Raw genomic sequence first — 60,948 nt, 5'->3', positions numbered from 1 at the left:
AACATAGGGCTTATTCACAGAATGCCATAAATATTACATGTGTGAAGTTTCATGAAAACTCGACACTGTGTTGGTGAGACATCACCTGTACTGAAGACTGATTTGTTTATATAATCGAAACAGACTGGCGTATTAACATTTCTGTAAGGAATTAAACTCCGTGAAGTCTGTAGATGATGCTGACTGAGGTTTGGGATGATTGTTTTAGTGCGTAAATGTTTTTAAGAAGAAGAAGAAAATGCAGCTTGAATAAATCAGGACACATTTATTGACTTAAAGGCAGCGTGTGAATATAAATACAGCTCTTCTTCTTCTTCTTCTTCTTCTTCTCCTATCTCCATGTAATCTTCAACGTCACTGCCCCGCCTCACGCCCCTGATCTTTTCACTTCCTGGTTTATTGCTTACACGGATACAGCAGATGAATGTGAGAACATTATACATACACATCAGATTATAGAATTCAGACCCGATCTGTAAACGTAGCCTCGTGTCTTCACTGAGTTCACCCTCTCCTGATGAACCGAACACACCACTGCACTTTTATTTCTTCTTCTCTGCCTGTCTCTGTCCTGTCAGGAACTCCCAGATTCCTCCTCGGTAAAACTCGTTACCGTATGCGTACAGACAAGCATTGGAGATGGGAGACAGTTTAGCGAGAACGGGGAGGACCTGCGAGAAAAACAGGACATGTTCACACAGATGGACAATTTTCTCTTTATTTTTAATAATAAACTTTTTTTTTGTAAGAATATGTGTCCTGGAGATGATTGCTCTTTCCTTCATAACACTGACTATTTTTAATAAAAGGATATTATTATTATTATTATTATCTCATCTCATTACCTCTAGCTGCTTTATCCTGTTCTACAGGGTCGCAGGCAAGCTGGAGCCTATCCCAGCTGACTACGGGTGAAAGGCGGGGTTCACCCTGGACAAGTCACCAGGTCATCACAGGGCTGACACATAGACACAGACAACCATTCACACTCACATTCACACCTACGCTCAATTTAGAGTCACCAGTTAACCTAACCTGCATGTCTTTGGACTGTGGGGGAAACCGGAGCACCCGGAGGAAACCCACGCGGACACGGGGAGAACATGCAAACTCCGCACAGAAAGGCCCTCGCCGGCCACGGGGCTCGAACCCGGACCTTCTTGCTGTGAGGCGACAGCGCTAACCACTACACCACCGTGCCGCCCCTATTATTATTATTATTACATATGCATTATTTAAATTTTATTTTATTTTTGACAGGGTTTTAATCTGAGTGGAGTGGAGAAAACAAACTACTTCATTGCATGCATGCAAGTGTGTGTGTGTTGAAGGTTCCTGTACCATTCTGAATTTCGGTGATAAGACCTTAGGGTCCTCGAAGAAGGCATACACACACACGATAACATACGGACCCCAGAAGAGAAGCAACGTCTTTACAGGCAGACCTGTGTTAAACTTACACACACACACACACACACGTCTCTATGTAAAATGTGAATAAATCTGTAAAAAACAAACTTACGAATTAATATATTAATTAATTAGAAAGGATAAAAATATTTTAAAATGCAGCATAAATTGAAATGAATCATGAATAAATTGTTTTAAAATAAAATGAAAAGCAAATTAAAATAAATCATGAATGAATAATTATGTAAAAAATTAAAATACATCATGAATAAATGATTATTTTATAAACTATTGATAGATGAGCCTACGTTTAAGTTGAATAAATTAAATTGGATCATTTTTGTGTTTTTTAATTTTTATGTTTTCATTTGTACACACATGTATAAGTTTACTTTGTTAAATACAATACATATAGCTGAGGATCCATTCGTTTTTTTTTTTTTAATTATTTGTATTTGGAATCTCTGTTCTGGTTGGTCAGTTCCAGCGTTCAGCGGTCTGTTATTTCTGTAGAACTCTTACTGCGTATAACAGACCGTTACTATGGACCACGTCATTAGAGGAAGCAATAAATCATTTTAAAATCACTCGATTACGTTCATTATGTCCTATATTAGATATGGTTAGTTTTTTCTTTTTTATCAGACATCTAGTTTTAGGTTTGTTTACCTGACATGTTTCGACGTACGTAACTGCCGTCTTCCTCAGAGTGTCACCGGATGTTGTTGGTGACGCATCTTATCAGCTGATGTTTCCGAAGGCGTGGCCTTCCTGTCTGGTTTGACAGGTCGGTCACGCCTTCTACTGTCTGTTCGTCCCGTGCAAGATGGCACTCCAGGTGTGGGAGAGCATGTATGCTCCCTCATCTCGGTTGATGGTCCTCGGGCTCCGCTTACGGATCTCTATGGCCTCCCTGATCCAGCGCTGATGTTTGTTATCTTCTGTGCGGATGACTCTGGCATTCCCCCAGTCCATAATGTGATTTTCCCTTTTGCAGTGATCTGTTATGGCTGACTTGTAATTTTCCTGTCGTGCCTTTTCTTTTATTGTTCGGGTTTGTCTTGTAGCTGTCTCCTTTTCGCACTCTTTATGTTCATTTTTCCTTGTGGTGAAGCTCCTTCCTGTCTCTCAGATGTAGGTTTTATTGCATGATTGACATGGAATCTCATATATGGTGTTGCATTTGTTATCCGGATGTATTCTGTCTTTGGGATGAACCAGGATCTGACGGAGTGTTGTGTGTGGTTTGACAGGTGTGTTAATGTTGTGTTTCCTCATTGCTCTTTGAATGCGTTCCGTTATTCCTCTGATGTATGGTAATGTCACTACTCCCCTGTGTTCTTGTTTGTTGCTTTGTTTTTTCTCTTTCTTCTGTGTTTTGTTGTTCTTGACCTGTTCCGCCCCTTTGGATATTGCCCACTGTGGATATTGACCAACCTGTCAAACCAGACAGGAAGGTCACGCCTTCGGAGACATCAGCTGATAAGACGCGTCACCAACAACATCCGGTGACACTCTGAGGAAGACGACAGTTACGTACGTCGAAACATGTCAGGTAAACAAACCTAAAACTAGATGTCTGATAAAAAAGAAAAAACTAACCACATTTTAAAATCAATATTTCATATCAAATTATTGCTGATTGGGATAACGTACACTGTACGCTCTCTCTTACACAGTTTATTAGCGAATAAACCATAAACTGCAACATTAACACATCATCAGTAACATTAATAACGTAACTACCACTAGATTTAATCTACTGTTTAATGGAAATGTTTGTGTTTGTTAATGAGCAAAATTAAACCTTTAACATTAATAGGACACACGGTTTATTAGCACTAAAGTTTAACATCATTTACTGTTATTAACTGCAGTAAATGATGACGTATAAATAAAGTCTTATGTATTTATTTATGTACTTTATTACAATTGCTTATTTTTTCTGAAATGTGTACAATTGTAAAACGAGTTGGGGTTAACTGATCGCTGTACATCCTGAAGGGAAAATTATTATAAAATGTTGGTGAATATTTGAAATGTTGTTACCTTGAAGTTGTGGATCTTTCTGAAATAAGTGTGGATGGAGGAGTAGGAGGAGTACATGACGAGGAGCGGGAAGGTCAGGTACAGCACGATGAGGGACACCGTGTAGGTGATGTAACCCCTGAATATCACACAGGAGGAGATAGTGGTGTCAGATATCAGTGTACGGCCCCGGTCACACTACTGCGCATGATGGGTTTGCGAATACTCGGTGATGAAAATTTGGTCACATCGACACCAATCGTGTGATGTACGGTGAAAGTTGTTTTTTGGTGCGTCTCCGCCTCATGAGTCGCCAAAAACGTCATGAAAAATTTCAATGCAGGCAGTGGTGATGTTTCTGTTGGCAAACTAAGCGGTGAATACTCTCAGATGGGTTTGGAAATATTTCCCGAAGCTCAGGGAAACTTTGCCAAGCCACTTCAGATGTGTTTATCTCGAATCCATATCCCTGATGCTCGCGAGAGCCTTGCCGACACGTACAGGTAGCCTAACCTTCGCCAAGACTTGAAAGTGCATTTACATTCAACGTAATGTTGAGTGAAGGGTTCATAAATATTCTGCAAATGTTTGGCGACGGTTAGACAATGCATTTGCGATTGTCGCTGATTGGTTGGCACTGATATCACGAATTGTTGAAATCTTTGAGCAGCGATCATTTTCCTGCCAGACACGGATATGAACAAAACCCTCAAGCATGCCTCCAATGAAAAATGCCACGTCTCCTCAGAAGACCACAACCTTTAGCTCACCTGTACGAAGTACACATCACCACCAAAACACCTCATTTTCATCAATAACCCATCGCAAAGCACTGTCGTGTGACCGTAGCCCTACGAATACTCTACCAAGAGTTCAATCACACCACACATCACTATCAGCATGTGCTCGAAGCTCAAGGCCTTTTAGTTTAGAATCACATGTTAGTCTTGTATTGGAGATCAACTCAAATGGATGGATAGTACAAGTAATAGTATACAGAATGAAAATCCATCATCAGAGTAAATATGTAAATGTTTCCATGAACCAAAAGCTTCTGCCATATTTACAAAAGTGTCTCTGATTCACTTCATACATACAGTGCCTTGCAAAAGTATTGAACTGCTAATCCCATGCAGACCACAGTACATGATCTATCCGGATCAGGGTGTGTTTGATGAAGTGTGTTACTCAGTGTTTGATGATGTATGTACCTGTCTCCTCTGGTGTAGTCGACGGTGCAGCCGACGAGCATGGGCTCAAAGTCGAACACACCCCATCCGATGAAGGGTAACGGCAGAGCGGCCCACAGCGTGGCCAAACCCCACATGATGGAGCTCAGGGTCAGAGCCGTGCTCCAAAACATCTTCTGCTCTGAAACACACCACAGATGTGTGTATATGTTTATTCATTATGATTTTAATTGTGTCCCATTAGCCCAGGTCCTGTCTTCAAATCTGATGATCAGGATAAATAATAAAGAAGTAAAAAATGCTGAGAATGAAACACCACCGTTTTACACTCAACGTTCAAAGGATTTCTCAAATAAGACCACAGTTCTGCTGAATTCTGGATTCTGACTGTCAGAAGGTGTTGATTAATTTTCTCCAACTGCAAATTAGAAAAAATTGAGATGGTATGGAAATTACAAATAAAAAAAAAAGAAAGCAGTGATTTGTAAATGTACTTTGACTTGTATTTCATTACAGACAGAATGAACCGGAGATATTACATGTTTTGTTGGTCAACTTCATTTCATTTGTTAATTTACATCCATTCCTGCGTTTCAGTCCTGCAACACATTCCAACAAAGTTGGGACGGAGGAAATTTAAGGCGAGTAATGAGATAAAGCAATTAAATAATGATGTGATTTGAAACAGGTGACTGTAATCATGATTTGGTACAAAATCAGTCTCCAGGAAAGGCCGAGTGTTTGAGGAGTAAAGACGAGCTGAGGATCTCCAGTTTGTCGACAAATGTGTGAGAAAATGATTGAAATGTTTAAGAACAATGTTCCTCAAAGAAAGATAGGAAGGGATTTGGATATTTCATCCTCTAAGGGGCAAATCGTCATTAAACCATTCAAGGAATCTGGAGGAATTTTGGTGTGTAAAGGGCTCCAGCCTAATCTGAACCTTCATGATTTCAGATCCCTCACTGCATCAAGAACTGTCATTCATATACAGCTGATAGAACCACATGGGCTCAGGATTCCTTTGGAAAGCATTTATCAAGCTACAATACGGAGTTACATCCACAGTCACCAGTTAAAACTTTACTATGCAAAAAGGAAGCCTTATGTTAACTGTGTCCAGAAGTGCCGTCAACTTCTCTGGGCTCGGAGGCGTCTGGGATGGACCATCACACAGTGGGAACGGGTATTGTGGTCAGACGAATCAGTATTCCAGGTCTTTTTTGGAAGAAAAAGCAACAAGTCCAAAAGTCAGGGTGTGTCATGGTATGGCGTTGGGTCAGTGCCCTTGGTAAAAGTAACTTACACTTCTGTGATGGAGCATTAATGCAGAAATCTGCACTGAGGTTTTGAAGCAACAACTGCTGCCTTCAAGACGACGTCTTTTCCAGGGAGATTTCAACAAAACGATGCAAAACCACATTCTGCTCACATTACAAAGGCGTGGCTGTGGAAGAAGAGGGCGTGTCCCCTCTGTCCCCAATAGAGAATGTGTGGAGAATTTAGAAATGAAAAATATGACAGTGACGACCCCGAACTGTTCCACACCTTAAAGGAACAGTCCACCGTACTTCCATAATGAAATATGCTCTTATCTGAATTGAGACGAGCTGCTCCGTACCTCTCCGAGCTTTGCGCGACCTCCCAGTCAGTCAGACGCAGTCAGACACGCTGTCACTCCTGTTAGCAATGTAGCTAGGCTCAGTATGGCCAATGGTATTTTTTGGGGCTGTAGTTAGATGCGACCAAACTTTTCCGCATTTTTCCCGTTTACATAGGTTTATATGAGCAGTGATATGAAACAAGTTCAGTTACACAAATTGAAACGTAGCGATTTTCTATGCTATGGAAAGTCCGCACTATAATGACAGGCGTACTAACACCTTCTGCGCGCTTCGACAGCACATTGATACGGAGCTCAGATATCAATGCGCTGTCGAAGCGCGCAGAAGGTGTTAGTACGCCTGTCATTATAGTGCGGACTTTCCATAGCATAGAAAATCGCCACGTTTCAATTTGTGTAACTGAACTTGTTTCATATCACTGCTCATATAAACCTATGTAAACGGGAAAAATGCGGAAAAGTTTGGTCGCATCTAACTACAGCCCCAAAAAATACCATTGGCCATGCTGAGCCTAGCTACATTGCTAACAGGAGTGACAGCGCGTCTGACTGACTGGGAGGTCGCGCAAAGCTCGGAGAGGTACGGAGCAGCTCGTCTCAATTCAGATAAGAGCATATTTCATTATGGAAGTACGGTGGACTGTTCCTTTAAGACCTGTTTACAGGAAGAACGGGACAAAAATAACACCTGAAACACTTCATCACTTGGAGTCTTCAGTCCATAAACAGCTTTTAAGTGTCGGGAGAAGGAACGGGAACAGTATAAAGTCAGAAATACTTTACTGTAGCAACTTCTTCTGAAATCTGTTACAAGAATCAAATTTGAAATGTTTATTTTGAAAAAAAACCCAATCCAATTGATGAGGTATAACATCAAGTAATGTGCAGTTGTATTGTTCTGAGTGGTCAAAGATTATTTACAGCTCATTGTTTTTAGTTTTAATTTCAATCTCAACGCACCACCCCAACTTTTTCTGATTTGCAGCTGTTTTACAGCAGCCCTGGAGCTGCAAATCACAAGTTTACATTAAAATGTTATCGTTTCTATAGTAACAGCTCATTCACAGGGTCATGTACAGAAGACGCGCCACAAAAACGGATTTTAAAAAAATTGTTAAAATGGAGAAATTTTCTTGAAGTAAAGAGATGTTTATTTAACGTATCTGGAAGGAGTCTTCAGTGTCCACACTTTGTAACAGTCAGAGGTAAAGCTGGAACTAAGTTTTCATACATCTTCAGGACGGAGAGGATTAGTAATTGTTGGTAAGCTGCTGTGGTGTAAGAGGAATAAAACACTTGGGGCTGTGCTGGAATGGGAAAATAATCATCATCAGGCTGGTAACTGTAATTCCGCTTCATCACACCACTCCATCACTCAGTATGAGAAACACATACTGTACAGTTTACTATCAGAAAAAAAACAATCTTTCCTATTGTTTCACATTTAGTAAATTAATAAAATGATTTTAAATTAATGTGATTGATATGAACTCACTGGTGCAGTACATGTGATATCGGTCCCATGCTACAGCACCAAGGAAACTGATTCCTGCCAAGATGGACACCAGTCCCTGAAAAGCGTGGAACTGGCAACCCTGGGGACCAAACGGCCAATATCTACAACACACACACACAACACACACACATATCTTGAGTCATCAGTTTATTCTTTATTAAACTGGTACATAATATACAACCCCGATTCCAAAAAAGTTGGGACAAAGTACAAATTGTAAATAAAAACGGAATGCAATAATTTACAAATCTCAAAAACTGATATTGTATTCACAATACAACATAGACAACATATCAAATGTCGAAAGTGAGACATTTTGAAATTTCATGCCAAATATTGGTTCATTTGAAATTTCATGACAGCAACACATCTCAAAAAAGTTGGGACAGGGGCAATAATGGCCCTTTTCCACTACCCTTTTTCAGCTCACTTCAGCTCGCTTCAGCTCACTTCAGCCCGACACGGCTCGCGTTTCGACTACAAAAGAACAGCACGACTCAGCTCGCTTCAGCCCTGCTTAGCCCCTAAAACTCGCACCGTTTTGGAGTGGGGCTGAAGCGAGCCAAAGCGAGCCGAGTGAGGCTGGGGGCGTGAGCAGACACTCCCCTGTGCACTGATTGGTGAGGAGGAGTGTCCTCACATGCCCACACACGACCCGCGAGCACGCTGGGATCTGTAAACACCGCAAACCCGGAAGAAGAAGAATTACGAATTACGAGAATTTCTGAAGCCTTATGCGCCTCGCCTCATCTATACGCTCTTGCCAGTATCTGTTAGCGTTGTCGGTGACAACAAGCCACAGAACCAAGACCAGCAACACTAACGACTCCATGTCCTCCATGTTTATTGTTTACTATTCGGGTCGTGAGACTACCGCTTAAAAGCTCACTGATGTCACTGTTTGCACTGCTTAACGACATCACGTGACGTCCACCCACTTTTGCTAACTCCACCCAATGTGTCCACCCACTTCCAGCCAGCACGGTTCAGCGCGGTTGTAGTCGAAATGCAACTCCAACAGCCCCACTCAGCCCAACTCAGCACGGCACGGCTCAGCCCAACTCAGCCGCGTTTGTAGTGGAAAAGCGGCATAAGAGGCTGGAAAAGTTAAAGGTACAAAAAAGGAACAGCTGGAGGACCAAATTGCAACTCATTAGGTCAATTGGCAATAGGTCATTAACATGACTGGGTATAAAAAGAGCATCTTGGAGTGGCAGCAGCTCTCAGAAGTAAAGATGGGAAGAGGATCACCAATCCCCCTAATTCTGCGCCGACAAATAGTGGAGCAATATCAGAAAGGAGTTCGACAGTGTAAAATTGCAAAGAGTTTGAACATATCATCATCTACAGTGCATAATATCATCAAAAGATTCAGAGAATCTGGAAGAATCTCTGTGCGTAAGGGTCAAGGCCGGAAAACCATACTGGGTGCCCGTGATCTTCGGGCCCTTAGACGGCACTGCATCACATACAGGCATGCTTCTGTATTGGAAATCACAAAATGGGCTCAGGAATATTTCCAGAGAACATTATCTGTGAACACAATTCACCGTGCCATCCGCCGTTGCCGGCTAAAACTCTATAGTTCAAAGAAGAAGCCGTATCTAAACACGATCCAGAAGCGCAGACGTCTTCTCTGGGCCAAGGCTCATTTAAAATGGACTGCGGCAAAGTGGAAAACTGTTCTGTGGTCAGATGAATCAAAATTTGAAGTTCTTTATGGAAATCAGGGACGCCGTGTCATTCGGACTAAAGAGGAGAAGGATGACCCGAGTTGTTATCAGCGTTCAGTTCAGAAGCCTGCATCTCTGATGGTATGGGGTTGCATTAGTGCGTGTGGCATGGGCAGCTTACACATCTGGAAAGACACCATCAATGCTGAAAGGTATATCCAGGTTCTAGAGCAACATATGCTCCCATCCAGACGACGTCTCTTTCAGGGAAGACCTTGCATTTTCCAACATGACAATGCCAAACCACATACTGCATCAATTACAGCATCATGGCTGCGTAGAAGAAGGGTCCGGGTACTGAACTGGCCAGCCTGCAGTCCAGATCTTTCACCCATAGAAAACATTTGGCGCATCATAAAACGGAAGATACGACAAAAAAGACCTAAGACAGTTGAGCAACTAGAATCCTACATTAGACAAGAATGGGTTAACATTCCTATCCCTAAACTTGAGCAACTTGTCTCCTCAGTCCCCAGACGTTTACAGACTGTTGTAAAGAGAAAAGGGGATGTCTCACAGTGGGAAACATGGCCTTGTCCCAACTTTTTTGAGATGTGTTGTTGTCATGAAATTTAAAATCACCTAATTTTTCTCTTTAAATGATACATTTTCTCAGTTTAAACATTTGATATGTCATCTATGTTCTATTCTGAATAAAATATGGAATTTTGAAACTTCCACATCATTGCATTCCGTTTTTATTTACAATTTGTACTTTGTCCCAACTTTTTTGGAATCGGGGTTGTAATAATCTTTTTAAGAATCCTGATATGTTATTATGTTATAGTTTATTTGCATAGATGAGATAGTAATTGCATATATATATATATATATATATATATATATATATATATATATATATATATATATGGTTAAAATGCTTTAATGTAATTTCAGGAAAATATTGCATTTCAGTCATCATATGCAATTTCTGAAAAAAATACAATTCAAATAAATTAAACAAACAAACAAATATGTGTTGTGTCAGTGTGGTATTAGTGCATGAAGCAACATTTCATGTCAGTACCTATAATTCACCTCTCCAAAAAAGTGTACACTATATTTAATATTTATTCTATCCACATTCACTGGATATGAGCAATCGCGCACTCTGATTGGCTACTCTACTATTAGGATATCAGCTCATATACCGTGAGTAGAGAAAAACAAAATGGTGGAGCGTGTTATTGAACAAACCAAGGATGAAACAAAAACTCTAATTGAAAACAAAACCCCCAAAATACAAAAAAGCAACAAAATTTGGAATGAAAGTATTTGATGATAAGAACCAGGGCTTTGAACCGGAATTGTTTTCCTATCGGTTCGTTCCGAACAGAAACGGAATTTTAACGTTTCCGGTTTTGGGTTCCACCATTAAATAGACGTTCCTGAACCAGTTAGAACAAAAAAATTTCGTTCCCGGAATGGTTAATTACGTTCCCGGTCAGCGGTTTAACAAATGGCTAAAAAATTATGTCTCTGTCTCATCCAGCTTAAGCCAAATGTAGGCTAATTCTATTACAACCTTCATTAAATAAGACAAGAAATAATTCAAAACAATTATTATTTCAAATGTTGGTGATTTGGATTCTCAGTATGTCTTCCCATCTACACAAACAGAAAAAGTGCCAAAAATGAAAGAGAATTCGTTTAGTGTGTTACCAAAGGCTAGTCAGGCCCTATAGAGGGCTACCGCATGACGTCACCGCGCCGCGAGGTTTTGTTAGGCGCCATACTGGAAGACCAAGTACACATCTATGCAAGTACATACATACATAAAACAAACTACACCTGAAATGTAGCCAGGGCCGGTTCTGCCCTAATCTGGACCCGGGTGCAACATCGCGCAACCCCCCCCCCCCCCCCCCAAAAAAAAAAAACAGTCTAAATCAGGACAACCATCACATAACTATAACTATAAACATTTTATATCAACTATTTTAACTAAATGGGCTATAATAAATAAGCCTGCAGGCAGCCACGGTGGGCTGCCTCAGAAAACTAACCATTTGTCCTACCTTAAAACTCGTTTTGCATTTTCTGCCTCCTTTTTTGTATTTTCGACCCTCCATTTATTTTCTTTCCTTTTCTGAAAACCCAATTTGTGTCCAGACATTTTGTTCTGCTACCAACGAACTAACTCGTCAGGTCTCGTCTCTCGAGCCCGCGATGATTCCCGTGGGAGGGGCAACAACTGATACATTTTTACAAACAGCCAATAGGGAGGTTGCATCGTTCAGGCTCTTCTTTGCTCAGACACTCAGTAATGCATTTACTCACTAGTAGTCCACCCTCCCGCTCTCTCCATTCAATCAGCGAACGTCACACAGGAAGTGAACCCCAGCGGGTCATAGAAACTTGCGCAGGAGAATGACTATTTGTAGGCTACAGAAACTTTGAGGAACGAAATAAAAACCGGTATTAACCGGTTACCATTATTTTTAATAAGCGTTTCTGTTCCGGAACATAAAAAATAATAAAGTTTCTGGTTTCGTTTCTGTTCCATGTGAAATAGAAAAAGTTCCCGGTTTTCGTTTTCGTTCCTTGAACCGGTTCAAAGCCCTGATAAGAACACTTTTTTTTTTTTTCAAAAATTATTATTATTGCATTTTTTACAAATTGCTCCTGTCATTTCGCCGGTTTGTTTACATTCTAAGCGGAAATGATTTTGTTGGATGTTTGGTATAAAGTCTTTATTTATCCAATTTGCTAAAAATAAAAATGCTCTGTTTCTCAAAATCCAGTGAATGTGGATAGAATAAAACAGTTATTCCACTCAATCTCAGTGCTACGCGCCTCATTGGCTCTCAGCTCATGTACGACTCGATTTTGTGGAATAACTGTTAAATATTTCCCCTTTAAAGTGTCCTTCCCCTTTAAAGCATTATTTTGTTCTAGAGCATATGGGAGGTGATGCATATGAATCAGAAATGTTCCTTATCTCAAGGAGTGAATGTTTAGTTTCAAAAAAATATTAATGAAATGAATGTGAGCTGTAAGTTTATTGTCAGATTATTCTGTAAACTGTGGATATGTTTCTTTACAGGGGGAGAGTATCGAATTAACACAAACGCTCGCATTATTTTATTAATTCTACAGCAAATTAAAGGTGTGATAACATCAATTACATCTCTCTCTCACACACACACACACACATTACAATTTACTTAAGTGATACATCAGTAACTGTCGGAGAATTATATAAACAAAATGTAAAATAACAGCGTGTGCTGGATCAGGTGCTATTCTGTGTGCTGCTGAATAATGGGTGTGGAAGCTGCTTTGTTTGATTAAGCCAGTGATTAATGATAATTATAACTCAGGCTGTTCATGCAATAATATCTTGGTGATATATTAATTAGACCCCGAATCATGTGAACTACACACAGGTGCTTTTAATAATCTGAAAATCCACTTAAGTAGCTGCAGAACTCAAGAAAAAACATTGGTGTAACCTTTGGACTGAAATTATGACTTAAATACAGCCCAAAGACACACAAACAATTAATCACCAGAAAAATATTTGCTCCCTGATGCTGTTTAAGAAGTGATTTTGTGCAAAAAAAAATGTTTACTCTAAAACACAGCATGACGTACCTGAGTGTGACGTGTACCTGAGTGTAGCATGAACCAGGCTTGTAGTACTCGAGTCTGACTCGTGCCCTAATTTTAAGGACTCGTGACTTGACTTGGACTTGAGCATTGATGACTCGGACTCGTGCATTAACTGCATTCAGACTCGTAAATCGGAGATGAGGACTCTGATTTTTTATTTATTTTTTGTAACACGCCATAATAATTTGCTGTAAGATATTTCTATATTAATTTTTATACTAATTTCGTGCAAGAGAACTAACGTTGATGGCACTAAAATGCCTGGAGAGACGCCCCTAGGATTGTCCACTTTTCTTATACAGATTTCTTGTGCAGTGGGAAAAAATGCACTGCTATGTGTTCCATATGTAGAAGAACTATCGAGGAGACGACGGGGACAACCTCGAACTTCAATCATCATTTGGTAAGACTCCACCCAGAGAAGGAAGTGACACGCTATGTTCATTTCTCTGTTGATAGTGGGAGAGGCTTGCTGACTGACGAACTAGCTAGTGTTAACCCTCTCTCATGTTATTTACTCTGTTGATAGTGGGCGGGGTTTGCTGAGCGATGAACATGCTTTTTATCTGTAGCCTGTTGACTAAAATGGGGCAGTCGAGCAATAATGCTAGTCCAACACAGTAACGGAGACGCTTTCACATAAAGGCAATAACAGCCATTGTCACATGGAGTCTTGTTCTCAGACTCGACTTGAACTGGACTTGGATCAAGAGTGGACTTGAACACTGGGGACTTGGGACTGGACTTGGACTCAAGGTTTAGTGACTTTACAACGCTGGTGTTTACCTGAGTAAGACATGTCACTGAGTCTGTCATGTAGCTGAGTGTAGCATGTACCTGAGGTAACTGGCGTAGGCAGATATTAGACTGTTACAGCTGAGTCCAAGATCAGCAAGCGCCAGACTGAAGACAAAGAAATTACTGGGATTCTTGATTTGCTTCACATTCAGGAAGGCCAACATGGATATGAAGTTCAGGAAAAAACCAAGCAAGCCTAAACACACACACACACACACACATTTAATTTAATTTATACAGAAAGTGTGTATTAAAGGAACACATTTTCCATTTTTACATCAAATATAGTCTTCTGGGTAGATGGAACTCATAAGCCTGGGAAGGCCTTCCATCTCAGAAAGGGAAACTCTGATTTCAGACCTGTCTGTGAAGGTTCTCAGTCATCCAGGTCATCATAAACCATAGGTGCTAAAGAAGGCAACTGGACTTGCTTGAAATCCTTGAAGACATTTCACCTCTCATCTGAAAGGCTTCTTCAGTTATGTCTGACTGGTGGGGAGTTCCAGGTATTTATCCTCTAGTGGACCAAAAGCAACCCTAGCCAACGATCCACAGATCACCCCCAACAATGCTCTAAGCTGCTAACACCATTCACACCTGGCCCCTGGTGACCCTAACAACCTACAGGATGACTGAGAGGGTCAATGACCCATGTGACCTCAATGACTCTCCTTAGGGTTGCTTTTGGTCCACTAGAGGATAAATACCTGGAACTCCCCACTAATCAGACGGAACTGAAGAAGCCTTTTGGATGAGAGGTGAAACGTCTTCAAGAATTTCAAGCAAGTCCAGTTGCCTTCCTTAGCACCTACAATTTCAAACCTCCGCTGCCTTGTGGCCATACTCACTCATGGAATGGTACTTTCTCAGGGGACACTATTCACAGCACTGTACTCAAGGTCTTTGGGAACAAACGGAGGAAGACACAGGACTGGTTTGAACCGAGCTCAAGTAAGCTCACCACTGTCATCGAGACAAAGTGTGTTGCACTACTAGAGCACAATTGCCACCCCACCTAGGCAGCAATTCAAGCGCTAAGGACAGTAGGAAGTAGGGCCCAGAAAGTTGCCACACACTCTGCAAATAACTACTGCCTACAACTCTGCGAAAGTATTCAGACATCATTTGACACAGGTAACATCCATGGAGTGTATGAGGGGATCAGGAAATCCACCGGTTCAACCCAGAGCAAGTCAGTACCACTGAAAACCATAACAGGAGAGACCATCAAAGACAAAGGCAAGCAGATGGACAGATGGGTGGAGCAGCACTCTGAACACTCTGAACTCTACTCCAAGGAATATAGCATCTTGGATGGCACTGCTAGATACTGTGGAATGCCTGCCTATCATGGAGGAACTGGATGTATTGCTGACTGCTGAAGGGCTGAGTAAAGCCATTGACTATGGGTGTGTCTCCTGGTTACTTGTTATCCAGTCAGCACTGGCGAAGCTAGCAGTTATGCTAAAGGTATTAATTGTTTGGCAGTAATGAAAGTAAACAATGACCTCAGATAACTTACTGTAGCTGGTATGTACATTTATCCTATCAGTAGAGGAAATACTAGCACAATGTAAACATACTTCTTTACAAGTACTGCAAATAAAACCTTCAACAGAAGACACAAAATATGTGTCTGTGTGTTTAAATCTCAAATAAAAGAACTCGTTTTCTTTCTGCTGAATGCTCCAGAAACATCACTTTGACCTTCTAGAGGAATCTGGTGGCATCTTGTAGCCTCGCCATAGCAGATAAAAGAAATGATCACACATCCAGAGTTTTTGGAGTCTTTGTTTATTTTAGATTCTTTAGCCATGCTCATTGTCTGTTTGAAGATGATAAAAACGTCACTGAGTCCATCGCTGATAGAAACGTTCCTGCTATAAACGTGCTTCTGTTCATACCATTCCTGTTTCAGCCATTGGTTTAGCTTAGCCTGATTGTTAGCACATCCGCCAACAGTGCGAGCTCTCTCAGAACTCCATAATAAAATTTTCACAATCCACACATTTCATTTATACTATAACATATTAAAAATTAACAAGGAATATAATAATGTAAACAATACTAATTTAGTGAAAGCACTGCGAAAGCAGTCCATCTGACATCATGGTCATTACAGTCACTTCTGCTCGATAAGTTTCATGCATAACAATTTCTCCAGCATTAGCTTCAGGAATAAGGTGGACACTTTACTGAAGAGACTCATCACCAATGACTCCACAGCGCTTGAAACTTGAAAAAATATTGGCACCTACCGCCAACCAGCAGCACCGAGCCAAACACAAACATGTCAAAATCGCTGAATCCCTCAGGTAACACGTGAGATGCCATTTTAAAGATAATTTATCAATAACGCTGTTATCAATAACACCACTCCTCTTTCAGCTGAGTCTGAAATGAGAAGGTTTTAAAAAGAAGAGCCTGATTTTATATCCTGTTTCACGTGAAAGGCCACGAGAATGTGAGAGGTGTTAGAGTGAGTAATGCCTGAAGGAATGTCTTAATACACTGCTGTGGGACTGAGGGAATAAGAGAGAGAGAGAGAGAGAGAGACACGGGGTGGGGTCGGGCAGTGGGGGTACATAATACACAATATCTGAGAAACACACTGTACACTATGCACTCTTTACTGTGTTCTACACTCTTCATTACTTGTCTGTCCATCAATCCATCCTTATTTGTCTGTCTGTCCCATCTCTTCCTATTTATCTGTCCATCTGTGGCTATCATTCTCCATTTCTAACTGTGCATCTGTCCCTATCTATCTGTCCATTCATCAGGCTCTAACTATTTATCTGCCTGTCACTCCAACTGTCTCTATCTGTCCATCTGTGTCTATCTACAGTATCTGTCTGATTCTATCTCTCTGTCTGTCTGTCTGTCTGTCTAGACCTTTGGCCTTTTTATCCATCTGTCCATCCTACTGTTCAAAACCTCAGAGAGTTCTGAACACATGATTTCAATATTTAGGAAGAATTTCTACAACTACAAATCCAGTCTTTATTTTTAAACCCAGAAACTTTTGAGGTGAAAAAGCCTAAAGCTTGGCATGTGCACATGTTGTACATTTTTGGGCAGAACTCAAGCCCTGGCTGCAGTAATCCCGATTCAGTGCTACTTACAGTGAGGTGATTAGCACTGAGGATTTTGGGTAACAACAAATGCTGTCCATGGGAACAGCAGATGACGGAGTGGAGCTTGGAAAGGGCCAACAGTACATCTGAGATTAATTTCCTTTCTGAAAACCTTTATCATTTAAAATGAACTGACAGTGGTGCAGCTGTAGATCACAGATTTATACGTATTAATGCACTCGTTCTAATACATTATCATTTCTATAGTAGCAGGTCATTAACAGGGATGTGTGTGATGGATGCTGTAACTTGACAGTTTCTGATATCTTCAGGATAGAGGAGTTTACACTTTATGATGTCTCAGGAATGATTAACTGCAGGATTTTTGTCTTAATGGCGATTGTTCATACTGCAGCTGCTATAACATAAGTGAGAACAGGAACTAACTTCATCTCATCTCATCTCATTATCTGTAGCCGCTTTATCCTTCTACAGGGTTGCAACGAGCTGGATCCTATCCCAGCTGACTACGGGCGAAAGGCGGGGTACACCCTGGACAAGTCGCCAGGTCATCACAGGGCTGACACATAGACACAGACAACCATTCACACTCACATTCACACCTACGCTCAATTTAGAGTCACCAGTTAACCTAACCTGCATGTCTTTGGACTGTGGGGGAAACCGGAGCACCCGGAGGAAACCCACGCGGACACGGGGAGAACATGCAAACTCCACACAGAAAGGCCCTCGCCGGCCCCGGGGCTCGAACCCAGGACCTTCTTGCTGCGAGGCGACAGCGCTAACCACTACACCACCGTGCCGCCCCAGGAACTAACTTGTTCATGAATATTAAATGTATCTATAAATAGATTAAAGAAGGTGGTTCCAGGTTTGAACCTCACAGCCGACGAGGGCCTTTTTGTGTGGAGTTTGCATGTTCTCCCCGTGTTTGTGTGGGTTTCCTCTGGGTGCTCCGGTTTCCTCCACAGTCCAAAGACATGCAGTTAGTTTAACTGGCTACTCTGAATTGCCCATAGGTGTGTGTGTGTGTGAGAGAGAGAGAATGGTTGGATGGGAAATGCTCTATGTCCTCAACTCAGGTGTGGACCAGAACAACCGCACCAAGACCCTTTGGAGGAATGGTCTCATTCTGGTTCCAAACAAACTCTGGAGTAGTTTGTTTGTGGTGGGAACGTGATCTGACCTCAATCCAACCCAACTACCAAGAGTACTCATGGTAGGTCTTGGTTTAGAAAATGCTCCAAGAGGAAACCGCTTCAAGTTTAGAAACTCATCAACTGATTCAGACCAGAGCAATGGTGAGAACTGCTCTACATCCTTGATGTCCACCTTGGGTACTCTTCTGAGCTAGCTAACAAATCTTCAGTAAATGGTCAACTATGGCTGACATACGAGGAGAAGAAGAAGAAGATTAAAAAGAGTTGGACATGTTGTTCTTTAACAAATAAAAAACTGCAATCATTATCAAACATTTTTGACCTTTTAAGCCAAGTACCCAAGTGTTGGTCAATAAAGAGTTGGTCAATGAAACAAGGAACCTCATTCAAACTGTCCGCCAAGACAGTTGAGGTTCATTGGACATATAGTCAGAGAAAACTCAATTGAAAAATTATGCACTGAAGGAAGAGTAGAGGGAAGAAAAAGCCGAGGAAGACAAAGACAGAACCTTCTGCAGAGTCTGGCATTGGAAATAGGTATGAAAGCTGTGGACCTGTTACTGTTGGTGTGGGATAGAACTGGTTTCAAAAATGTGGTCACCAACATCAGACTCTGATTTTGCATTTGAAGAAGGTCCAAGTGTAAGGGAAGGAACACAGTGCAACACTTGTAGATATAAAGTAACTAATGCAATGATTATTGTGCTATCTTTAACTCTTTTCTTTAAATGTCAAGTCAAACTTCATCCATCTATCCATAACCACTTATCCTGGAGCCTATCCCAGCTGACTATGGGCAAGAGGCGGGGTACACCCTGGACAAGTTGCCAGATCATCGCAGGGCTGACATATAGAGACAAACAACCATTCACACTTACAGTCACCAATTAGCCTAACCTGCATATCTTTGGACTGTGGGGGAAACCAGAGCACTCGGAGAGGACCCACGCAGACACGATGAGAACATGCAAACTCCACACAGAAAGGCCCCCGTCAGCCGCTGGGCTTGAACCCAGACCTTCTTGCTGTGAGGCGACAGTGCTAACCACTACACCACCATGCTGCCCAAGTAGAACTTTATTTGTCCCCAAATTGGTTTTGCAGCAGTAATAACAGAAGTCAATTAAAATACAATATAATATAATACAGGATCTAAAAAGTGCTCTGGGTTTAGGTACTACTGAAATTACAGCCATGTTTAACAAGTTTCTCACAGCACATCTGATTCTCCATCACCCTCTACTGAAGTGATGCACAAATAATATGACCATCATCATTAAAATCCAAGCTCCACATTTAACTGTCCAATCAGATTGTCAGAATGTCCCTGTCTTGTATATAAACAAAAGGCAAACACGCAGCCTATGAGCTTCCAGGAAGGAATTAATCACGTAAATGAAAATAGCACGCGTCCTATCACTAATCCTCCTCTATCCTTTTTATCTGGGGATTCAGAGCAGCAGCAGCAGCGGCGTGGACATGAACATGGACGACTGAGACAGAGACGACAATGTTGCTGCTGCAGCAGGGACACGATCAGACATCTCTCTTTCTTTTTCTTTATTCTGTTTTCTAAAATTGAATTAGTCATTCATTCGACAGTGCCAAAATGTTCCTCTTTCTGTGTTTGTGTTTCGGTTTAGCCTTTTTCAGTGGACTTCCTGTCCTCAGCAGCACCTGTCCAGCACAGTGCAGCTGTTTTTACCACAAACTCAGTGATGGAGCCAAGGCTCGGTAAGTCTCACTGGTCCTTTGTGTTGCTTTGTGTACCGCGTACAATTACAGTGTTGGTTTTAAATCCTGTCTAGAATAAGTACGAGATTAACTCGAGTGCTCTTTAATCTTTTCCCCATGTTTGGTGCCACAGTGCAGGCTAGTCTAGTTCCTGAAAAATTAAGCAGGAAAGTCAATATATTGCAAGGAAAATTAATCCTGTGAGTCTTAAATATGAATCAAACACTGTAATGTCCTGCTACAATAAAACACTGAGTGACAAGGTGGTGTGATGAAGTGGAGTCACTGTTACCATCCTGAAATTCATTATTTTCTGAAAAAACATATCCGCAAGTATTTTCACAACTGGTCCATCACCATTGCAAACAAGAAAGGGCTCAGATCTGATCACTGATGTAACCCCACCTCCACCTTGAACCCATCCGTCATGCCTATTGCATGCCTCACCACACTTACACTGCCCTCGTACATATCCTGCACCACTCTTGCATACTTCTCCACCACTCCTGACTTCCTCATACAATACCACATACCCCTCTTTCAGCAGCATGTCATATGCTTTCTCTAAATCCAAAAAAAACACAATGCAACTCCTTCTGACCTTCTCTATACTTCTACATCAACGTTCTCAAAGCAAACATTGGATCTGTGGTGCTTTTTCCTGGCATGAACCCATACTGCTGTTCACTAATCACCACCTCGCTTCTTAACCGAGCTTCCACTACTCTTTCCCATAACTTCATGGTGTGGCTGGTCAATTTTATACCTCTGTCATTACTACAGCTCTGCACATCACCTTTATTCTTGAAAATTGATACCAGTTCACTTCTTCCCCACTCCTCAGGCATCTTCTCACTTTCCAAAATTGTGTTAAACAATCTAGTGAAAAACTCTACTGCCATCTCTCCTAAACATCTCCATATAGCTATATCATCCAGACCAGCCATCTTTCCGTTTTTCATCCTCTTTGTAGCTGTCCTCACTTCATCTTTGCTAATCCACCTGATTCACAATCCTTAAATTCTGATTCACAATCCCCACACCATCCATCCATCCATCCATCCATCCATCTCTCTCTCATTTTATTAATTCATCAACCTGCCAAAGTATTCCTACCATCTTCTCAACAGACACTCCTCACTTGTCAGTACATTTTTATCTTTATCCTTCATCACCTTCACCTACTGCACATCCTTCCCAGCTCGGTCCCACTGTCTAGCCAATCGGTACCGTACAAGTCCTTTTCTCATTCCTGAGAGGTCAACCTCTCAGACAACTTGCCATATGACTTTCCCTTTGCCACCTCTCTCTTCACTTTAAACTGCATCTCCTTGTACTTCTGTCTACTTTCTTCATCTCTCTGACTCATCAAACATAGGTGCTAAAGAAGGCAGCTGGACTTGCTTGAAATTCTTGAAGACATTTCACCTCTCATCCAAAAGGCTTCTTCAGTTCTGTCTGATTAGTGGGGAGTTTCAGGTATTTATCCTCTAATGGACCAAAAGCTAAGTTCACACTAAGCCGAGTTCACAAGCTGTGTTCACACCCGGCCTCCAGTGACCCTAACACCTACAGGATGACTGAGAGGGTCAACGACCCATGTGACCTCAATGAATCTCCTTAGCATTGTTTTTGGTCCATTAGAGGATAAATACCTGGAACTCCCCACTAGTCAGACAGAACTGAATAAGCCTTTCGGATGAGAGGTGAAACGTCTTCAAGGATTTCAAGCAAGTCCAGTTGCCTTCTTTATCACCTATGGTTTACGATGACCTGGATGACTGAGAATCTTCACAGACATACGGTATTTCTCTGACTCGCCCATCTCTTCTTCACCAACCTCTTCCTCTGTATACTTTCCTGCACTTCCTCATTCCACCACCAAGTCTCCTTGTCTTCTTTCCTCTGTCCAGATGACACACCAAGTACCTTCCTGGCTGTCTCCCTCACCACTTCTGCAGTAGTTGCCCAGCCATCTGGCAACTCTTCCCTATCATCCAGTGCTTGACTTAACTCTGTCCTGAACTTCATCTTACAGTCAGAAAGGCTCCCTTCCTCTACTTGGTCTCCAAAGTCATCCTATAGACCACCATCCAGTGCTCCCTAGCTATGTTTTCCCTTGTCACCACCTTACAGTCTCCAATCTCTTTCAAACTGGACCTCCTGCATAGGATATAATCCACCTCTGTGCACATTCCTCCACTCTTATATGTCACCATGTGTTCCTCCATCTTCTTGAAATATGAATTCACCACAGAAATTTCCATACTTTTTGCAAAATCCACCACCATCTGTCCTTCCACTTTCCTCTTTGTAACATCATACCTACCCAACACCTCCTCATCATCTCTGTGCCCTTCACCAATGTGTCCACTGAAGTCTGCTCCAATCATCACTCTGTCTCTCCATCACTTCATCCAACTCACTCCAGAAATCTTATTTCTCTTCTATTTCACACCCATCTTGTGGGGCATACACACTGACAACATTCTTCATCACACCTTCAATTTCCAGCTTCATACTAATTACTCTGTCCGACACTCTCTTGACTGCCAAAACACTCTTGACATACTCCACTTTCATGACAACCCCTACCCCATTTCTCCTCCCATCCACAGTAGAACAGTTTGAACCCACCGCTGATGCTCCTGGCCTTGCTCCCCTTCCACCTGTTCTCTTGTACGCACAGTATATCCACCTTCCTTCTCTCCATCACATCCACTATCTCTCTCCCTTTACCAGTCATAGTGTCAACATTCAAAGTTTTGACTCTCATCTCCACAGTTTTACCCTTCCTTCTCTCCCATTTCCTCTGGACAATGCCTTCCCCCTCTCCTTCACCTTCACACAGCAGCAGCATGGTTTTCACCAGCACCCTGCTGGCCCACAGTACAAGTAGCAGTCATTGGTAACCCGGGCCTCAACCAATCTGGTGTGGAAATCCAATTTATGATCCACGTATTTGACCTGACATAGGTTTTACACCAGGTGCCCTTCCTGATACAACCCTCCCCAGTCTATCCAGGCTTGGGACCAGCACTAAGAAATGCACTGGCTTGTGTAACCCCAGAGGCCGGGTTAGTTTTTGTAATGAGAATTCAGCAGTGAAGTGGTATACCATCATCATATCTTGAATCAAGCATGGCTTGAATCATCATCGTCATTAACCATTTATCAGAGTGAATGTCTAAATAAAATCTGAATCATACTACAGTATTATCATTGTTCATTTCCTTTGCGTTTTATTATCTTTTTTCAGGAGTGTATTGTGCAATGATCCTGAGCTCACCTCCATCCCCACCAACTTCCCCTCAGACATTTCAAAGCTTCGTATTGAAAAGACTGACATTACCCAAATCTCCAGTGAGGCCTTTATCTCCCTCAGAAATCTCGAATTCCTCTGGATGTGCTTCAACTCTCTTTCTGGTCTCGAGGTAGACAGTTTCCGTGGCCTGAGAATGCTCAATGAGCTTCGTCTTGAGGGTAATTTCATCACCTCGTTCCCATGGGAGAGTTTAACTGACATGCCCAAACTCAGACTGCTGGATTTGCACAACAACCAGATCACCAGCATCCCAGCTGAGGCAGCGGTCTACATTAAAAACCTCACTTACCTCGATTTGTCCACTAACAGTCTCACTACAGTGCCATCTGAAGTGATGCTGATGTGGTTCTCAGCAAAACCAGCACAGGAGGCCAAGAACTCAAAGATGATTTTGGGTAAAATTAATAATTTTTCTGATTTCCTCTGCATTTCTGTAATAATTTGCTATTTTATATGAGCATTGATCTCTATTTGCACAGAAACCTTATTTTTAATTCCCCAGGCCTTCATGATAACCCATGGCAGTGTGACTGTCGGTTGTTTGACCTGGTTCAGTTCCAGAAGTCTCCGTCCTCCACATCAGCCTTCATTGACACTCACCTGCGCTGTTCGGAGCCTGAGAGTTTTTCCGGCGTCCTCTTCTTGGATGTGGAGATACGGAGGTGCCAGGCACCACGGGTCCACACAGCCGTGGCTAAGGTTCGCAGTTCAGTAGGCAACAATGTCCTGCTCCGCTGTGGCACTGTTGGAGTGCCGATGCCTGAGCTCACCTGGTCCCGGGCTGATGGAAAAGCTATCAACGGTACAGGTGAGTGTAATGTCTCATTTATACTCTATTACCTCAAATAATGCCAGTGAATTACTATGAGGACCGTACTGTGAGTCCAAAATCTACATCAGTATTTATGTTGGGAAAGATCCTTGTATTCAGAGTCGGGTTACACAGCTGCTGAAGCTGTATTTGTGCCCCACATTCAGATTATTAGAAAAAAAAATCAAGGATAGAAAATAAGGACTTAGGAAGCACATTAGTTTTTCTTTTCTTTGGCATCAAATTTAATACAATGTAAAATAAAAGCAAAGTACAATTAAATAGTTAAAATAAAAAGACTAATATGATATATAAATGAGAAGGTGGAAAAGATTGAATTGACCGTAATAGGAATCAGGTACACTGTCAATATGTTGTTGCATGAATAGTCCTAGTTGTAATTACCTTAATCAGTGCAAATTTGGTTTTAACTTAACAAAATGGCTTCCATACTCATTATTCATCAGTAATGTTGTAGTCAAGACCACCTAAACTCAGACGAAGTCATGACCAAGACAAGAGTGTATCGAGACCGAATCAAGACCAAGACTTTGAAGGGTTGAGATCAAGTCAAGACCAAGGCAGAGCAAGACCAAGTCAAGACCAGGACCAGACCAGTGTGTGTGAAGGGGGAGGGGCGGGATGGAGGAGGGGTGTCAGCTGTTAACAGTAACACAAAATTCAAATTAGCAAATGAGTCACATTATTGGTTGAATTTGAAGCAGGAAGTTTTACATCCAATCACAGTAACGATGTTCATAAATAAATCAGACAATACACTTGCAGTTTAGTGAAATCCCCACAGATGTGGTCTTGAGATAAAATCCCAATTCCTCCATGTCTGAGACTGAGTAAAAATGCAGTTGATTCTGAGATGAGCCTGAGACGTTCAAAGAGTGGTCTCAAGACCAAAATCAATCTCAAATACTACAACACTATTCATAAAAATGGAAAATAGCAGGTGATCCAGCTTATTTTATTACTTTTCAGTTTCTCATGCACTGTTAGAAATAGGAGTCTATTTCTGTCCCCAAAGGTAGAATCTACATTAATGTACCCCCGAGGGTTCCTTATTGGACCTCAAGGTAACTATGTGTATCTTTTTAGGGCCAAAAAAGGTACATATATGTTCCCAAGCACTATATAACATGTACAAATAAATACCTTAGAGGGTACTGCCCAGTGACAAGCCATTGTACCCCTAAAGGTACAAAAACATAGTTTATTTTCTGAGAGCGTGCGCACAACTTAATGAAGCCATGAATTACTTAAAATTGTCATTTATGCATTTAATATTGGTCTCAAATTGCATTCCATAGTTTTCAAACTAGGGGCGGCATGGTGGTGTAGTGGTTAGCGCTGTCGCCTCACAGCAAGAAGGTCCTGGGTTCGAGCCCCGTGGCCGGCAAGGGCCTTTCTGTGCGGAGTTTGCATGTTCTCCCCGTGTCCACGTGGGTTTCCTCCGGGTGCTCCGGTTTCCCCCACAGTCCAAAGACATGCAGGTTAGGTTAACTGGTGACTCTAAATTGACCGTAGGTGTGAATGTGTGTGTGAATGGTTGTCTGTGTCTATGTGTCAGCCCTGTGATGACCTGGCGACTTGCCAGGGTGTACCCCGCCTTTCGCCCGTAGTCAGCTGGGATAGGCTCCAGCTTGCCTGCGACCCTGTAGAACAGGATAAAGCGGCTAGAGATAATGAGATGAGATGAGTTTTCAAAATATGTTTACAGCCAGAACATAAACATCAGCATGACATAGTGTGGTTACATCAAATACCCTTTCAGTGTAATTAGATCTGAGGCCTGAATACTGAATACTCAACTCAATTCTGAATACGGCCTTTAATGGAGGGTTCTTAGCTCTTTTGTTGGATTCTACACAGAGGCTTTAAGGTTTCCCACTGAGGGACAGACTAACTAAATTGTGCTAGAAATAAAATTCATCATTAAGTATGCTTGATAACATTTATGAAGTTCTTTCAGTTCACCAAGTTCTGCTTCATTATAAAACCACTTTTCACGACTCATCCAAATGACACTCTGGTCAAGGGTAATTTGGGGTTTCCTACCATGTAGTACAACCAAAAATGTCTTACAATAGCAGCAAGAAAGGCAGTTCTGCAATATCTGCATCAAAAGTATGCTAAATAACAGATTGTTATTGTCATTCCACTTTACAGTTCATGAGGAGGTTTCAACTGAAGGCATCAACTGGTCTATCCTCAGCATCCTCACAGCATCATCTCATGACTCAGGCAAATACGTCTGCACAGCAAATAATTTTGTGGGCAGTGCCAATGCTGTCATCTCTCTCGTTATTTCAGAAACACAACAGGTCAATGAGGCTGCTGTCATGAAAACTGGCACCAAGAAGAATGGAAGCTTTGGAAGAGCAGCATATCAAGAGAAACTCATCGCAAGATACATCCCTCCAACCTCCACTTCTAGAGATGTTCCCATCATTGGGCCTTTTAATGCATCAAAATCCATAGGATCATCCAAGATTGAGAGCTACAGCACCTCTGATGGAGTCTTGGATGGCAAAACCTCAGTGAACAGCTTAGAAATGGACATGGACAAGAATGTGTTGAGCAATTTGGCAGCCAACGCTTCTTCCCTCCAGCAAGGTCCAGAGAAGAGGGTGGTACGTTCAGTCAAAGTCATCGGCGACACCGATCACACAGTGTTGATTAACTGGCGAGCTCCATCTGCGACCAACAACACATGGTTTAGTGTTCTTTATGCTGTATTTGGTGAGAGAGACATGAGACGCATCATTGTCGGTCCTGGGAAGCACCGGATCACCATCGAAGGCCTTGTTCCCAAAACCAAGTATATCGCCTGTGTATGTGTGAAAGGTCTAATCCCAAAGAAGGAGCAGTGTGTGATCTTCTCAACTGATGAGGCAGCAAGTGCGAGTGGTACTCAGAAGCTTATCAACGTGGTGGTGATCACGGTGGCTTGTGTCATCGCGGTGCCTCTCACCTTGATCGTTTGCTGCGGAGCTCTGAAAAGACGACTCCAGAAGCTCATGGGAAGAAGATTGAAAGACAATCAGGACTCGTATGTGACCTTTGAGACTCTCACACCAGGTGGCAAGGCGAAAGGGATGGAAGGGGAGTACCTCACCCACCTCAACCAAGACGAGTCCAACCGCCTGCTCTCGGCTCGCTCCAGCGTCGATTCCGAGGCTGTAAACAGAACTGAGGGACATCCGAATGAGTATTACTGCTAAAGTCTGCTGGTGAAGATGAAACATGGACAAAAGCATTCATTCATTCACTTATTAATCTTTAGTATCCACTTTATCCTGGTCAGTAGTTCTGGAGACTGTGTCAGGAATACTGGGCATGAGGGGGGAATACACCCTATTTGGGATGCCAGCAATGTTATTTAGTCGCTGCCCTGTATGTGTAAAAAAAAAGCATCTTCACAGCCTTGCAAGGAAACACCATGTGATCTTGGTATCCACAAACCAGACACTTTCTCACTGTAAATCCCTGAGTCTGAACTGTGTGTCTTGTGTTTACTTTTTTCAACAATACATACAATATATACGTAGCCAAAAGTATGTGCACCCCTGACTATCACACCCATACAGTATGTGGTTCTTCCCCAAACTGGTTCTTTCACAAAGTTGGAAGCACACAACTCTATAGAACATCTTTGTACACTGTAACATTAGTTTCCCTTCACTGGAACTAAGAGGCCCAAGCCTGTTCCAGCATGATGATGCTCCTCTACATAAAGTGAGCTCCATGAAGATATGGTGTGTTGAGTTTGGAGTGAAGAACTCAAGTGTCCTACACAGAGCCCTGACTGAACTCAACCCCACTGAACACCTTTAGGATAAACTGGAACTGGAACCTCATCAACATCCCAACATCAGTGTCTGATCTCACTAATGCTCTTGTAGGTGAATGAACACAACTCACAGCCATGCGCCAAACTCTAGTGGAGAGCCTTCCCAGAAAAGAAGAGAAGAGAAGAGAAGAGAAGAGAAGAGAAGAGAAGAGAAGAGAAGAGAAGAGAAGAGAAGAGAAGAGAAGAGAAGAGAAGAGAAGAGAAGAGAAGAGAAGAGAAGATTATAACAGCAAAGGGGAATAAATCTGGAATGAGACATTCAACAAGGACATATGGGTGTGATGGCTGGGATGTACAAACTTTTGGTCATATCACATATCTAAAACAGAATGTCTTCAATAATTATATTATTCATCCTTTTTGAGGAAGGGAAAGAATTCAGGAACCAAGGGAATGAACAAAACGCTCATCTCTGGTGTGTCCTCATGTGACCTTGACTTTTTCACAATGTCTTGTGCACAATACTAGAAGTGTATGATTTCTTTTTTGTTTTATACTTCACTGTATTTACGGTACCATGTTAGTTCATTTACTGTGCTTTAATTTAACTCGAATTCAAGATGCTCTATGTAAATAAATATGTATTTCTTAAATGTAATTGTCTTAAAATTTATGCACAAATAAATGTTTTACATAAATATAGAAGAAACATCATCTCCCTGAATTTCTGCTATATCTTAAATTATTTCCTGCAAGACAACCTCTAACAGTCTTTTCAGTGTTTCTAGTAATAGTTAGTGTGTCAAAAATGACGCTTTAGGAATTATGTCTAGAAATTATGTCTAGGAATAAATTTTAGTGATGGTGAATTGTTTATTTTCTGGAATAGTTGAGCAGTTTGCACAGAACGATCGTTAGCTTAGATGTGGATTTTGTTTGAAGGAATATTTCAACATAAAAGAATGTGACAAAGTTGAAGCTGAAATTCATATCTTTATGAAATGGCATATCATGTCCATTGTAGGTAAAAAAAAAAAAAAGAAAAGAAAAATATGGAGCTGAGCGAGGGGGTAATATTCCAAGAAAAAAAACACTCAGAATTCCCAAGATTAAATTTGTAAATTTACAGGAAAAAAAATCTCGGCATAAATTTGTACAAAAAACACTCAGAAATTCTGAGATTAAAAAGTCACAAATTCATGAGAAAAATCTCAGTCAATGTCACCACACCACAGACGCCACAGATGAGCCAAGAGTTACAGCAAATACACTGAGATTAAAGTTGCATCCAGGAACGCATTTCTCCATCTTGGAAAACCATGATCGATGTTTATTCTGGCTTTTCTCATGTTTTTTGTTCATTATTTTGGACGCAAAGTGTGCTTTTGTGCTAATAGTAAAATTATTTGGTCATCTGTGTCTGGGAGCCAAGAGAGCAAAAACTGGCTGTGCTGTCAGAGTGGGAGGGGCATACACTCACTTCCCTGTCAATCACAGCAACTCAAGCCAATTATGGGCATCTGTCAGTTTAAATATGCAGAAGAGGATGAATCACACTTTCGTCTGTGTGTGTTACACCTCCCTGTGATGCAGTGTGAGCAGTTGGCTTAAAGGATATGGGACATGAAACATAAATGCACGCTATATCAGTTTCTTTCCATTAAAAATAATTGCATCAACAAATACAAAATCATCTATTAAATGGGGCGGCACGGTGGTGTCGCCTCACAGCAAGAAGGTCCTGGGTTCGAGCCCCGTGGCCGGCGAGGGCCTTTCTGTGTGGAGTTTGCATGTTCTCCCCGTGTCCGCGTGGGTTTCCTCCGGGTGCTCCGGTTTCCCCCACAGTCCAAAGACATGCAGGTTAGGTTAACTGGTGACTCTAAATTGAGCGTAGGTGTGAATGTGAGTGTGAATGGTTGTCTGTGTCTATGTGTCAGCCCTGTGATGACCTGGCGACTTGTCCAGGGTGAACCCCGCCTTTCGCCCGTAGTCAGCTGGGATAGGCTCCAGCTTGCCTGCGACCCTGTAGAAGGATGAAGCGGCTACAGATAATGAGATGAGATCTATTAAATTCAGCAAAATCGTTATATTTGTGATGATTATATGGCATTTCTGCTCGAGCTCCGATATGCATATTTTACAACCGGAAGAGCCGCTGTCACGTGATCATACGCCACAAAAACTTTTGGGCACAGCACAGGCGGGTAGATGAATGGAGAAGTGGATGACAAGAAAATTGTTTTTATAGTCTTTAAAGTACATTGAACATCATGGTGTATTGTGCTGCTTATGGTTGCAATAATTCCAATGGGAAATGCCCTGGAGTAAGTTTTTTTGCATTCCCCAAGGACCCGAAGCTGAGGAAAGTGTGGGCAAAACTTTGCACCTACTGTTTCCCACAAACTGTGTTCGGACCATTTCACTGAGGATTCTTTCAACATTAATACTCAGGTACTGAGCGATATTAATTGCCAAGCCAAATTTAAGAGGCTACTTAAAGATGGAGCCGTTCCCAACGTCCCAATTCAGGAACAAGACGGCGGAGTGAAACCCAAAGTGCTACGGCCACCACGAGGTGCATTCGCTAAGCGACTGAAAGCCGAGGTAAGGATTAGTATTATAATTTTGGGTGTATCAATTATTGATTATCATAATTCTGACTCGTTTCGCCATTTTGAATGTTTTCATCTCGGACTCTGGAAGCATTGTATCTCAATCAATCTCGAAAAATATCAGCAAAAAAAACTAGCTTGCAACGGACTTTAGCTAGATCTATGATGAACTTTCAATGTATGATACAAAAAAATACTTCTTTCAACAGATCATTAGCCTTTGAGCAGAATTGTTTTTAACTTACCAGGAAGTGTTATCCAGCCGACCGCTTTCAGTTTCATGAGGGCTGAATGAACTCTCACTCTCAGAATCATCTGACCCGTCAGAGTAAAGACAAGATCCATGTTCATGTGAATTTCCAGCTATCGGTTCGAATTGATAGGGTCTAACTTCACATCTCTGTGAAACATCGGGAATATCACTGTCGATGGTGTCCATTACAGTAACCTGTTTACATTAGATTCCCAAGCGCTGGCTCCTTGGAAAGTTTTTGTGACGTCACGGGTCACGTGACCACCTAGCTCATTAACGAATCATTGTTTTACGCTGATGTATAAAAAAGTTGAATAATGTGATGATTTTCACATTTTTTACGCCCTGCAGTGATTTAGATGGCATTTCTTATGTCCTTTATACATAATTATGCCCAGAAAAAAATCCATGTCCCATGTCCTTTAACGTGTCTCAGAGGAAGCACGTGTTCGCCCTCTCTGGTGGTAGCTGTTGGGGCGGAGCCACCTCATGGGTGTTAAACTTGCAAGACCAAATTTGGAGAAAATAACAGAAAAAAAATGCAAAAGAAACATAAAAAAAGGATTTAGTTATGTTGAGCACTTACTAGATTCAAACAGACGGGAATGTGAGTGAAATAGTTTTAGGGGCATCTATAAAAAGGACTGACAGGAGGCCCTTGTAAACACGTAGAGCCCAACAGCGCCTCTACTTCCTGCGCAAACTGAAGCATGCCAGTGCCCCACCACCCATCATGACTACGTTCTACAGCGGGACCATTGAGACCATCCTCTCCAGCTGCATCACTGTATGGGGCGGGAGCTGCACTGACCACAACAGGAAAGCCCTGCAGCGTATAGTGAACACAGCTGGGAAGATCATCAATGCACCCCTCCCCTCCCTGCAAAACATATACACCACCCACCTCACCCGCAAAGCTCTCACAATCGTGAGAGATGAGACTCACCCAGCACACAACCTGTTTAGCCTCCTGCCCTCTGGAAAGAGGTACAGGAGCCTACGGTCCAGAACCACCAAACTCACCAACAGCTTCATCCACCAGGCCGTCAGGATGTTGAACTCCCTCCCCTCTCTCCCATCACTGACAGCTCCACCCACCAGACAGCCAAGAAGTTAGGATCTTGCCCCCCCCCGCATGGAAAAGACTCTGACTCAGGAACACCCCCCCCCATACACACACACACACACACACACACACACACACACACACACACACAACACACACACATGGAAAGACTCTGACTCAGGAAGCCCCCCCCCACACACACACACACACATACATGGAAAGACTCGAACTCAGGAAAGACTCTGACTATGGAACTGCACCAGCGCCAGCAATTGCTATAGGTGACCTAGGCAATTGCCTAGAGCGCAAAGTGTGCCCAGGGGCGCCAAGGGTGACCAAAACCCCACCAAAAAGGAGGGATGGAGTTATTGAATGGAGATGTTACCAATTGCATCAGTGGTGTACAGTGTTTTCAACCACTGTGCTGCCGAACTCTAGTACCGCGGAACACTAGTGTGCCGTGAGAGATCACCAAGTGTACCGTGGAAAATTATAGAATGACTGTATATTGTAAATATTGGCAACAGCGATTTAGTTTCAGTCAACATTTTCTATTGGTGATGTGCCTTGAGATTTTTTCATTGAAAAAAGTGCGCCCTGGCTCATGAAAGGTTGAAAACCTTTTTTACAACACCTCTGATGCAGCTGGGGATGTAGAAATACACGCTCCTTACCTCTGCTGTTACACTACCTGTGACAGTTGTTAGGACTGGGACTGTTTTGGCCTCTAGAGGCCACTGTTATTTCCTTTTCTGGCCATGTTTGTTTTGGGCCTCTAGAGGTCACCACTGTGTCTGTGTTTTGTTTTTGTCTTATTGCCGGTTTCCTGCCCCGCCCTGTCCTTAATTAGTTTGTGTATTTATACCCCTGAGTTCAGTCCTCTTGTCATGGAGTCTTTGTGCTGTTATGTTTAGCTCCAGTAACCTCTGTTCCAATTTCCTTGCCCGTGTCTTTGTGGTTTTTGTACTTTGCTTTTTTTTGGACTTTGTGTTTACCATTTTGGATCCTCTGAGCGTTTGTATTTTTGCCTCTTCTTTTCTGGTTTTTTGGCTCTTTGTTTCTTTGAACTTTTGTTTTTTTCCTGGTTATCTTCTGAGTGTTTGGATTATACTTTTGTTTTTGCCTTGGATTGTAAATATTGTAAATAAACCTTTTGATACCTTTTCTACTCACGCCTCTGCATTTGAGTCATCCTAGTGGGGGTTTGCTGGATTATCACACCAGCGAACCAGGTTCGAATCCCAGCAAAACCCTAACAGTAGCTTCTGCTGAAAGAAGCTTTTCAAAATTAAAACTGCTGAAGACATACTTTAGGTCAACAATGAGTCAAGAACGTCTGAATGGGCTTGCTCTGATGAGCATCAACCAAGAGATCTCAAGAGAAATATCATTTGATGATATTATCAAGGAATTTGCCATTAGGAAGAACAGACGAGTCCCATTGTAATGTTACTTCAATAACAAAGTACCCATAATAGCACTTTTGTTTGAAAATACAGCCCATTGATGTCCTAACAGGGTGCTTAAGTTTGCACAATTTAGAATTGTAGAATTTTTTATTCATTTAATTTGTTAATTCTTCAGAGATGACTTAACTTTTAATAGCAAAAAAGAAACTAAAAATAATTTCTTGTTTATTGTCCATGCACTACACTTTGAACAGGGTGCGGAAGAGTTTTTGCCCATTATATGGAGATATGTATTGAATTTGTGTGGTCATTTTACTTTGTGACACTTTATGTGAATAATGATAACAATAATAACAATAATGAAAAAGATAAAAATGACTTTTTGTTTATTGTCCATGCACCGTACATTGTTTAATAGTAATAGAATAGAGTGATTAGATTAAAGTGTTATTTAGATGTTATTAGAGGGGTTTTTTTCTTGGGGGGGCAAAACTCAATCTCGCCTAGGGCAGCCAAAGACCTAGAACTGGCCCTGAACTGCACTATGTGACTTTTGCACCTTTACCTGCACTACCTCACTTTTTTTTTTTTTACACACCATACACTGTTTCTTGTTGCTGCTGCCCTCCACGGAAAAGACTTCTCTATGGAACTACACATGTGACTTTGCACCTTACCTGAACTATCTCATAAGAAATGCCTTGGGCCCTGCAATATAACAACTTACCGTATGCTGCTTCTGAATGCTGCTACACATTATTAACACATTATTCTACATAATGCCGATACTGTGATAACCTCAACTGGACTGCCCTGGACTGTGATGTACTGTACTGTGTGTCTTGTATACTAGTCTTGTTCTTGTTCTTATCTTCCTGTCTTTAGCCCAGATTATTTTTCTAAATGTTATAACCCCGATTCCAAAAAAGTTGGGACAAAGTACAAATTGTAAATAAAAACAGAATGCAATAATTTACAAATCTCAAAAACTGATATTGTATTCACAATAGAACATAGACAACATATCAAATGTCGAAAGTGAGACATTTTGAAATTTCATGCCAAATATTGGCTCATTTGAAATTTCATGACAGCAACACATCTCAAAAAAGTTGGGACAGGGGCAATAAGAGGCTGGAAAAGTTAAAGGTACAAAAAAGGAACAGCTGGAGGACCAAATTGCAACTCATTAGGTCAATTGGCAATAGGTCATTAACATGACTGGGTATAAAAAGAGCATCTTGGAGTGGCAGCGGCTCTCAGAAGTAAAGATGGGAAGAGGATCACCAATCCCCCTAATTCTGCGCCGACAAATAGTGGAGCAATATCAGAAAGGAGTTCGAGAGTGTAAAATTGCAAAGAGTTTGAACATATCATCATCTACAGTGCATAATATCATCAAAAGATTCAGAGAATCTGGAAGAATCTCTGTGCATAAGGGTCAAGGCCGGAAAACCATACTGGGTGCCCGTGATCTTCGGGCCCTTAGACGGCACTGCATCACATACAGGCATGCTTCTGTATTGGAAATCACAAAATGGGCTCAAGAATATTTCCAGAGAACATTATCTGTGAACACAATTCACCGTGCCATCCGCTGTTGCCAGCTAAAACTCTATAGTTCAAAGAAGAAGCCATATCTAAACATGATCCAGAAGCGCAGACGTCTTCTCTGGGCCAAGGCTCATTTAAAATGGACTGTGGCAAAGTGGAAAACTGTTCTGTGGTCAGATGGATCAAAAGTTGAAGTTCTTTATGGAAATCAGGGACGCCGTGTCATTCGGACTAAAGAGGAGAAGGACGACCCAAGTTGTTATCAGCGCTCAGTTCAGAAGCCTGCATCTCTGATGGTATGGGGTTGCATTAGTGCGTGTGGCATGGGCAGCTTACACATCTGGAAAGACACCATCAATGCTGAAAGGTATATCCAGGTTCTAGAGCAACATATGCTCCCATCCAGACGACGTCTCTTTCAGGGAAGACCTTGCATTTTCCAACATGACAATGCCAAACCACATACTGCATCAATTACAGCATCATGGCTGCGTAGAAGAAGGGTCCGGGTACTGAACTGGCCAGCCTGCAGTCCAGATCTTTCACCCATAGAAAACATTTGGCGCATCATAAAACGGAAGATACGACAAAAAAGACCTAAGACAGTTGAGCAACTAGAATCCTACATTAGACAAGAATGGGTTAACATTCCTATCCCTAAACTTGAGCAACTTGTCTCCTCAGTCCCCAGACGTTTACAGACTGTTGTAAAGAGAAAAGGGGATGTCTCACAGTGGGAAACATGGCCTTGTCCCAACTTTTTTGAGATGTGTTGTTGTCATGAAATTTAAAATCGCCTAATTTTTCTCTTTAAATGATACATTTTCTCAGTTTAAACATTTGATATGTCATCTATGTTCTATTCTGAATAAAATATGGAATTTTGAAACTTCCACATCATTGCATTCCGTTTTTATTTACAATTTGTACTTTGTCCCAACTTTTTTGGAATCGGGGTTGTAAATGTTTCAATTTTTTTTTAATCATTACTTTATTATTACTTATTGCTTGTTACACTGTTATTGGTCCTGTCTTGCGCTTTAATGTTTGTCTTGTTAATGTCAGTCCTATGTTTGTCTATGTCTTTACATGGGATAGAGAGAAACGTAATTTCAATTTCCTTGTATGACCTGCGCATATGAAGAAACTGACAATAAAGCTGACTTGACTTGACTTGTAAGCATTCCAGCTGGAATAACGTGTCTCCTTATGGAGTCTTCTCAGTCAAACTATACATTTACACTACATGAACAATTTTTTTTAGAATGTTCGACATATTTTCCAGGTTATTTGTTCAAGGACAGGAATAATTAAAGGGCTACTGCGCCTTTAACGCTTCACCTCTTGTGTACCTGTTCCCAGCTGAAGCCTGATCTAAATCTGAAAGCCTCCAGCGCTGTCTTAACAGGAGATAAAGGATAATGAGCTTTACTTTAGTGTAGCAGTGAACTGCGTGTTAGTGAGAGCTGTCGCATACTGAAGGGGTTCTGGGGGGTTAGTTTTTGTCTTCTGTAATGTTTTATGTAGTACACAATCTGAGATAGTGCTAATCAATCTGAGATAACTATAATCAATCTGAAATAGCTCTAATTAATTTGAGATAGCTCTAGTCAGTGAAACAGCTGTAATCAATCTGATATAGCTCTTATCAATCTGAGATAACTATAATCATTCTGAGATAGCTGTAATCAGTGAGAGAGCTCTAATCAATCTGAGATACCTTCAATTAATTTGAGATAGCACTAATCCATCTGAGATAACTATAATCATTCTGAGATAGCTGTACAGTGCCTTGCAAAAGTATTCATACCCCTTGAACTTTTTCACATTTTTCCACCTTACAACCACGAACTTAAAAGTTTTTTTTTTTTTTTATTGAGATTTTATGTGATAGACCAACACAGAGTAGCACATAATTGTGAAGTGAAACGAAAATGATAAATGGTCTTCAAAATTTTAAACAAATAAAAATCTGAAAATGTGGTGTGCATTAGTATTCAGCCCCCTGTACTCTGATACCTCTAAATACAATCCAGTGCAATCAATTGCCTTCAGAAGTCATCTAATTAGTTAATAGAGTCCTACTGTGTGTAATTTACTCTCAGCGTAAATACACTTGTTCTGTGAAGGCCTCAGTGGTTTGTTAGAGAACACTGAAGAACAAACAGCATCATGAAGACCAAAGAACTCACCAGACAGGTCAGGGATAAAGTTCTGGAGAAGTTTAAAGCAGGGTTAGGTTATAAAAAAAATATCCCAAGCTCTGAACATCTCAAGAAGCACTGTTCAATCCATCATTCAAAAATGGAAAAAGTATGGCACAACTGCAAACCTACCAAGACATGGCCGTCCACCTAAACTGACAGAGCGAGCAAGGAGAGCACTGGTCAGAGAAGCAGCCAAGAGGCCCATGATCACTCTGGAGGAGCTGCAGAAATCCACAGCTCAGGTGGGAGAATCTGTGCACAGGACAACTATAAGTCATACACTCCACAAATCTGGCCTTTTTGGAAGAGTGGCAAGAAGAAAGCCATTGTTGAAAGACAGGCATAAGAAGCCATGTAGGGGACACAGCAAACGTGGAAGAAGGTGCTTTGGTCAGATGAGACCAAAGCTGAACTTTTTGGCCTAAATGCAAAGCGCTATGTGTGGCAGAAAACTAACACTGCTCATCACCCTGCACACACCATCCCCACTGTGAAACATGGTGGTGGCAGCATCATGCTATGGGGATGCTTTTCTTCAGCAGGGACAGGGAAGCTGGTCAGAGTTGATGGGAAGATGGATGGAGCTAAATACAGATCAGTCCTGGAAGAAAACCTGTTGGAGGCTGCAAAAGACTTGAGACTGGGAAGGAGATTCACCTTCCAGCAAGACAATGACCCTAAACATACAGCCAGAGCTGCAATGGAACGGTTTAGATCAAAGAATATTCATGTGTTAGAATGGCCCAGTCAAAGTCCAGACCTAAATCCCATTGAGCATCTGTGGTAAGACTTGAAAATTGCTGTTCACAGACGCTCTCCATCCAATCTGGCTGAGCTTGAGCTATTTTGCAAAGAAGAATGGGCAAAAAATTTCAGTGTCTAGATGTGCAAAGCTGGTAGAGACATACCACAAAAGACTTGCAGCTGTAATTGCAGCAAAAGGTGGCTCTACAAAGTATTGCCGCAGGGGGGCTGAATACTAATGCACATCACATTTTTCAGATTTTTATTTGTTTAAAATTTTGAAGACCATTTATCATTTTCGTTTCACTTCACAGTTATGTGCTACTCTGTGTTGGTCTATCACATAAAATCTCAATAAAAAACTTTTAAGTTCGTGGTTGTAAGGTGGAAAAATGTGAAAAAGTTCAAGGGTATGAATACTTTTTCAAGGCACTGTAATCAGTGAGATAGCTCTAATCAATCTGAGATAGCTCTAATCAGTGAGATAGGTCTTATCAATCTAAGATAGCTTTTATCTATCTGGGATAGCTCTAATCAACCTGAGATAGCTCTAATCAATCTGATATAGGTCTTATCAATCTGAGATAGCTCTAATCAATCTGAGATAGCTCTAATTAATGAGATAGCTCTAGTTAATGAGATAGCTCTTATCAATCTGAGATAGTGTGGAAACAAGAGATATACAATAACACTCTCTTTTCTGACACTAAAACCCATCCAATTTTTTTTTTTTAAACTACATCAATTCTTTTTTCTTAAACTGAAGCACTTAAATTATATACAGGACAAAATACACAGAAAAAAAACAGGACATGACCCAAACCTGTTTTTATTCTGTTAAACTAATAAATAAATAAATAAATAAATAAATAAATAAATATCTGTACACTGCAAGTACAGTATAAGGTCTCTTTATAGATTTATTTTTTTTCTCTGATATCCGATCCACCCCTTTTTGCTTATATCGGACCTCATCATCTCTGCCATCTTTACTGGAGAAAAGCAGCAAAGAGGCTCTATTTGTATCTCTCCAAGCCCTAAAAACAACTTACTTATTAACGTTAATTAAATGGAAGTTTGGCTAATCCGATCCTTTGTGTCAAATCCAGCGATGTCGGACTCAATGCTAATCTGAAGCTGAAGTAAAGCTTTATCTGTCTGCCACACTGCTTCCATTAGTGACATCAAACTACTCTGGGTTTAGACACAAGAGCCAGATCTTTATCCGGGTAATCTGATTCTTGGAGCAAACTGCAATCTGATGTATATTTGAAAGTCAAAGCATAAAAAAAAAAAATCAGGAAGTAGAATGAAAAATAATGGTAGCCAAGTGTCTGATATGCTGTTGATCTGATTACAGGACAATCTGAGGTGAAAATAATGATGAAGAGATTAAGACTGGAAAAGAATGTTAAACTCCATTCTGAAACGTATGAAACACAGGAAGTTTATACTGAAGTGTTATTTCTGATGTGTTTAATGTGTTGTTTGTGCTGAGGTGTTGGAGAGGGATGTTGTAATTGTTATCGTTATCGCTAACACAGCTACAGTGGTGTTTAACAGGGAAAAATAATAATAATCTCAAACACAAGCGATAATGGTCAGGTTTTACTGTAAGCTTCTAAAAACAAAAGAGTCAGAGATAATTTTCTTACTCTTACTCAAAGTCCCAGAATGCAATGCTGCTCTATGATTCAGTCATGCTGAGAGACGCGACTCGGCTAGTTAGCGATCTGCTCGAGGACGAGTGTGATGCTGTTGAGGGTTGTGTTAGCATGAAAGTTGAAGTGTTTTCAAGTTGAATTTGTTAACCATAATGAAAATAGTGCAAGGTGCCAATGAAGGAAATTTAAACTTTAAAAATAGTCAAAATATTATTCTAAAATAAATCTTACATGTTGTTGAAGATTACATAAATTATAAAAGATTAATACGCAGACCTTTAAAGGTTATGATAGACCTATGATTAAAGAAAATGACTATGTTCTGGTCACAACAACAATCAATGTTTACATGCTAATTAGCTAGCTACTCATCTGGAAGCTGTACATCATCCAGCAAGATTAAATTGCTCATGATGAAGTCTCGTACTTTACACAATATCATGATAATAGTTTTCTGTAAATAAATTGATTGATTGATTGATTGATTGATTGATTGATTGATTCTGAACAGTAAAAAGATATTAAAAAAAAATAAAAATTAAAAAATGCAATCATCAAAACATCATCAAACAAACAGAATATCGTAGCCACAAGGCAGTAACCATAATAATGTTCAGAAAGGATTAGGAAGAAGTAAATAACTTATCAAATCCTAACCCTCTATACCACCGCTAATCAAACATCACTTTCCACCATAAAAGAAAACAAAATCAACAAAAAAAGAAAACATACCAACATACCAAGACTTACCAACATGGTATAATATCGACCAAATCAAATCATATATACAGATACTTATGCATTTTTACACACATACAATACATATATACAGTACATACATATACTATACACATCCATATGTACACAGACACCCATATCATAATTATGCATATTATGCTTATATATTATATACAATTATGCATATATATATATAAAAAAAAAGTTTTTTTTTTACACACATACATACATTTTATATATATATATATATATATATATATATATATATGGGGCGGCACGGTGGTGTAGTGGTTAGCGCTGTCGCCTCACAGCAAGAAGGTCCTGGGTTCGAGCCCCGGGGCCGGCGAGGGCCTTTCTGTGCGGAGTTTGCATGTTCTCCCCGTGTCCGCGTGGGTTTCCTCCGGGTGCTCCGGTTTCCCCCACAGTCCAAAGACATGCAGGTTAGGTTAACTGGTGACTCTAAATTGACCGTAGGTGTGAATGTGAGTGTGAATGGTTGTCTGTGTCTATGTGTCAGCCCTGTGATGACCTGGCGACTTGTCCAGGGTGTACCCCGCCTTTCGCCCGTAGTCAGCTGGGATAGGCTCCAGCTCGCCTGCGATCCTGTAGAAGGATAAAGCGGCTAGAGATAATGAGATGAGATATATATATATATATATATATACGTATGTACCCATACCCACATATATTATCAATAGAATGTTATTGTAATTCCTCCTCCCTATACCTCATAAAGATCTGTTCCTTATACCTTTTTTTGAACTGGTTTATAGTTGTACATTTCATGAGCTCCACATTCAAACTGTTCCATAGCTTTACTCCACAAATAGAAATACTGAACATTTTTAACATTGTCCTAGCACTGCAAATTTTAAATTTCAATTTCTCCCTAAAATTATAGCCCCCCTCTCTATCCGAGAACATTGTTTGGATATTCCTTGGTACTTTATAATTCCTTACTTTATACATTATTAAGGCAGTTTTATATTCTATAATATCCCTGAATTTTAAACATTTTGAATTTAAGAATAGTGAATTAGTATGATCTCGGTAACCAGCACTATGAATTATTCTTATAGCTCTTTTTTTGAAGTATAGTAATTGCTTGAATTGAACATTTATATGTATTTCCCCACACCACTGAGCAGTAATTTAAGTACGGTAAAACCAGGGAACAGTAAAGAATGTGGAGTGAATTATAGTCCAGGACATGCTTAGCTATACTCAACACAGATATGCTTCTTGATAGTTTTATTAATATGTATTTTATATGTGATTTCCAATTAATTCTCTCATCTATTATTTCCCCAATAAATTTATTATTAGAAACTTTCAATATCAACACCATCTACCTGTACATTTATTGCCCTATTTATTTTATAATTATCAAATAACATGATTTTTGTTTTAGACAGATTTAATGATAATTTATTTCGATCAAACCAACTTTTTAACCTGCACAATTCTGAAGAGATTATGTAACTCATAATCAAAAACATATTTGTGTCATCTGCAAATAATACCATCTTAAATATCTTTGATACATTGCACATATCATTTGATGATGATGATGATGATAGTTTATTTTGAACATGTAAACAAACAATGAATAAATAAGCAGATAACAAGAAATGCAAAACAGCATTTGCAACAAGAACACGTAAAAAGCCACTAAATTAGAAAATAAACCTTAAATAATATAGGTAATAATAATATATCAAAATCAAAACAAAAGAAAACAAGACAAAAATACAAACAAGGATGCACTAAGCAGTTTTGAGTTTACATGTCCGAAAAGGAGTGGGCTGAAGTAAAAACTTATTTAATCCCACCCCTCTACTTTAGTCAATATAAATTGATTATCGAGCTTCCTTATATATATATATATATATATATATATATATATATATATATATATATATATATACACACACATACACTGTATATTACTCATTACTTCAACTATTCAGATATCAATTCTCTATGACTCTATTATATAATTAATTAATTATATATGTATATCCATATGTCTACACACAAGTTTACTACAAATACCACACTCACAATGGAGAACAAAATAAAAACAAAACAAATAGACAAAGACTCAAAAAAGAAAAAAAAAGAAAATTTACACAATAAACAGCCAGTTATGGCATCGGGGTAAATCCATTATACAATCATGTGTTCATATCAAGCAAAACCATGAAACTTAAAGGTTGAGAACTGATCTACTCGTTCAGTTATGAGAGTCTGATTAACAGAAGGTCTGCATTGAGATATTAGAAAGTATTTTTCATCACTCACATGTGCAAGATATTTAATGGACTACACACATATAAAAAGTGGTTATGGAGGACGAGAACATCTCCAGGCTGTAGAAGATGGAATGAAGGTGATGGATGTAATAAGGACATTTTATTCTTTAGTCTTTATTGTTTAAAAATGTTAAGCTTTTTCATACTTGAGATAGATTCAGAACTCTGGATAACGAAGAGCCACATTGTCTCCTTTGACCAATCAGCATTCAATAAAAAAAAAACCTTAAATATAATAAACATTATGATAATAGCAATAAAACGAAGAGAGATTGTATCTGATAGTTGCAGGGTTTTTTTTTTCCTTTCCTCAAATGAGAATTTGTAACATCATTTGTTTAATTTGAGAAGTTGACGAACGGCATGCAGTTCAACACAACGTAAACCCAAATCAGTTAATCATACACTAACATCATTTCATTCTTTACACTATTTTTTAAAATCACTGGTAAACTTCCCAATCCAATATCCAGAGGATTCATCCAATGTGTTCTAGTGTTCTATCCATCCATCCATTATCTCTAGCTGCTTTATCCTGTTCTACAGGGTCGCAGGCAAGCTGGAGCCTATCCCAGCTGAAAGGCGGGGTACACCCTGGACAAGTCGCCAGGTCATCACAGGGCTGACACATAGACACAGACAACCATTCACACTCACATTCACACCTACACTCAATTTAGAGTCACCAGTTAACCTAACCTGCATGTCTTTGGACTGTGGGGGAAACCGGAGCACCCGGAGGAAACCCATGCGGACACGGGGAGAACATGCAAACTCCACACAGAAAGGCTTGAACCCAGAACCTTCTTGCTGTGAGGCGACAGTACTAACCACTACACCACTGTGCTGCCCATGTTCTAGTGTTGACATGGTTTAATAATAATATATACAGTGCTTTGCAAAAGTATTCATCCCACTTGGTGTTTGTCCTGTTTTGTCTCATTACAAGTTGGAATTAAAATTTTTTTTTTTTTTTTTTTTTTTTTGGGGGGGGGGGGGGGGGTTAGCACCATTTGATTTACACAACATGCCTATCACTTTAAAGATGCACTTTTTTATTGTGACACAATAATTAAGATGAAAAAAAAAACAGAAATCTGGAGTTTGCATAAGTACCCCCCCAAGTCAATACTTTGTAGAGCCACCTTTTGCTGCAATTATATCTGCAAGTCTCCTGGGGTATGTATCTATTAGCTTAGCACATCTAGCCACTGGGAATTTTGTCCATTCCTCAAGGCAAAACTGCTCCAACTCCTTCAAGTTAGATGGGTTGAGTTGGTGTACAGCAGTCTTCAAGTTATACTATAGATTCTCAATTGGATTGAGTTCTGGGCTTTGACTCGGCCATTCCAAGACATTTAAATATTTCCCTTTAAATCACTCCAGTGTAGCTTTAGCAGTATGTTTAGGGTCATTGTCCTGCTGGAACGTGAACCTTCGTCCCAGTCTCAAACCTCTGGCTGATTCAAACAGGTTTTCCTCCAGAATTGCCCTGTATTTAGTGCCATCCATCTTTCCTTCAGTCCTGACCAGCTTTCCTGTCCCTGCAGATGAAAAACATCCCCACAGCATGATGCTGCCACCACCATGCTTCACTGTAGGAATGGTGTTCTCAGGGTGTTGGGTTTGTGCCACACATGGCATTTCCCATGATGGCCAAAAAGTTAAATGTTTGTCTCACCTGACCAGAGACTCTTCTTCCATGGGTTTGGGGAGTCTGCTACATGCTGTTGGGCAAACTCCAAATGTGTTTTCTTTAGCAATTACTTTTTTCTGGCCACTCTTCCATAAAGCCCTGCCCACTCTGTGGAGTGTATGGCTTAAAGTGGTCCTATGGACAGATACTCCCATCTCCACCATAGATCTTTGCAGCTCCTTCAGTGTTATCTTTGGTTTCTTTGTTGCTTCTCTGATTAATGCCCTCCTTGCCCGGTCTGTGAGTTTTGGTGGACAGCCTTCTCTTGTCAGGTTTGTCGTGGTATAATGGATTTAATGGAGCTCTGTGGGATATTCAAAGTTTGGGATTTTTTTTATAACCCAACCCTGATCTATACTTCTCCACAACTTTGTTTCTGACCTGTTTGGAGGCTCCTTGGTTTTCATGTTGCTTGCTTAGTAGTGTAGCAGAGTCAGGGTCCTTCTAGAACAGGTTGATTTATACAGACATCATGTGACAGATCATGTGACACTTTGATTGCACACAGGTGGATCTTAATCAACTGGTTCTGTGACTTATGAAGTGAATTGGTTGGACCAGCTCTTATTTAGGGCTTTCATACGAAAGGGGGTGAATACTTATCTCATCTCATCTCATTATCTCTAGCCGCTTTATCCTTCTACAGGGTCGCAGGCAAGCTGGAGCCTATCCCAGCTGACTACGGGCGAAAGGCGGGGTACACCCTGGACAAGTCGCCAGGTCATCGCAGGGCTGACACATAGACACAGACAACCATTCACACTCACATTCACACCTACGCTCAATTTAGAGTCACCAGTTAACCTAACCTGCATGTCTTTGGACTGTGGGGGAAACCGGAGCACCCGGAGGAAACCCACGCGGACACGGGGAGAACATGCAAACTCCACACAGAAAGGCCCTCGCCGGCCCCGGGGCTCGAACCCAGGACCTTCTTGCTGTGAGGCGACAGCGCTAACCACTACACCACCGGTGAATACTTATGCACACTCCAAATTTCTGTTTTTTCATCTTAATTATTGTTTGTGTCACAATTTAAAAAAAAAAAAAAGTGCACCTTTAAAGTGGTCGGCGTGTTGTGTAAATCAAATGGTGCTAACCCTCCAAAAATCCATTTTAATCCCAGCTTGTAATGCGACAAAACAGGACGAACATAAACGGGGATGAATACTTTTGCAAGGCACTGTACTGTATAGAGGATGTTACACAGTGATGTGAAGATATGAAGTTTATCTTCGAGTGGTGAATGTACAGTATTTTGTAAAACGCTCATGTCCATATAAAAAAAAAAGTGTATATCTCAAATTCCCAAAGTCTCCTTCAGTTCATGTGCACCATCCTTCACCTCCTGGAGAATTGCATCAGGCAGATTAAGCACAATGAGCTTAAGTCCAACGAGTGCTTGGACATGTCCTGCAGACCCGCCTGCTCCTCACTCCTGCCTTCACCAGCACCGCGAGCATGTTTTCCATAACACTAACAGCACTGTTACTTTTTAATCAGTTCTATTCATCCATCAGTTTCTGCGTGACGGGATGCTCGTGTACTGAAGACAGCGTTGGAAGGTGAGTCCGATAATAAACAGCAAGAGCTTTAGCAAGTCAGAAGATGATTGGTGTATATTTACTGTATGATGTGACAATAAGTGAGGAATAACACACAATAAGTCGTTCTGTTACAGGAAAATAACCAACAAAGGGATGGTGTGATGAAGCGGAGGTACAGTTACCATGATGAAGATTGTTATTTTCCTATAACAGCATGTGCCTACGTGTTTTAATCTACTGATACATTTTCCCATTACAATTTTTGTCATGTTTTATCTGTTAATAGTTTCATTGAATGTTCTGAAAACAAGTGAGTTCCTGTTGTTACTTATGTTAAAGGAGCGATAAACAGTCATTCCCTCACCAGACTCTCTCTCTACTGAGAAAACCCAAAGTTGCAGCATCACTTCTGACTGTTACAAAGTGCTGACACTGGAGACTCCTTCCATACACGGTGTACGAGTCCCAGTGAATGAGCTGTTACTATAGAAATGATAGTGTATTAGTTATAGAATGAGGGCATTAATGGAAATAAACCTGTGATTTTCAGCTGCACTTCTGTCAGAGCTGCTGTTCTAGAAAACGCAACACCTCCTTCTGAGTCGCAGTGGTGCAAGAGAAAAGAAGAAATGAATTAGCTATGATTAAGCAACATGGCTAAACACTTTGAACGTTTTTTCTCTCTTTCAGATCGTTATTATGTATGGAAGCTGCTTTAAGATCAATTCCCGAGGACCTCCCTGGAGATTTTATCAAAATCAGAATTGAGAATTCGCACCTCACAGAAATACCCCAAAGGGCGTTTTACACCATCAGTGCCTTGGAGTCGCTGTGGCTGAACTTTAACACCATCACACTGATGAACATTAAGAGCCTTGAAGGTCTGTATAACCTGACAGAACTCCGACTGGAAGGAAATAAACTCAGATCAATACCATGGATGGCCTTTCAGGAAACACCCAAACTCAAAATCCTGGATCTGAAGCACAACCAGTTGGACGTGCTGCCAGAATTCGCATTACATCACCTTCCCACACTGACCTATTTAGATTTATCCTTCAATCAGCTTACTGTGATATCCCTGGATGTTTTTCTCAACTGGCCTCGCTACCAGGCACGAAAGCACAGTGGGAGGGAGGAGAGCGTTGCTAATGTCGTATTAGCATTGCATGATAACCACTGGCTGTGCGACTGCCGACTCAAAGGCTTTGTTGAATTTGTCAAATCCATCAGTCCACCCATCATCTTGATGAACTCCTACTTGTCCTGTTCGGGTCCAAAATCTAAAGCTGGGAAGTTTTTTCATGAGGTTGAGCTGAAGAATTGTCTGAAGCCAGAAAGTTCTACACCTGTTGCTAACATCACGGCAGCGCTAGGGTCAAACATGACGCTGAGATGCTTTGTGAAGGCGAGGCCTGATGCAGTGGTTCGATGGAGCTACAGTCTGAAAGCCATCAGAGGATTCACAGGTAAAGGTGCTTCTTCTGAGGGTTGTGGAGATCGCAGGGATCATGCTAATATACATTTTGATGCAAAAAAAAAAAAGTTTTTGCAAGTTATACTTGTTTTCCATTCTTCCATCATTAGATATATTTGACTGAAAAATCAAAAAAAGGAATTATTATTGCAAAAAGGTGTTTGCATCATTAAGGGCACTTCAGTCCTCCAAGCAGAAATCTAAGTGGACCTTTACACCTATAAAACCATCCATCAAATTTCACATGATATGTAATTAAAATGTTTTAGGAGTGGCATGTGAAGACCAGGTGATGTTTTTTCCAATCTCCACTTGTCCAGTTTGAGTGATCCTACACCCACTGGAGCCTCAGATTCTTGTTCTTAGCAGACAGGAGAGGAACCTGATGTGGTCTTCTGCCATTGTAGCTCAATCCACCTCAAAGTTTGATGTGTTATGTGCTCTGAGATGCGTTTCTTCTCACCATGGTTGTAAAGAGTGATTATTTGTGTCAGTCCACCAGATTTTCATACCAGATGCTCCGATTATGGATTTTGAGTTCTACCTGCTGCAGTAAACCACCAAGCCTCCATATGCAGGAAATACAAACCACAGTGAAATTGGACCCAGTGAAATTACTGTAAATCTAACATGAAATCATGTGCACGCAACCAAAAATAGTCTATTTTCCAGGCACTGACTACAGATGATACAGAATCCATCAGGACACCAATCTCGACTGTAGATTATTGACGAATTTCCCAGATTTGTTGAGCAACAGAGAACAAAATGCTGCTCGGGAGGTCAAGAAAACACGTGGTGAACTATTAGTGCCACCAAGCAAATGTTGTGCAAAAACTGCGCTCGCATTTTTTCAGTCAGCGCGTTTTTATTTCAAATCAAAATGTCATTTGTTGATTTTTATGGCAGAAGGAAGATCTATACTTAATGTTAAAAGTGGTAAATGTATCCCATAGAGGAACTATTGAGGTGATTATTGGTTGATAGTTCCTGGATCAGCCAGCAAAAATGGTGAAAAATACCACACGCTTTTCAACGCCGTTTCTACACATTCTGTAAACAGAGAATCTGGTACAAAAATCCCGTAGCACACCACATTTGAACAGTCTGGACATTTTCCTCCGAGCTTTCTCATCAACACAATGTTTCCACCCACAGAGCTGCTTCTCACAGGATGTTTTTTGTTTTTCACACCATACTCTGTAAACTCTACAGACTGTTGTGTGTGGAAAATCCCAGCAGACCATCAGTTTCTGAAATACTCAAATAATCTGGAACCAACAACCATGCCATGACCAAGGTCATGGAGATCACTGGGATTTTTCCTCATTGTGATGTTTGATATGAACCCTCGCTAACTGAAGGTCTTCACGTGGACCTGCATGATTTTAAAGGCCACATGACTGAAGTTTTGACATGTCACTGATGATGTATTTCCTCTCTGGAATCAGATGGTGCTTCTGATTTGCTGGTGATGGTGAAATACATCATTCTGTCACTGTGATAGACCATTTTGACCCACAATCACTTTATGCTTGACTAGTTATGATGTACCTTAAATATCTGTGGTATAGCTGAATCTCTACGCCACACGAGTTTGAAATTTGTCTCTATGTATGGTTTCAGTGCGACTTAACACTGAATTACAATCAGGGTCCCCGTTAGGGGGGGAAAGTTAGGACAATTCTAAGGGCCCAGTGTTGACAGAGGGCCCTCAGAGGACTATACAGGTAGTCGTCGACTTACGACTGCGTTTGGTTACGACTGACCGGTCGTAAACCGATCTGGTCATAAGTCAGCCTATGTGAAATGAACGTAAGTATATTGTGATGTGTAATGATATTGTAATCATCTTAAAGTCTTATTTTATCAACATTTTCTTATTTCATTACCTTGGCTAATTATTTGGTTTAAGTCAAACACTGCATACTACACTGCGTACAGTACAATTCATTTAATATGTGCAAAACAAAAAATACAAAATACAGGTGTGAAAAATAGAAAACATTTTAGTTTGAAACATACCAAAATAGGCGGCACGGTGGTGGAGTGGTTAGCGCTGTCGCCTCACAGCAAGAAGGTCCGGGTTCGAGCCCCGTGGCCGGCGAGGGCCTTTCTGTGCGGAGTTTGCATGTTCTCCCCGTGTCCGCGTGGGTTTCCTCCGGGTGCTCCGGTTTCCCCCACAGTCCAAAGACATGCAGGTTAGGTTAACTGGTGACTCTAAATTGAGCGTAGGTGTGAATGTGAGTGTGAATGGTTGTCTGTGTCTATGTGTCAGCCCTGTGATGACCTGGCGACTTGTCCAGGGTGTACCCCACCTTTCGCCCATAGTCAGCTGGGATAGGCTCCAGCTTGCCTGCGACCCTGTAGAACAGGATAAAGCGGATAGAGATAATGAGATGAGATGACATACCAAAATACAAATGTAAAACATAGCAAAATACAAAACTTAGCGACTGTGGCATCACTGGTGCTTGTCTGTGTGTTGTCTACGTCATCATCAGCTGTTGCAGCGCTCGGGCTGGCGGGAGGATTTGCTCGTTTCATAAACCAGGAGCTGGGGCGGAAACTGTATGACGGAGTGTGCGAGGGAGCGCGAGAGAGACTGCGCATGTGCCTGGAGCTGGGGCGGAAACTGTTGTACGCGGCGAGAGGCGGTGCCAGGAGCTGGGGCGGAAACTGTCGTACGCTCAGCTAGCTCAGCTGGGAAACACTTGCCAGTCATAACCAGATGGTCGTAAAGTCAATCGGTCATAAGTCGACGACTACCTGTATTAACATTATTACCATGTCTAAGTTAATTTAATTAAAAAAATAATTTTGTCTCTTAAAATGAGCAAATACAAAAACCTTCTGGTTTGGATTTCCATTTTCTGCAAAATTATTAGTCTAGATAGTCTTTATATTTCATCCCTCTACCTATTCATTACATGGTACAGTCTTGTGTAGGCGGAGCCAGAGCGTGACACCATGTTAGGTTTGTTGTTTTCCAATCCAGTACTAACGTTAGCTGCACATGGTAGAAGCAGAATTGATGATGAACCATCAGGAGATCGACTTCATGAAGAAGTTGGTTTACCAGAAATGTAAGGGGAGGCGGCGGCAATATTATATTCTTTCATAGGGCCCATAATTTCTAGTGGCACCCCTGATTACGATCATATTTATGTTCAGCAGGTGCAACCGGCTGCTAGGGACTTTGTGAATGTTCTGAATGGTATAGGGCCAAGAAAACACAATTCAAGCACTTGTTATGATTTGGAGATGGATGCCAGACTGGTCCAGATGAAGCCAGACTTTTTCATTAGACCAAAATACCAACTAGATTCAAGTCAAGGCAAGATATCTACATAAGCTGAGAATCAAGACCATATTACATTACGTTGATGACATTTAGCAGCTGCTGTTATCCAGAGCGACATACAACATAGCCAGAGCAGCCTGGGGAGCATTTGGGAGTTAAATGCCTTGCTCATGGGCACTTCAGCCATTCCTGCTGGTCCAGGAAATCAAACCAGCAACCTTTTTGGTCCCAAAGCTGCTTCTCTAACCTTTAGGCCATGACTTCCTAATGAGTACTCATAACGATACACTAAGAAGGAAAAAGACAATTTATATCAGAGACATACACAAGGGAAACACAAAACAGGTGTGCACAAACACAGGAAATGATTGGGACAACAAAGGAAGAAGTTTCGTGTACATGCGAGAGTACCCTCTGGAGGCGCGTCTCCACTGAACACACCTCAATATACAGGTCCGAGTCTGTGCTGATTTTACGCATGGAAACATTTCTATAGTGGCAGAATGATAATCTCAGAACCTTCTAAAGACATCCTTTGTACAGTTTAATCCAAATGTATATTCATGGCCACTTTATTAGGTACACTCTTGACAGCAAGTTGATGCATCAAATCATACAGCTACAAATCGAGCGCTTCAGTTAATGTTCACAATGTTCAAACATCAGAACGGGAAAAACTGTGATCTCACAATGAAGTGTGACTCTCTTTCTTTCTTTCACTGTGGTATGGGTGTTGGTTCGAGCCAGATGAGTATGAGGTTTGAGTATTTCAGAAGCTGCTGATCTCCTCCTGGAGTTTACACAGAATGGTGTGGAAAACAAAAAACATCAAGTGAGTGCGGAACAGTTCTGTGGGTGGAAAAAAAAACACCTTGTTGATAAGAGAGATCAGAGGAAAATGGACAGATTGGTTCGAGCTTTTTTGCCAGGAAGGATATAGTAACTGGGGCAGCACAGTGGTGTCGTGGTTAGCGCTGTCGCCTCACAGCAAGAAGGTCCGGGTTCGAGCCCCGGGGCCGGCGAGGGCCTTTCTGTGCGGAGTTTGCATGTTCTCCCCGTGTCCGCGTGGGTTTCCTCCGGGTGCTCCGGTTTCCCCCACAGTCCAAAGACATGCAGGTTAGGTTAACTGGTGACTCTAAATTGAGCGTAGGTGTGAATGTGAGTGTGAATGGTTGTCTGTGTCTATGTGTCAGCCCTGTGATGACCTGGCGACTTGTCCAGGGTGTACCCCGCCTTTTGCCCGTAGTCAGCTGGGATAGGCTCCAGCTTGCCTGCGACCCTGTAGAACAGGATAAAGCATCTAGAGATAATGAGATGAGATGAGATAGTAACTCATGTATACAACTGTGGTGAGCAGAAAAGCATCCCAGCATGCAACAGCAGAAGAGAACAACACACTGGGTTCCACTCCTGCAGCCAAGAACAGGGATCTTAGAATCAACAACACATTCCTATTAAAGTAGCTGGTGAGTTTGAAAATGTAAGCACCACGTCCTGGGGATGACAGAATGGCCTCACCCACAAATATGGATATTTTTGGATGTATTTTTTATGCCTCAAATTTTTTTGAAAATACATCCATCCTGAGGAAAACTCAAATTAGTTAAAGAATATTGACAAAAAAATCAGCCCAGTGGGTGGAGATGGTTCACCATAAACGGTTCAGGGCTGCGTATTGAGTGTTAGAGAAGGCAAAATGCTGAAAAAAAAAACCCCAGCAACCCGGTGGATTCAAGATTGTGGACACGCAGAAAAATTCTAGGTTTTGAAAACTATCCATGCACTGTATGTGTGGATGAGGCTTTCGTTAGCGCTATTTTAATGAGATCATCTTCTTTGTCCTCTTGATGGAAAAACACAACTTTTTCCTTTTTTACTTTTTGAGAAAAACCTTCCAAAGAAAGATTTTGTATTATTGTCATCACATAATGGCTTCAGTTTCTCTTCTTTCTGTTCCTCTCTGTGTAGTTTCTCAGTCTCAGGTGAACGACGATACAATCATCTCATCTTTAATAATCCCGTCAGTCCGTTCATCCGATCACGGCCTCTACAAATGCAGTGCCAGCAACTTCATCGGGAATTCCTCTGTTAGCATCCAGCTCAACATCTTGTACTCCAACACCTCCTTTGTGATCTCCCCCGGGTTTCCTCTGCCCTCTGTCAACGAAAACATTTTCATCGATATACGAATCGCCAAGCAGACCGTGTATGGTATAACCATCGAGTGGTATGCGGTGACAGAGAACCCTTCTGAAACATGGTTCACTGTTCATTTTGGTCGCTACGATTCTCCAAAGAAAGAGGCTCTGTACATCGGCCCAGGCATCAACAAGTACTCCGTGAACGATCTCGAACCAGCTACGAAGTACGAGGTGTGCGTCTCGCTGAAGAATCAGTCACCTCGTCCCGAGCAGTGTATCGTTTTTGTGACGGGGAGCAGCATGAATGAACTGGAGCAGCGCGAACGACTCATCCACATCATCGTGATCGTTTGTGCCATGGTGCTCGCGGTTCCTGCAGGTATGTTCGCCTGCACCACCAACACCAGGATCAGCTGCTTGGATCGCTGCACTCAGGTGTGCAGCAGAAATCAGGAAACGAGAGAAACAAAGGACTCGGAAAATGACAGGCAGAGAACATTCAACAGTCTCCAGGCAGCCAGTGATGAAGGACTCTGCAAAGATTCAAGAAAAGAGAGGAAATGGAGACGGCGCTCGGAAGATAAAGTGCAGAAGGGGAACAGCGCACAGCTCTACTAACCAACACGGCAGAGATCGTCGGATGAATTTGAATGAACTAACTCATATTTAAATTATCAAACAGTTCACCGAAACACCAGGTGAGAACTTTCCTAATGGGCGTGGCCTAATATTCTAATCAGCACTCTTAATCGACCACATGAGCAGCAAGTACTGCACTTTTTCAACCTTACATGCATCAACCCACCAAGTCAGTAGGCTACGCTCGCTAGCTCGCTAAACTGCTGTGTGGGTGGGTGTTGCAAAATTCTGCCTTATGACTGGTGAGAAAGCTTGCACATGCTCGATCCAAATTAGCCCTGCCCACTTTCTCACTAACAGGTAAGAAAATTCCTTTAAGTTCACTGGAGGAAGGAATGACAACAGATATTATAACTCATAAATCAGTAATCTTCTACAGCTGTATACTGTATAGTATCACTTTACATCAATTAAAATGTCAAGTGCTGGACAGGTCACGCCCACAAGTGACAAAAGTAGTGTTCAATACACGCCCACAAGAGGCAAACTTGATATAACGATGTCCTGAAAGTGGAGAGTGACCACGTCTGATCACGCTCAGATCACTGATTGGTTGTTTGATGTAAAAAAAAAAAAGTCATAAATGTAACAGTGAGTGCATACATGTCAACCTATACGGAATGTCCATATTTTATACGGATTTGATTCAATGAACGTAGTATACGGGCGTACAAATAAAGTTATACGGATTCTTTAAAAAAACTTCAATATTTATTTAGAGCTATAATCAGGCCCGCAGACAGGGGGGGACAAACGGATATGTTGTCCCGGGCCCAGAACTGGGCTCTCATGAAGTTGCGATTAAATTATTTTATTTCATTTCAAAATGTGTTGATTTGGGGGAGAAATGTGCTATATTTGCATTCAATACATGATTTCTAGATCTTTTGCCTTTATTGTCTTTGAAAAAGGCGTCAAGAACCCCCTACCACCCCTAATGCAAAAATGGTTTGGTCTGACTCTTTGATTAAGGGGAAAAAAACGACATCGTTTGATCATAGCGCTTCGACAATCAGCGTGCATGCCATTTGCCAACATGCACAAGTCAGGAGCACAGAAAAGAAAAGAAAAGAAAAGAAAAGAAAAGAAAAGAAAAGAAAAGAAAAGAGAAAAAGAGAGGAAAGAACCAAGAGACTCAGGGGCTCACTGCATACATATTTTAAAAAAGATTGGGATGATGCAGCAGGTACTAGCAAAGGCAGTGGGGCAGCTGAGCCAGGCAAGACACAGCCAACTTTTTCCAGCCCCGTAAAGTAACCCCAACCAAGGCACGCGCGGCACGCAATTCATGTTACAAACGAGGGGAGAGCAAGTCACACTGAACACCATATCAAACGCACAGGGCATTGAATCATTTCATAACCACAACGGCTTAATAACATTGTGTTTCATATATCTGATTGAAGCTAAGAATATTCACATTAGCCTGCAATCATATCCCGCCGTTTCTCGAGCGGTGTGTTCTTCTCTGCTTTTCACACTGGACAGTACGCACGCACAGTATACTATGTTCGCCCCCAGCCCTGCCCGAAATCCCCCGTCCATCGCTGCTCCTTCAAGAGCACCCCAATCACGTGATTATCGTAGACTATCCACGAGTTTAGGAATATCTTTTTGAATACCTTTTTGAATACCTGTCATTTAAGGGTTGGAGTGAGTAGAGACTGGGATAAGAGAGGTGGGTGTGTGTGTGGGTTGGCCCGGGGGGGGGGGGGGGGGTTGTTAGGGGGGGCCCATTCAGAGCATTTTGTCCCGGGCCCAGCCAAAGCTGTCAGCGGCCCTGGCTATAATCAATTCCCACGATGATAAAAGAGCGCATAACATTTACAAATGTACTGTACACCACAGAAAACACAGACAGCCAGTAAAGAGTCTTATGAAATCGCGCGTTATCTTGTGGTAGCGAGGCTTCGTTCCACTTTTGATCATGCGCACACCACATTGCGAGAATCCCGCCAACCGGGAAGTAACATTTTGTTTGAAGCGCGTATTTCCACCTGAGCGACTTTCACTAGCGACTGAAAAGATTCTGAATGGGCGCTCCGGCAAGATCAACACAGACACTTGCTGTGACATGCAGCCTCGTGAGGTATTGGTGCAGAGCGCTAAAAAAGCTGTCATGGAGTACAATTCAGAACATTAGAGTGACACTTTGTGTTTTTGTCAAACATTGGAGCTTTGTATTCATTCTGAAGGTTTATTGTTATTAATATTGAATAAAAAGTAACTGGGATATATCATTGTTAATTATCATTCAAATTTTAGGTAAATTATTTTAATTTGCATCTTATACGGATTTTATAAGGGAAATACGGATTTTGGAGGTTGGTTATACAGGTTTGATTGACCAAAGGTTGACATGTATGTGTGTTGTTTTTTGTCAAACGAACATGGTGTCGCTGTGTGAACCGGATTTTGTTCACAGAAGTAATCGTGATAAATGCTGTTGGATTTTATATGTAATAAAAATGTTATGTGATGTGATATATAATCTTGGTGTGTTTAATAAAGAGTTTTGTAATGTCTGAGTGATAAACAGACACTCAATGACATGTTCGTCCATATTTATTCAAAACAAAGACAATAAAATTCATCATAAGATTTCTGAACAGTTTAAACAGACGTTAAGCAGCTGGAAGTTTCATCACCACGACAGAAACAGACGACATTACAACAAACTGTGCATGATAAACAGATCGTTAATAATCTTAATCATTGTCGTGAATTATTTAAAAATAAGTGTATTGTTGAGAATTGTGAGTTTAATGCTGTTAAACATCTTTAAACAGAACCAAAGAATTACAGTAAGCTGTTTTTAACACATGCATTACCTGCTTTAGATTTCTGTAAACTTATTATTATTATTATTAAGTTACAATAACCGTCGAAATAAGCAACTCCGAGTGAAAAGGAGCCGAAAAGATCGAGACATGCGAGTGTTTAGTACAAAATCCTCCTAATCTGAGTAAACTAGTCAATATAAAGAAAGGAAAATAAAGCCGAGACGTGTCTGGTGTCTGAAGTTGTCCCCATTTTTTTTTTTAAATGTCCTTCAAACGACATTTGTTCTAATCTTTCTACTCTTATTTTGAAATATTGTTGTCATACAGTAATGATAGTGTACAGCATATTTACATATTTAGATGTCGACTACAATTCTGCCTTCAAACCAAGGGGGCGGGGTTTATGGGGTGGAGTCATACTACCAAATAGTGCGAAGGAGTTCAGTAATTCTGAACTAGATTTCGTGGGTGTAGTTTACAGCAGAAACTTTAACACATTACAACTATTTGTTAGCTATGTTAGCCTCCTTGCTCCAGACGTAACACTAGCGCTACGTTCACGCGAGCAAGTGACAAAGCAACGGATGATTGTTCATTTTCTTCGTACAAACTCAACACTGTGACGCAAAACATCCAAACAGTTAACTTGAGCGATAACTCGGACCGGTGCGGTGCAACGCTTCTTTAGTTCCCGCTCACAACTTTAATTCCTACCTGAAATCTTTGCCCCTTTTTACTGTTTGGCACACAAATGGAAGAAAAAAGCATGGTTACATTTCATTCTGTATTTATGACCTCTCATTAAATGTGAATAGAGGATTTGCACCGTCATTTGATCCCCATAGTAATGGTAACTACGCCGCCATGACAAGAGGCACGCTTGTAGTGCTTTATTCAGATAAGTGAGTTGTTATTGATCGGTATGGGAAGCTTTTGCTGCGTTTTTGGATGTGTAATCTGAACATCTGAATGAAACAGACAACAGATTTTTTTAATTTACCAAAAGTAATTCATCATCAGGGGAAAAACGAGAGATTTCGAAATGTAGAAGGGAAAAATGGCTTGCGAATATTCAGCAGGACTCTGTGTTGAATGGAGAGGTCAAAAACCCTACAGTATGCTCACTTCATTTCCATGAAGGTAAGAATTCCAAAAAATGTAATTTCAGAATTTAATATATATATATATATATATATATATATATATATTTTTTTTTTTTTTTTTTTTTTTTTGTAGGCATAAGCCACTTACAAGGAACAGACACACGTTTTCACTTTCATCATTCGAATTCCTGCTTCAGCTGTGAACAGTAACGCTGCTACATGCAAGCAGGCTCGACCGCAGCCAGCCGTACAAGCTGCAGTGGGCTGTTAGCACACTACCATTGTTTTTAAGCTATCCAAGGTTTCTAAGGAGTTTCATTTAATCACTGTGAGAGCTTAACCTCGGTAGAAATAATAATGTAAGCTTAAAGCTGTGCTGCCTTTCAGATTTTTCAAAATTCATAAAAAGAATTTTCCCGACACCCAATTATTTTTATTTAGTGACCAAAAGCTACTGAATTTGAATCGCAGACTTCCAATTTTATTAGTTTTTTTTAATAGAACAATTAATGAATTTATCTCCACGTGGCTCTAAATTCTCCGCTATTTTTTCCTGCTTCACCATGACCCAATACAAGATATTACATCATGCATCACGTGGTGGGCTTTCCCCGTTCACACAAGGCATTGTGGGATACAAATTTGAAACAGGAGAGGAGGACGTGAGTGTGCGAATGAAACGTGAAAGAGCGACTACAGTAACGGAAAGAAAGCGAGAAGAAAAGACGTTATGTTATATACGAAGGAAAGGAAACGCAGGACCAAACTAATAAATATGGGCGCTCAGCGAGCACCTCGGTGTGATCAGCTGCTCGTTTAGCGACAGAATGATGGAACTGTCAGTGCACGCTCAAAGGGAAACCTGTAGATGGCAGTAATGCGACACTGTGGATGCCAGCTGCTGTAAAACCCAAAAGAAGAAGAAGAAGGTAAACCTGCGCATGCGCACACGGACTTCCTCTGTCTGCTTGACTGCGCCAAGTGAGCGATTTCATGCACATTATTTGCTTTAATCCCCTCAAATTAAATAACTTCCCAGCCACAGAATGGCCTGATATTTTGTGAGATATTACAGAAATAAACATATATCACAATGACCTCATTTCAGATGGAACTATATTTCAGCGAGTTTATGAAATTGAAAGTACGTCTAGCTTTAAGCTTACTGATTCATTGTTGATTACCAGTGGAAATAAACAAAGTATAATCCCTCAGAAATCCCAACCTTTCCGATGAGAATCTTCACATTTTCTGTTACTTTATCTACAAAGACACCTCTTACCCAGCCAGTCACAAAAATCTGGACAGCTTCTAGGCTTTTCTTTGCCTTAATTTGATCTTTCGTGTAAAGATTCATAGAGAACAGCAGGTAGGGAATTCCACATTTCCATCAATTCCGAAAAATAATGATTCATGACATTGTAAGGATCGATATTACTGATGAATTCTAGTTTGTTTGTTATTTTTATGCTCTTCAGGGCCTAAAGGATTTGGGAGAGAAAGTACACATTCTGTCTCTCTTGTCGCCATTTTCTTTTTAACCTGCTTCCTGTCATGGCGGCATAGTTACTGTTGCTATGGAGGTCAAGTGATGGTGCAAAGCCTCTATAAAAAATAAAGCTGTCAGGAAGAACAGAGATCATTGGCGGCCTCTGGCGAGTATACGTAGCGAGTACAGCTAGCTCGCTGTGCAAAACTAACCTGGGAACAAAGACAGCACAAAGCAGAGCAGTTAACACTGTACACTTCTTTAAATTGTCTTTAAATAGTTAGCTTTACTATAACGTGGTTACTGTCGTATCTCATCGGAAATAAAGACACCGAACAGAAGAGATAAACTACAAGCAACACTTGCTGTGGGAATGTGTGTGTATGTATTTGGGGGGGGGGGGGGGGGGGGTTCAGACACTCAGACCCCGTCCACACGTAGCCGGGTATCTGCTAAATCGAAGATATTTTTCTACGTTTTGGCCTGTCATCCACATGAAAACACATCAAAAATGAATATTTAAAAAAACTCCGGGCAAAGTGAAGATTTTTGAAAACTCCGTGTATGCCTTTTCGTGTAGACAGAGATAACCGGAGTTTTGCGTTTTAGAACGTCACAATCTGCTCCAAAAACAGGGTCAATATGTCCACATATTTGCTTTGACAAGATTCCCAATCAACGTTTTCTTGCGTCTTTTGAAGTTTATACTCCAAAATTGTGTTTAGAAGCAATTCTGTCTCTGAGTCTGTCCAGACGAACGAGCTTGGCGCCATGTTTTATGTTTAGGCGGAAGTGACGCCAACAGAGGGCTATTCTGATGTGAGTAGGGGGTAGGATTTGGGGAAATAACGCCATCTACAGGTTTGGAATGCTTATGAATGTGATTGAAAACGCAGATGTTCGGTTATGTGTGGAAGGGATTTTTTTCGAAGACGAGGTGGTGTGGATAAAACATTTTTATAAACAGAGGGGGGGGGGAAATGTTCGGTTTTAAAAATACCCGGCTACATGTGTACATGGCCTCAGACACCAAACATGTCTTCGCAAGTTTATTTATTTTGGATTAGAGGGAAGAAATTGTTTTGATCTACCGCTTTACGTTTTAGATAAATAGCTACTGAAGCAGTTTCGTAGGCAAGCTTAAATTAAGTTCATCGCAAAATGTAAACGAAACAACGAAAAAAATGTGTAAAATCCCGATTTCATCTTCTCTCTTTACACTTCTTCTGTATTCCTTGCGGATGTTATTAATCTAAGGATTAGCGCAGCGGAGCGTAGGAATCCAAGCTCGTCTGAAGCTGTGGAAATGAACTCTGAAGCGTGCAAACCGCGTGATAAAACTACCATAAAATTATTTTCTCTCTTTAGTTTGAGATGTGTCTTCCTTGTAGATTTTGCAGACTTAACTACTGAAATCCAAAAGCCTGAACCTTATGCCTCAGCACTTTACACACACCTCACCTTTATCTTTATTATTATTAGTAGTAGTATGTAAATATTTCATCGTGCATCAGTTATAAACAGCATAGGCAGAATGTTAACCCGGACCTGCTGCCACTGTCGAGTTGCGTTTCTTGGTTATAATCTCGTGCTTCCATTTTTTTTTTCTGAGATAGCAAAGCGATCTATGCTAATCTGGTGGCTTCAGTAGGAAGGAGCTTTGCTAGCACGTTTGCTAACCCAGTGGTTTCAGCAGTAGTAGCCTTGATTCGCCTCAATGATCTTCTGCTCCAGCCTCTTCTTCAGCTCTGAAACCATCGCTGAGCTGATGTTTCCCTCTCTCTTCTTAATTGGTTGATCTTCTGTATCTGTGCTACTGATGGATCTCTCGCTCGAGCTCTGGGAGCTTAAGGATCCTGAGATGGTCGGCACAGCACCTTGATGCTTGCTCATCCTGGGTTTGTTATTTGGTGGAGGTGGAGGCAGAACTGGTGCACACGGTGGTGGAGGTTTGGACCATGATCTGTCTGTCTTCTTGTTGCTCTCCACATCGTGACTAGTGAGGAACTTGTCAGGATTTTGCGAGTTTCCGAACGTGAAGTTCCATTGCTGGGGTTCTCCACGTCTGCGGCGGATGACACGGCGGGATGGCCCAATCCTGTTGGACTTTGTGTTGCGCAGGTACATTGCCGTGGAGATCACCACTGTGACCATCACCATCACGCTAATGATTCCAGCTGCCACACCCAAAGCTTTCACTGGATTATCTCTGCTCTGCATTAAAAAAGCCGCCACGGGGCCCGAGAGCTGATTCTGGAAAAGATCAGAGACTTTCTGCATTTTTCATGTACATATAAAATTACATATTGAATTAAAGGTTGATTTTTTTTGGTTACTCTTACTGCTTCAGTGATGTCAAGCTG

At 41.1% G+C, this 60,948-nt stretch overlaps 4 protein-coding genes across 4 annotated transcripts in view; 2 read left to right on the top strand and 2 right to left on the bottom strand.

Annotated features, from left to right (window-relative positions):
* Window positions 1–542: 542 nt before the first annotated feature.
* rgrb (retinal G protein coupled receptor b) lies at window positions 543–16,248 on the bottom strand. Its single transcript, XM_060938715.1, has 7 exons — window positions 16,173–16,248; window positions 13,954–14,110; window positions 7,748–7,869; window positions 4,650–4,809; window positions 3,460–3,577; window positions 1,342–1,455; window positions 543–671 (listed from the first exon to the last, which is right to left on the bottom strand). Exons 1-7 carry the CDS (start codon window positions 16,246–16,248, stop codon window positions 543–545), a joined length of 876 nt encoding a protein of 291 aa, XP_060794698.1.
* Window positions 16,249–18,228: 1,980 nt separating this feature from the next.
* Window positions 18,229–27,275, top strand: LOC132898655 (leucine-rich repeat, immunoglobulin-like domain and transmembrane domain-containing protein 1). Its single transcript, XM_060940372.1, has 5 exons — window positions 18,229–18,313; window positions 19,816–19,906; window positions 23,166–23,626; window positions 23,734–24,039; window positions 26,221–27,275. Exons 1-5 carry the CDS (start codon window positions 18,229–18,231, stop codon window positions 27,273–27,275), a joined length of 1,998 nt encoding a protein of 665 aa, XP_060796355.1.
* An 18,318-nt stretch (window positions 27,276–45,593) lies between these two features.
* lrit2 (leucine-rich repeat, immunoglobulin-like and transmembrane domains 2) lies at window positions 45,594–53,189 on the top strand. Its single transcript, XM_060938714.1, has 3 exons — window positions 45,594–45,667; window positions 46,340–47,118; window positions 52,399–53,189. The coding sequence occupies exons 2-3, from the start codon at window positions 46,353–46,355 to the stop codon at window positions 53,187–53,189; spliced, it is 1,557 nt and encodes a 518-aa protein (XP_060794697.1). The 5' UTR covers window positions 45,594–45,667; window positions 46,340–46,352.
* A 7,085-nt stretch (window positions 53,190–60,274) lies between these two features.
* LOC132898654 (cadherin-related family member 1) overlaps window positions 60,275–60,948 on the bottom strand; it is a 50,762-nt gene continuing 50,088 nt past the window's right edge. The window contains exons 16-17 of the mRNA XM_060940371.1: window positions 60,928–60,948; window positions 60,275–60,838 (exon numbers count right to left, since the gene is read on the bottom strand). The exon at window positions 60,928–60,948 is cut by the window's right edge and continues 234 nt beyond it. Coding sequence (XP_060796354.1) covers window positions 60,275–60,838; window positions 60,928–60,948 — 585 coding nt within the window. The remainder of the gene's footprint in view (window positions 60,839–60,927) is intronic.

Source organism: Neoarius graeffei, chromosome 14 (assembly GCF_027579695.1).
Source record: "Neoarius graeffei isolate fNeoGra1 chromosome 14, fNeoGra1.pri, whole genome shotgun sequence".
NCBI classification, from domain to species: domain Eukaryota; kingdom Metazoa; phylum Chordata; class Actinopteri; order Siluriformes; family Ariidae; genus Neoarius; species Neoarius graeffei.
This window is presented reverse-complemented; position numbering and strand designations above follow the sequence as displayed.

What these genes read in the sequence shown, in the direction of transcription:
- rgrb (XM_060938715.1), bottom strand. Translation starts at nt 16,248, where the DNA reads ATGGCATCTCACGTGTTACCTGAGGGATTCAGCGATTTTGACATGTTT. An exon ending in GACTACACCAGAGGAGACAG is followed by an intron (nt 3,578 to 4,649) that starts GTACATACATCA and finishes TGTGATATTCAG; the next exon opens with GGGTTACATCACCTACACGG. An exon ending in GAAAGATCCACAACTTCAAG is followed by an intron (nt 1,456 to 3,459) that starts GTAACAACATTT and finishes TGTGTGTGTAAG; the next exon opens with TTTAACACAGGTCTGCCTGT.
- LOC132898655 (XM_060940372.1), top strand. Translation starts at nt 18,229, where the DNA reads ATGGTAGGTCTTGGTTTAGAAAATGCTCCAAGAGGAAACCGCTTCAAG. An exon ending in GAACTCAAAGATGATTTTGG is followed by an intron (nt 23,627 to 23,733) that starts GTAAAATTAATA and finishes TTAATTCCCCAG; the next exon opens with GCCTTCATGATAACCCATGG. An exon ending in AAAAGCTATCAACGGTACAG is followed by an intron (nt 24,040 to 26,220) that starts GTGAGTGTAATG and finishes TCCACTTTACAG; the next exon opens with TTCATGAGGAGGTTTCAACT.
- lrit2 (XM_060938714.1), top strand. Translation starts at nt 46,353, where the DNA reads ATGGAAGCTGCTTTAAGATCAATTCCCGAGGACCTCCCTGGAGATTTT. An exon ending in AGCCATCAGAGGATTCACAG is followed by an intron (nt 47,119 to 52,398) that starts GTAAAGGTGCTT and finishes CTCTCTGTGTAG; the next exon opens with TTTCTCAGTCTCAGGTGAAC.